At 52.0% G+C, this 60,252-nt stretch overlaps 2 protein-coding genes across 5 annotated transcripts in view; both read right to left on the bottom strand.

Annotated features, from left to right (window-relative positions):
* Positions 1-455: 455 nt before the first annotated feature.
* DVL1 (dishevelled segment polarity protein 1) lies at positions 456-45,132 on the bottom strand. 3 transcript variants are annotated; one of them, XM_036744994.1, is made up of 15 exons: positions 44,748-45,132; positions 17,502-17,571; positions 17,165-17,286; positions 15,700-15,812; positions 15,035-15,167; positions 14,295-14,388; positions 14,136-14,205; positions 13,336-13,475; positions 12,586-12,662; positions 12,411-12,478; positions 11,327-11,476; positions 9,330-9,461; positions 7,520-7,687; positions 5,853-6,059; positions 456-3,142 (listed from the first exon to the last, which is right to left on the bottom strand). In XM_036744994.1, the coding sequence occupies exons 1-15, from the start codon at positions 44,915-44,917 to the stop codon at positions 2,739-2,741; spliced, it is 2,118 nt and encodes a 705-aa protein (XP_036600889.1). In that variant the 5' UTR covers positions 44,918-45,132; the 3' UTR covers positions 456-2,738. The 3 variants fall into 3 exon arrangements, with proteins under 3 accessions (XP_036600889.1, XP_036600890.1, XP_036600891.1); XM_036744995.1 differs by having other exon boundaries at positions 11,399-11,476; positions 44,748-45,131; XM_036744996.1 differs by lacking the exon at positions 11,327-11,476.
* Positions 45,133-56,942: 11,810 nt separating this feature from the next.
* The window catches only part of MXRA8 (matrix remodeling associated 8), a 10,711-nt gene continuing 7,401 nt past the window's right edge, over positions 56,943-60,252 (bottom strand). Inside the window, exon 10 of one of the 2 annotated variants that reach the window (XM_036742691.1) lies at positions 56,943-59,633. In XM_036742691.1, coding sequence (XP_036598586.1) covers positions 59,608-59,633 — 26 coding nt within the window. In that variant the 3' untranslated portion in view covers positions 56,943-59,607. The remainder of the gene's footprint in view (positions 59,634-60,252) is intronic. The other variant, XM_036742692.1, reaches the window with a different exon arrangement.

Raw genomic sequence — 60,252 nt, 5'->3', positions numbered from 1 at the left:
TCAGCACCATGGATAGCACTCCAGGTTTCTGTGGCTAGGCTGTCTACTACTAAGACCCAGGGGCTTTCCCCAGTCTGGGAATGAAGGAAGCCCAGGAAGAGGTAGCAGTTTGGAAGTTATCCAAGTCTGGAAGCAGCTAGGTGGTGCCATGGTGCATAGAGCACTGGGCCTGGGGTTGGGAAGACCTGAGTTCAAATCCAGCCTCAGACACCTCCTAGCTGTGACCCTGGGCAAATCACTTCACCCTGTTTGCCTTAGTTTCCTCACCTGTAAAATGAGCTGGAGAAGGAAATGGCAAACCACTCCAGTATCTCTGCCAAGAAAACCTCAAATGGGGTCATAGAGAGTCAGACACAACTGAAACTACTCGACAACAAGGACCGAGTCTGGAAAAGGTTAGAGCCCAGACCCAAATAGCCTGATGGAAGAGGAAGGAAAGACAGGAGACCAAGGAATCACATAAAATTAAAAGCTTTTTTTAGTGTTTAAAATAGCATTTACACGGAAGCAGCATTTACACAGATGCAGCTATATATTAACTATACAGACACTCAGGCTTTGATACAATATCTACAGAATAGAATCCTGTGGAAGCGAGAGACACTGGACAGGAAACGGTGCATTCCACGTGAGCCAAGGCCCCATGGGATGGGCACATCTGAGACCAGGTGAGGGTCGGGGAAGGTGCACCTGAGACCGGGTGAGAGTTAGGCCACACCTGAGGCCAGGTGAGGGTCTAGGGAAGGTGCACCTGACACCAGGTGAGGGTCTGGGGAAGGTGCATATGAAAACAGGTGAGGGTCTGGGGAAGGTGCACCTGAGACCAGATGAGAATCAGGGCACACCTGAGGCCAGGGAAGGGTCTGGGGAAGGTGCACCTGAAAACAGGTGAATGGTCAGGGCTGGACACACCTGAGAATAGGTGAGGGTCTGGAGAAGGTGCACCTGAGACAGGTGAGAGGGCCAGGGTTGGACACACCTGCAAACAGGCTGGGGTCAGGGGAAGGAACACTGCAGAGACAAGGGCCTGGGGTGAGGGTGTGTGCATTATTTCAAACACTTGGCCTTTATCTGCCCCCCCCCAATTATTGTACATAAGCAGTCTCGTGTGGGTTTCTGCCAACCACCAGTTAGAGTAATTTTGTCCTTTAAAAGCAAACCATGCTTATTCAGTCAGATGCAAACAAAGCAAACAGGAAGATGCGTCATGGACAGTCCCTTCTGTCCTCTGGCCTTTGGCCCATTTACTGACCATGCTCCCGCCATGGCAGCCCCAGTTAAGTGCACGAAGCCCACCTCTGCTGCCACCTGGCTCCCCTGTCCACCTTACAGGCCTGGGCTGGGGGATCCAGGGGAAACTGGGGCCAGCTACAGGAGGGGATTTGGCCACTGTCCACCTCGACCCTGTCAGTGACACAGGGGAGGGGAACCCATGCTCAAGGCCTGGTGCAATAAATAAATAAATAAAACAGCACTGTCAGGGCACCCCCAAACCACTGCGGAGTGGGAGTGGGGATGATAGCAATCCCACCTTCACTCCCAGAGCTATGGATTTGGAGAACAGGGAGGAGACTGGAACCTAAACCTTCCTCCGACCACTCCCCTCCCCCCAAATCACCACTGACCCTACAGCAGCCAGCCGGGCAATGAATGGTGCCACCCAAAGGTAAGAGGCTCAGGACAGGACAGACCTCCAGACAGGGTGGGGGAGGGGAGGGACACACTCCTCATTCATGGATGACCCACCCCAAGCAGGGGCTTGACAAACCACAGACTTCTTAAGGACCACCCTCTCCGCATGGGCCAAGCCTTCACAGGGCTGTCATTATAGACAGACAGGGCTAAGCCTTTAACCAAGTCCCAACTCCACCCCCAACAAACACACCAGATTTGACCAGGATGGAAACCTGGGTAATCCACAGGCAGTGATAAACCCTGGACAATGGAGAAGTGACCACAATAAGGTCCTCTACCTTCCTATAGAAAGCAGTCCTTCTCACTTAGGGTCTAGCTAGCTCATCCCTCCAGCACTCTCAAGCCCCAAGGATGTGCCCTGCGGGTATTTCCCAGCCCTAGGGTAGGCCCTGCCCCCTCTCCCACCCACCCAGGGAGGCCTTTGGCAGAGAAGCCAACTGAAAGCCCCAGACACGAAGCACCCCACCCCCACCCTGAGAGCCCAAGATTCTGAGCTAGAAAGGACCTTGGAGATTGTCCACTCCTGCCCCCTAACTGTATGGATGAGAGAAACTGAGGCCTGGAAAGGGGAAAAAATTGGCCCCAGGCCACATCTCGAGCTAGTGGCAGAGCTGAGCTTCCACCCGCTTTGACTCCATCGTTCCATACATCCCATTCACTGCCTCTCAGGGTCCTCAGCCCTGGGGTCCCTCCCATGGCCCTGGCTGGGGACCCACGGTAAGCATTCCAGGACCACAAGCTCATTATCACAGTGGCAGTTCATGAGAAACCATGCCCCCCTCCCTGGGCACTGCTTCCAATGATCTGGATTGGGTGCCATCCTCTGTAGGTGCAGAGCATTGAGGGGGGCTCTAGGTAGCAAGCCTGCTGAAGGGGTGGGAGGAAGGCAGGGAATGGATTTGGCACTTCCCCACTCCATGATTGGGTTGGGTGGGGGGGGGATGCATCACAATTATTGTCCTTTTCACCAAAGCCTTCAACTTCTCCTCCTCCAAAGATGGGGACCCAGAGGGGGAGAGAGGAGTCTGAAGGCACTTTTCCCATTACATGATGTCCACGAAGAACTCGCAGGGGTTGCCCATGGCCTTCTGGAAGGACTGGCGGCTGCCAGTGAGCTCGGGGGGCACTGCAGCCAGCTCACGCACAGGTGGGCCCCCAGGGGGGCCGCTGAGCGTTGTCAGCGCCCTGGTGCCCGCCTTGGGCAGGGGGTGCAGTGGGGGCAGACCAGGGGCACCGGTGGAGAGCTGGCTCCGGGGGCTGCTGCCCCGGCTGAGCTGGCTGGGCGGACGCTCCCGCCGGCCCCCACTGCCCGCTGCACTGCGCACCGTGTGCTCTGATTCACTGCTGCCCCCGCTGCCCCCAGCCCCTGTCCGGCGCTCCTTCTCCCGCCCCATTGCCCGCCGGCTGCTCTCGCTGGCGCTTCTGTTCGAGCCGCTGCTCCTGCTTCCTACAGGGACAGAGAAGGAAGTGAGAATAGTGTGTCAAAGCCAGTCCTGTGCCCAGCAGCTACTGCCATGGGACCCATCATGGGGGGCAGGGGGGAGAAGAGCCATGCAGAGACACCACACCACAACCCCACAATCCCTACCTCAGCAGCCATAGCAGATTGGGGATGGGGGGCAACAGGGTACATGCAAACCCAGCAAAGGCACAGAATGGAGGTAGGGAGGAGGGAAGGCACCACCAGACAATGATCACAGAAGAAGACTCAGTGAGCTCATTAACTCTCCCCCCTCCCCGCCACAGGACCTCCATCCCTAGACACTCAGTTTGGCCAATCCAGCTGAGGGCTTCCCAGCACCTTCTGAGGAGATGGGGTTCTCAGTTCTGCCAAAGGGGAAACAGGCACCAAGTGGGGGAATAGTGTACCCACCGTGCCCATCAGGAAGGGCCCTTTGGCAAACAACCCCCCCACTTCCTGTGCAGCTGGACAGACCTGCCCCACAGCAGGAGCTACAAGGCCTGCGGCCCAGGGGGCACTGCCCTCAGGGTCCTCTGCTTGGGCAGGGAACTGGTGAGCTCCTCTGGACACCTGGCCAGCTCTGGTGGGGGCAGGGGGGAGAGAGCGCCTGAGAACACCACCCTCGAAGCCCTGCCTCTCTGTGGTGCCTCTGCCTGGGGGCAGCACAGGCATCTCAGGGGCATGCCATGGCACCGATCTCATACACAGGCTTACCCGTCCCCCAGAGGCATCCACTCCGTTAGGAGTCCTTCAGTCTAATGCTTGCTCAGCACAAAACAAGGGAATAATACCAAGTTATACGTTAGGAAGCGCTGCATACCCTCTGGTGCCCAGGGGGCAGAGCCAGGATGGTGGCGCGGGCACCCCAGGCCCCTGGGGAGGCCTCCCACCCCACTGCTCTGACCAATCATGTCCAAGCTCAGCACATGGCTTCTCTGCTCGGAAGACTGCCTCGATCGACCCCGCCATGTACCGACATTATTGGTTGACTGTTCACGGAGGGCTGACATTTATCCATCTGTTTCTTTGTAAGCACTTGAATCCCTTTGGCACACCTGTGGGTGCAGCCTCATGCTATGGGCTCACAGACATGGGAGGGCCCTTATTCCAACGCTTTCATTTTACAGCTGAGGAAACTGAGGACAAGTGGCCCGCTCTGGGCCAGACGGAGAAACGGAAGAGCTGGGCTCTGACCCCAGTTTCTGATTCCGAAGCCAATGTTCTTTCCCCCAGTACAAGACTGTGTGCTCCTGACCTCCAGAACTGCCCGGGGTGGGGGGCAGGGGTGTGCATCCTGGCCCATGCCCTCCCCTCTCCCCCAAGCAGCAGACCCAGATGTCCCCATGTCTGAAGGACATTTTCCCCTTGGGGCCAGCTGGTTTAGATGCCTAAAAACCTGCCCACTTTGTGATCAGTGGCTCTATCATCGTCCGGTCAGTCTCCAAATCTGTGAATCATCCCCGAGCCCTCTCGCTCCTCCTCCTCTCCCAATATGCTCTGCTCCTAATCCAGGCCTTCTCCTTCTTTCTGACCCATCCCCTGCCTAGTCTGCCCATCTCTGTCTCTGCCTCTCTGGTCCCCCCTGCTAAAGCCACCACTGCTTACTGCCCTAATGCCCAGGACTCAAAAGGTCCCTCTCCAAACAAAACACTTCCATGGCTTCCCTTTGCCCAAATGAAAAAAAATCACAGTAGTCGTAGCAATAGACGAGCCAAACCACCTCAGGGCACAGGAGATGCCCAGAGAAGGTCCCACAAGGAGCTAGAGCCAGAACTGAGAGTAGAATTTAAGTCTTCTGACTCAGGAGGGATTTTCCCCCTACGCCCCAGTGTAGACAAAGGGAGGCAGCACAGGCACCAGCCTTGTCAGGAAAACATGGGTTCAATTCTCGCCTCAGACGCTAGCTGCGGAACCCTAGGCAAACCACATCCACTCAGGTTCATTTCCTCATCTGTAGAATGAGGGGGGCTAACCTTAGCAGCCTCTGAGGCCTCTTCCCACCCGAAAACTCTGGCTCGCTCTGCCATCCCTCCCCTCCCCTCCAAGCACACTGGGCACCTCCCTGGCCCCTTGGCCACCGAGGCTTTGCACAGGCCATCTCTCCTACTCGGTCCCTCCCTTGCCATCAAGGACTTGGCTCGAACCCCACCCCATTTCTGGGAAGCCTGCCCTGATGACTGGGGTCCAAAGGGACACCTTTCCCCTGAGGCCCTGGCCTGGTCTTGAATTCTCCCCATTTCTCTTCTTCCTAACCAGGCTCCTCCCACCAGATGCTCATTTTCACTGGGCCCTTGACATACATGGACCATGTCACATAGGGAATGAGAGCCAGGGGCCAGGGCTCAGGCCATGCTGCCCTTCCCGGCATCTCCACAGCACAGGGCGAGACACAGAGAAGACTCAGAAAATACTTGCTCAGCTGAACTAGGAATACCCAGTCTAGGTCAGCCCTGGACACTGTCCCTCAGCCCATGTCAGCCAGCTCCAGGGGCTACGTCAGAAGGGGGGGAAGGGGTGTTGCGGGCAGGGAAGCGTCCTCGCTGACACTCAGCTGAGGAAGCCCAGCCTTTAGGGAGCGCATGGGAAGAAGAAGGTGCGGGACAGCAGCAGAAACAGGAGGGAGAAGCTGATGGCCAGGGCCCGGGGGAGCCTGGGAAGGCGCGGGGTGCTACGCGCTGGGCCCTGGGGGCCTCACCTTCGCTCTGCTGGCTTCCTGCGCTCCCGCTCCCATAGCTGAAGCCTGGGTCCTGGTAGGCAGGTGGGAAGCCTGGGGGAGGCACAGGGTAGGGGTAGGAAAACCCCTGCCCCACAGGCCACGGGGCTGCCGGGTGGGGGAGCGGGGCCAGTGTGTCCTGGTCTGAGGCTCCACCAGAACCGTTGTTGAGGTTAAGTGCTGCCAAATCTGGAGAAACAAAGGACAGGAGGAAATGTGTGACATCATATCCTACTCCCACTAGCTAGAGCTTTGGGGCTCATAGCTGTTTGAATGCTGCCTCCCCATTAGACTGGAAGCTCCTTGAGGGTAGGGACTGGTTTTTCCGCCCTTCTTTGTAGTCTCAGTACAGTGCATGGCATACAGTAGGTGCTTAATAAGTGCTTACTGGCTAACTATGGGAGGCCAGAGTGAAGACAGCTCCTCCTCCTAGCCTAACTTGACTGGCAACACCCCAACAAGACAGGAAGCAAACCAGGGTTTCCTGGATCTGTGGCCCATGTTGGGATTACCTCCACTCCCCCACCTACTACATACAGTCCTTTCTTCCCCACAACTGGAATCCTCCTATAGCAGAACAGAGACAAGAACCCTTAGATGGGGCTCTGGACCACTGGGTCCAGCTCCAGCTCTCCTATTTGCAGTATGACCAGGGACCACTGTGGCCCACCCAAGCCTCTGTCTCCTTCTCTGCAAGAGCCGACCGGTAAGGGCTGGCCGGCGCTACATTTCACGGTGGGTGGCTCTGTCCAGAGCTGCTGCCACTCAGGGAGTCCCAGCTCTCCTCCCATCAGATCTCAAGGGCAGGTCATTGCCAGGGCCCTCGTCTCCAACCCGAGACTAGGGGCCTTCTGAGAAAGATGCCATAAGGTCATCTCTCCCCAGTAATAATAATAGAAAGAAGAAGAAGGAGAAGAAGAAGAAGAAGAAGAAGAAGAAGAAGAAGAAGAAGAAGAAGAACAAGAACAAGAACAAGAACAAGAAGAAGAACAAGAAGAAGAACAAGAAGAAGAAGAACAAGAACAAGAAGAACAAGAAGAAGAAGAACAAGAAGAAGAAGAAGAAGAACAAGAACAAGAAGAACAAGAACAAGAAGAAGAGGAAGAGGAAGAGGAAGAGGAAGAGGAAGAGGAGGAGGAGGAGGAAGAAGAGGAGGAGGAGGAAGAGGAGGAGGAAGAAGAGGAAGAAGAGGAAGAAGAAGAGGAAGAAGAGGAGGAGAAAAAGAAGACAACAATATGATTATTATTACAGCTAGCATTTACCTAGCGCTTTAAGGTTTATGAAGCACTTTACAAATATTTCATTTGATCCTCACACAACCCTGGGAGCAAAGTGCTATTAATTACCTCTATTTTAGGGATGAGCAGACTGAGGCAGGTAGAGACTGCAAAACCTGCCCAGGGTGACACACCTAGCAAGTATCTGAGTCTAAATTTGAATTCAGGTCTTCCCAACTCCAGGCCCAGAACTCCAGTTTACAAATGGGGAAACAGGCGGAGAGCATTCACTTGAGCCTAGCCCAGGGTCCCCCCAGATAGGAAGTCTCTGAGGCCAGATTCAGGTCTTCCTGAGCACTTCTCATTGCCCACAGTTTCTCCCAATGCCGCCCCACCCACCCCCACCCTCCCTACGCCCTGGCCGGTGCTTACTGCTACACAGGTCACCGAAGACATAGTAACACTGCTCGGAGAAAGTGATCTTGTTCACAGTATGTCTCAGGTAGCCGTGTTTCAGCATGCTGCTGGCGTACTTGCGGGCCTCCCGCCGGTCTTTGAAGCCCTCCACGTGGGTATAAAGCCAATCCACTACATCTGCCCCTGTAAGAGGGAAGGAGGGTCTGATAGGACTCCCGCCACCCTTCCAGCAGAAGGTCAGGTCTTACGGAAAGGCAGCAGAGAGAGGAGTGAGACTGCTGGATGGGTACTAATGATAAAGTAACAGTAGCAATAATAATTCCCATTTCCACAGCACCCCATCCCTTGGAGCCATGATGAAGGTAGTGCATGCTTATTATCTTCATTTTACAGATGAGAAAACTGAGGCACAGAAATGCAGGGTGACTTTCTCAGGGTTGCACCGCAGTGTCAGAGCCGGAGATCAGACCCAGGCCTCTTGCCTGCAATGTGGTCCTCTCTCCTCTGCACCAGAGTAGGGCCCAGCTGGCCTCCGTCCTGGAACCAAGTGCCTGGGGGACCCGGTTGTTCTTGACTCTAAGTGTGAACGTACACTCCAACGCTGCCAAACCTTCTTGGGTTCGATATCCGCAATCTTGTAGCCATTCCTTTCACTCCATTGGCAGAGACATCACCCAAATTCAAACTCTCCATGTGTCTCCCCTGGACTACTGCCACAGCCTCCTAACCGGCCTTTCCGCCTCCAGCCTCCTCTCAGAGGCCAAAGGGCTTTTCCTAAAGCATAGCTTTGACCGAGACTCATTCTAATGGCTCCCTCTTGCCCCCAGGCTAAAAATCCAAGTCCTCTGGTATTTCAAACCCCTTCACAAAGTCTACAGCTACCTGCACAGGGTAATGGCATGTGATTCCCCTCACCCTGACACCTCCCCACTTGCCACAGACTCTACAATACGGTTAGAGTGGTGTATTCGCTGTTCCCCATATTCATCCTTCTATCTCCTCTCTTCACGCCTCTGTCCAGTCTGGTCCCCGTGCCTAGAATGCCCTCCCTCCTCACCTCTACCTCAAAGAATTCCTAGATCTCTTTTAAAGCTCAGCTCAAACATAATTGCGACAGAATACTATTGTGCTCTCAGAGAAACCTGGAAAGACTTACATGAACTGATGCAAAGCGAAACGTACTACGTACAAAGTGGAGACGACAGGCTGTGAATGACTTAGCTATTCTCAGCAATACAACGAACCAAGGCAACTCTGAAGGACTTAGGATGAAAAATGCTGTCCATCCCCAGAGAAAGAATGGACGGTGTCTGAATGTAGACTGAAGCATACTTTTTTTACTTTCTTTATTTTTCTCGAGTTTTATTTTTTTTTTAGTCTGTTTTCTTTTACAACGTGACTATTATGGAAATGTTTTGCTTGACTACACATGTATAACCTATAAGGAATTGCTTGCCTTCTCAATGAGGTGGGGTGGGGAGGAAGGAAAGGAGAGAATTTGGAACTCAAAGTTCTTAAAAAACGAATGTTAAAATTGTGTTTACATGTGACTGGAGAAAAATAAAATAGTAAATAATTAAAAAAAAAAACTTAGCTCAAGGGCCATTTCTACAGGAAGGAAGCCAATTCAGAGACTCCCCTGGAAATTACTTTGTAGGTGCTTAATAAATGTGCATTGACCTCAGGTTTGCTCATATGATTTCTCCCCACCTGCCCCACCACTCTCAGGATTCCAATCCCCCCAGGGTGAAAGATGGATTTTTCCCCTTCTCTTCCCCACAGCCAGGTCCAATTTCCCCTGGGCCCCAGAGGAGAGATGGCTCACCGATGACTGCATTTGAGATAGTGATTTTCAGCCACATCCGGTCCCGAATCTCAAGACCTGAGTCCGGAAGCTGCATAACTTTCACGATGGCCCCCATGTCACTCTTCACAGTCAGGGGAGACTCCTCAAGTTCTGAAAGGGAGACATATCCCCTTCGTTCCTCAGTCTGGATGGGCCATGTGGGGAAGCCCCTTCTTCCTGTCCTACCTTCCCAGGGTGGTCACCGGCCCCTCACCAGCTGCACCCAAACAGGTTGGCATCTCTGTTATGACCACCAATTCCAGGTCTTCCCAGAAACATCCAGCCACTCTCACCCACCCCCCGCTCACAAATGGAGCTGGGGTTTGGGCTGAGCCAGTGTGAATGAACTACTAATCCCACACTCTTCCCCAGCCAGAAGGTGGAAAGCTCCCTGTGGATGGGCACAGCTGGATCTCAGTCTTTGGGGACAAAGGGGAAGGGGTGCCTTGGGAACTGCTGGACCAGGTGGCGGGGACTCAGGTTCTCCAGCCCAGAAGCTGCGCATGTAGACACTGAGTGATTCTCAGAGACCAGCCTGGGTGTGAATGCCTGCCATATGCATGAGCTCCAGCCCTATCCAGAGGTGGGGCCACTGTCCACCTCCACCCCCTTCTTAGACAAGGCCCTTCAGGGAACAGGATGAAGTCCCTTGTCCACACAGGCTCTCCTTCGCCACCCCCAGGATCCCTGGGGCCCTTGGGCTTCAGGCCTACCTCCCTCTATGAGCTAGCTTTGGTCAGGTTAGTCCTGTTAGTGGCGGGGGAAAGGAGGGATGGGGAAGTCCCTCTGCCCTGCACCCTCTGGGCCAAGGGTGGGCAACCTGAAGCCTCAAGTCCACATGTGGCCCTTAGGTCCTCAGCCAAAGGGGCACACTCGAGGACCTAGAGGGCTACATGTGGTGCGGCCTCAAGGCTACAGGTTCCTCACCCTTGCTCCAGGCCCTCAGGCCTGGCATCCCCAGTGCCTGCCTTATTCCTGCACATCCCCCACCTCCTGGCCGCAGCCTCTGCCCTGACTTCTTCAGACCCAGCTGGATTGGGGTGACAGCAGGAACCTCAGAGATCAAACTCTGGTCCCCCCAACAAACACACGAGCATCTCCATGGAAACCCAAGCACACAGGCTTCTGGGGACAGGGCAAGCTTGCGTGTCAGACCAGATGCATGAATGTCCATGGAACTGCTGTGCAAATGTGCACATGTGTGTGTAGGAAGGCATGTGTGATCCTATGTGTACATGTGTGTGCAGGAAGATGTGTGGTCCTGTGTGTACACCTGTGCAGGAAGGCTTGTGTGATCATGTGTGTAGAAAGGCATGTATGATCCTGGGTTCACAATGTGTGGGAAGGTGTGTTATCCTATGTGCACACATGTGTGGAAAGGCATGTGTGATCCTATTGTGGGAAGACATGTATGATCCTGTGTGCACATGTGTGTGGGAAGGGTGTGTGATCCTGGGCACACATATGCAAGCCTTGGTGCACGTGTAAGTATGTGAGCCTGTGTATTCACACACATGTATGTAGAGCCAGGTGCGCAAGCCTGTGTGCACATGTATATGTGCAGGCATGTGTGCAAGCCCAGGTGCATACATGTGTGGGTCAGCAGGTTGCGAGCCCACATACACATGTGCATGTGGCAGGTGTGTGAGCGTGTGTGTACATGCGCATGTGTGTGAGCCCATGTCCATACATGTGATTGTCAGCAGGTTGCAAGCCCATGTATACACATGCGTGTTGGCAGACGTGTGAGCCTGTGTGCACACACGCATGTGTGTGAGCCCATATACACGTGGGTTTGCAGGTGTGTGTGCAGGCAGGTGGGTGAGTCTGTGAGCACACGTGTGTGTGTCAGCAGGTGTGTGTGTGCAGGCAGGCGCGCGAGCCCGTGCGCACAAGTCAGTCGGCACCGTGGGCCCGGCTCGCTCGCTCGCTCCAGGCCCGGCTCCGCCCCACGGGGCGTGTGAGCCGCCACTTACTTTCTGCGTCAGGAATAGAGCTTGTTAGTGAGGAGCTGGTGGATGTGATGGTGCTCATGGAGGGGCTCGTACCGTAGCGAGGGAACGTTCCCGTCAGCGCCGCCGTGTGCGACAGCCACGCGGCAGGGTCGATGGGCCGTACCGGGTCAGCTGTGATGGTGCCCCCCAGGCCAGGGAGGAAGAAGGGAGAGAGGGACACACAGACGCACAGACAGACAGATGGGGGGAAGAGGGGAGATGGACGGACAGACGGACATATGGGGAGTAAGACAGGGATAGATGGGTGAGAGAGGCAAACAGGGTGATTGACAGGTGAGCGGGTGCAAGAGGGACAGGTGAGGGGTGAGAAGCAGAGAGACACAGAGGGTTGGAGGAGTAGGGCAGACACCAGAGAGATGAGGGGGTGAGGCGGGCAGGGGAAAGATGCACAGGACAGACAGACATAGACAGGTAGATGGGAATGGGGGGAAAGAGACAGGAAAGATGGGAAAGGGGCGATAGAGAAAAAATTAGGCCATGATCAATCCCAGGGCGCTCACAAGGATCTTCTCATACCCTTTCCTCCCTGTTGCTCCCCTGCTCAACAGCCTGAATCTGAACTCCTGAGCCTGGCATTCAAGGCCCCCTCAGCACAGCCTGAGCCCATCCTTCCACATTGCTCTTAGCCCGCTTCCCAGATTCCCCTCAACTCCTAAAACATCACCTCCTCCAGGAAGTCTTCCTTGTTTAGTGGCCCCACCCCTACCCACGCTGCCTCCGATGGCTCCCTGACTCTGTCCCTCAGCCCTGAGACTCCTCTGAGGGGAGGACACTGGCTTTTCCCTGAGAAGGGCTGCAGCTCTGTCTGGCCCCCAGCTTATGGCAGGAGGAGAGTTGGATTTGGGTCTGAGGGAAGGGCAGTGGGAAGGGGCCAAGGAGGGAAGTAAGAGTCAACCAGAAGCAGAATCTGAGGAGGGAGAGCTGGGCCGGGACCGCTGGGGCTGCGGAAGGTCCAGCGTGTTGCCCAGAGCAATGCCCCTGCAGCCTGACCTCCAATGGAAGAAGAGGAGGAGGAAGAGACAGTATCTAGAAAGGCATCGCTTACCCCGGGGGATGGTGAAGTAGCTCCTGGGCGTAGGGTCCCAGCACTTGGCCACCGTGAGGCTGATGGGTCTGAAGGGGAGGGAGACAGGGCCCCGGTCATCCCTCCAGAGTCTCGCTCTAGACCCCTCACACTGTAGCACCCTTCCTCCTGGTCCAGGATGCCCCCAACCACTCACCCTGGCTTGGAGACGATTTCTCTCAGGACCCGCACAGCGTCATCATTACTCATGTTCTCAAAATTGACATCATTCACCTGGGAGTAGAAAGTGGGGTGGGATGGGGCAGGGAAGAGCCAGGGGAGCAAGGCAGGCAGGCAGGCTCCCTCACCATGACTAGGACAATCCAGGCTGCTTCCCCCCAAATCCTGGCTCTCCCACGGTTATTAGCCCGTTGACATTGGCCAAGTCACTTCCCCCTCTGTGTCCTCCACTGTCCCTGGCACTGGTAGCATCTGCATGATGAGGTTCTAAAAGTGGTCTAGTCCTCAGCCATTCCCTGGGCCTGGAAGGCACCCCCTCCTCATCTCCACCTCCAGGCTTCCTTCAAGACTCAGCTCAGATCCCACCTTCTGCCAGAGGCCTTTCTGAGGCAGCCTCCCTCCACTTACATACTAGAGCTTGTATGTTCCAAGTAGTTTGCTACTTGTCTTCCCCCATTAGACTGTAAGTCCCTTGAAAGCATAGATTGTATTCATGCATCAGCCCTTGGTGTGGTGCCTGGCCCACAGTACACACTCAACAAATGCCTGCTGACTAATTGATGTGGACGCTGAGTCATGGTGGCCCATGAGGAGAAGGACAGCCCAGAGACGTTCCACTGACACTACTTCCTAGGCCAGGTCAGCACCCCAGATGGCTGCAGCACAGCAGTAAGCTTGGGCAGGGAGTGGGAGAGAGCAAGGTGTGCCAGGGGCCTGGGGGTCTTACCTGCAGCAGCATGTCCCCAGGCTCGATTCGGCCATCAGCAGCCACTGCTCCACCCTTCATGATTGAGCCAATGTAGATGCCGCCATCTCCCCGGTCATTACTCTGCCCAACGATGCTGATGCCCAAGAAGTTGTATTTCTCTGGAGGAAAGGAGAAGGAGGAAGCAGGGGCTGAGCAGGGGCCACCCAGCCCAGCCTCGGCCCAGGTCTCCCCAACCTGGTCTCTGCAATGGAACTCTGACTGCTTGGGAGAAATGGTGGGTCTCGATGTTGTCCAGGGAAGGATCTGGAAATGGTTTGGGGAGAGCAGGGTTGTCTGGTGTCCCAGAGCCTCGGGACATGAGAAAGGGACTCCTAGCTGCCTCCTTAAGCCAAGCAAGGGGAAACCCAAAGCCACTGCCTCAGTATTGGGGGAAGAAGAGGACAGCTTTGGGCAAAGGAGGGCAGAGTCCAGAGACGAGAGGTAAGGCCCAAAGGGGTGAAGACAACAGAGGAGAAGCCACATCAGGAGGTGAAAGGCCCCAGAGGCATCCCTTAGAAAACAAGGAGCCCCACCTTTGAAGACCAACATGGGGAACTTTATGGTTTCTGCTTCATTCCATTAAATCACGTCTGGCTGCCTGGGACAGGAGCCCTGGGAATGGAAGCCTGTGGGCTTGTTTCAGACTCAAGGGGGTGAGAGCTGACCATGTGCCCTTCCCAAGGACGGCTGGGCAGGGAAGGGTGGTGCCACCCAAGGGAACAGGCTGGCTGAGTCCCAAGCTATCAGGAGAGAGGGTAATGGGGTCCATCGTGCCTTACCCATGTTGAGCGTGACCGTGATGATGTTCAGAGACATGGTAGAGTCCGTGATGCTGCTGAATGAGGAGGACTGTGGGAACAGAAAGAAGGACAATAAGCTGGACCGCACAGCCCCAACTTGGCCATCCCCCTCGGCCCCAGACTTCTTGATCTCCATACCCGGTCAATCTGGCGCATCCTCTGTTTTCTCCTCCGGCGTTTGTGTTTCCGAATGAGCCGGGATGATGTGCTCTGCTCAGTGGAGCTGCTCAGCCTGGAGACCCCAATATCTCAGTGAGTATGTCCTAGACCCGCTTGATCTGGGCACCCCAACATCTCAGTGAGTATGTCCTAGACCTACCCTGAGACGGGCACCTCAACATCCCAGTATGTCCTAGGGCCACCCTCAGCTTGGCACCCCAACATCTCAGTGAGTATGTCCTAGCCCCACCCAAGCTGGGCACCCCAACATCTCAGTGAATATGTCCTAGCCCCACCTGAGCTGGGCACCCCAACATCTCAGTAAGTATATCCTAGGACAACCATGAGCTGGGCATCCCAACATCTTAGTGAGTATGTCCTAGGGCCACCCTCAGCTGAGCACCCCAACATCTCAGTGAGTATATCCTAGGCCCACCCTGAGCTGGGCACCCCAACATCTCAGTGAACATCCCCTAGCCCTACCCTTAGCCGGGGATCCCAGGATTTCAGTGGATATCCCCTGGCTCCACCCTGAGTTGAGGTACACCCTCCCTCCTTACCACCCCCTGACTTAGACCTAGAATTATTTCCACTCCAACCCAGACTTTGAATCCTTTCATTCGTCCAGGATGCAAAGGTCCCCTCCAGTCCCAGATCTATGCAGCCTAAAGCCAACCTTTGGGTGTCACAAGCCTATGAATGCCCCTGGTGGTCCCCACCTGCTGGTGTCTTCATCCTCCGAGTCAATAAAGCTGCTGGACTCCAGCTCACTGCTCAGCACGGTGGAAGCACTGTCAAAGGTGCCGGGCTCACGGCGACGCTCCAGCTTTGGGTGCCCATTGATTCGAGGGGCTACGGGAGCAGATACAGCAGGGTCAGGGAGGGAACACAGGCTGATGTCAGCGGCCTGCCCCTGGGGAGCTTCCTTTTGATGGCGGCTCAACCACAGTAAGACCTGCCCAACTAACCCCGCCAGCCACCCATATAACCCCCTTACTCGGAGGGCTTGGAGGGGGGCCTGCTACGGAACCCCGAAGAGGGTAGTGGCCTTGCTGCCAACAGAGGAAGCTCCTCCAAGGAGCAAAGCTTAGTCTTCCAAGCAGCTACCCTGAAGACCCTGGACAAATCACCTCATCTCTCTGGGACTCAGTTTTCTCATCTATAAAACGGGACAGTTGCACTCAGTGGACTCTACCTAGCTCTCGCTCTATGATCTTGTGACCTCCTTTGGCCAGGGTCATACAGCATCTCAGAGCTAGGCACGGTGCTGCCCAGTGGGAGGACCCTCGAAAGCCAAGTTAGTCCCAGAGGAGGCTGAGAGCTCCCTCCTGGAAGGACCAGGCCAGTGAGGCAGAGAGGAAAGTGAAGGATCCCCAGCTCTTACCGTCTTCGTGGCCCTCCCGGTTCCGCCGCCGGTGCCGGTCCCGCCGGTGGCTGACCACAGATTCCGTGCCCGTCTCATTGTCCAGCCCGTCTCGGCTGCTGGCAGCGTTGGGGCTGTGGGGAGGCCCAGAGGAACGTCACAGACTGTCCATGTCAGAGCCCCCAGCCTACCCTGGAGGCAGGAAGGACTTCTGGGGCCTGGCCCTCCTCCTTTCACGGAACAGCTACGACCAAATTAACCAGCACAAGGAAAGCCTTGGGAGGCAGGACACTCCCCGTCTATCCCGTCTGTATCTCATCCGTACCCAGCTATTTGCATGTCATCTCCCCAGGAGACTATAAACTCCTTGAGGGCAGGGACTATTTTGTTGCCTTTCTTCCAATCCCCAGCACGCATTTAGCACAGTGCCTAGCATGTAGTAGGCACTCGATAAATGCTTATTTACTGACTTGCTCAGTTTGGAGCCAAAAGAACTGAGTTCAAATCCCAGCTCTGACACCTGGGCAAGACACTGTGAATGCTCAAGGTCTCAGTTTCCTCATCCGTAAAATGAAGCCAATGGTCTCCAAGGCCTCTCGGGCTCCATATCTATGAGCCTATGAAATGGGAAAGAGCATGGAGCTCCTGGCCTGGCCAGCAGATGGCAGCGTAGACCAGTATCTGAGATCCAGGTACCCAAGGCCTCTGGTCAGCTGTTAATTCAGGGGCAGGGCTTAACCCTTCCCCTGCACTCCAGAGGGGCAGGCCTGCATCAGGAAACACCAGCCCAAGAGAATAAGGGGAGGGGGGGAGAGGCGGAGCCTAAACCAGGGAATTCTGTTGCATGAAACTTTCCCCCAGTTTGGGAAGAGCAGGGAATGAGACCTTGGGATGGAAGGTGACTTGCCATCTGGCAGCTTCCTATCATAACTGACTCTTCTTGCTAACCAGGAGCTGAGCTCAGCGGTTTCTAAACTGCTGAAGGGCTCCAAGTGTTTTGAGCACCCTCCAAATCTGGTGCCCTGAGGCAAAGGACTGATCACCCCACCTCTGATGAGATCCTCAGTATGTTCTGATAATGTCACCAGCATGGGGTGGGGGGGAGTGGTATTTGAGGTTTGAGGTCTGGCCTTTCCTAAGGTGAGGCCTTGTTTGTAGAACTGAACTGAAGGTAGGGTGAGGGGGTTCTCTAAGTCCCCCCAGGACTCCTCTGGGCAGGATCCCACAGGCATGCCTCCCCCCAAAGACGACCTCCTGGCTTGGTGGGTCCTTTTCTATCCTCCTATTTACAGATGCAATTTAATTCCAATATCAAAGGTTTGTCAGAAGCCAGGTATAGTCAGGGCTGCAGATTCAAACCCAGGGAGGCTTAGAGAGTGTCTCACTTGACAGAACCCCCCAGCCTTCCCCCAGCTATGGCCATCCCCTCATCACGGCCCCATCACCTACCTGCCCTAAACCCCTAAGAGAATGAGGGAGCCCTTACTGAAAGGAGGGTGGCCGGGAGTCCCCGATGCCCCCGGTCCGTTCAATGGGCGGGGGCAGGTCTGTGTGGCTCTCGGTGCACTGAGATCCAGCATCAGAGTGGGAATTCTCCGCCAGGACCAGCTGCAGAGGAACAAGACACTCAGGCCCCCAAAAGCCCATCCCAGCCCCAAGCTCCTGATTATGCAACCCCTGGTACAAAATCAGAAACAACCACCCCTCCCCTCAATCCAGGACACCTTAACACAGCCCCATATGCCTCGGGATGCCAACCCCTGCTGCAAGGTGCCCAGGGTCACTCCTGCTCCTTCCCCCCCAGCCCTGGGGGCTCCACTCACCCAGGAGACCACTCTTCCATTAAAACAGGGCAGCTTGGCATTGTCATCAGAAATCTCTTCCTTCACCACCCTGAGAAGTAAAGGAACTGGTGAGACAGAGGAAGCAGCCATCTAAGCACCCAGAGGCCTGGCCTTGGGGCCCCTAGCCCCAATCACAAGGGGCAGCTTCTCTCAGCCCAAAGGTGGCTGCTGGCCTCCAGCCCTGGGCATTTTCTCTGGCCACCCTCCAGCCCTCTTCTTTCCCACTTCTGCCTTCTGGGACCCTCAGCTTCCTTCATGTCCCAGCAAAATACTGCCTTCTACAGGAAGTCTTTCCCAATCCCTCTGAATTCCAGGGTCTTCCCTGGAAGATAGATTTCCAGTCCATCCTGGATAGAGGGGGTTTAGACCTATCTGTTTGCACATTGTCTCCTCCAGTAGTCTGTAGAGGAGGGGACTGTCTGTTGCCTTTCTTTGTATCCCTCATGCTTAGCACAGTGCCTGGCACACAGTAGGTGCTCAATAAATACTGGCAGATCATGCTGCTACAGCCAAGAACAGGTAAGGCCTTCCCTGTCCTAACCCACCCTGCTCCAGGGCTGTTCAGTGGTTACTCCCCTTCTCTATCCTGCTTGGGGAGTTCAGCCCTCTCCCCCAAATGAGGCTCCCTCATGCTAGAATGATCCCCTTTCAATCACACACACACACCTCTCAGCTCCTCATCTATCAGGGAAGAAGCAGGAAAAGAGACCAAGAGATAGAGACCAAGCAAGGGACAGAGGACACACAGGATGTAGGATCTCCAAGGCGGAAGAACATCAGAGACATCTGGCCCCATCAAGACCTCAGCCAGAGCCTGGGGAACAGCCAGCGGCCTCCTCTACATCCTCATCCTTCCTGCCCTCTCTGCATTCCCTTCTGCAGCACAGCTTACCCTCTGCTCTGGCATGCCTCCTTCCCTCTGTCCCTCTGTCACTGTCTTCTTGTCTCTCTCTCCCTCCCTCCCCTCCTCTCTCTCTCCCCCTCCCTCCCTCCCTCTCTCTCCCCCTCCCCCTGTCACTGTCTCCTTGTCTCTCTCCCTCACTCTCTGTCTCTATCTCTCTCTGTCTCGGTGACCTCCTTGTCTCCCAAGGGTTCAGCTGTCCCTCCCATACAGATGATTCCCAGATCCATGCTACGTTCAGCCCCAATCTCCCTCTAGCCCCACATCAGCACCTCCCTATCAGCCACTTCCAGCTGGATATACCATTGGCACTTCAAACTCACCTCATCCAAAAACAGCTCACTCTCTTTTCCCCAAACCCTCCTCTCTTCTTCCACACCTCCTTATTTCTGTCGAGGGCAACACCATCCTTCTAGTCTCCCAGGTTTGAAGGTCTGACTGCTTCCCTTCCCTCTGCCCCCACATTCAATCAGTTGTCAAGTCTTGTGCATATAGATCTGGCCACTCTCTCAAGTGTCCCCTTCACTCCACTCCCCCAGTCCAAGCCCTCATGACCCTTTGCAGAGACTATCACAATGACCTTCTCTCTGGTCTCCCAGCCTTCCAGTCCATCCTCCTTGTGGCTGCCAAAATTAATTTCCTAAAATATGGACTTCACCATGACTCTTCCGTGGCTCCCTATTACCTCCATGGTCAAAGACAGACTCCTCAGCCTGGCGCTGCCCACTCTTCTCACCTTGGGGCCAGCTGCCTTCATACACACTCCTCTTCTTCACACACTAGAGTCCAGACAAACTTACTTCCCTGTCAAAGTGATTTTCCTCCAGCCCAGGTCTGACCATGTCACTCCTCTACTCAAAAACCTCCCATGGCTCCCTAGTGCCTCCAGGACCCAACAGAAAAGTCTATCTGGCATTCAAAGTCCTTCATAAGCTGATTACTTCCTTTGTGGTCCTCCCCTGCCCTCCCATGTGACCCTGGCTTCCTGGCTCTTCTGCAAACAAGACCCTCCATCTCCCAGCTCTGCCTCCCCTGGCCGCCTCCAAGTCTTACCCCAAATCCTCCCTTCTAAAGGAAGCCTTTACCAACCTCCCTCCCCCACGCCCTCTGGCAAACATTTTCAGTTTATCCTCATCTATCTTGTCTGTCCATAGGTTCCATGGCATCTCCCCCATTGGACTAGGAGGGTAGGAACTGTCTGTTGCCTTTCTTTGTATCCCCCGCTCTTTGTATCCCCCCAGCACCATGCCTGGTATACAGTAGGTGTTTAATAAATGTTTGTTAATATAACTTGGCTTTCTCCTCACTCCTCACCCATGACTCTCCATTTCGCAGCCCATGCCTGGAATGCACACCTTCCTCTCCTCTGCCTTCTGGGATCCTTCACTTCCTTCTCTCACCCCCTCCATGAGGCTTCTTCTGATCCTCCAATACCACTGCCTCTTAAAATGACATTTCATTTTCCTTTTGGTCTTCATTTGTCCAGTCCCTAGCATGGCACTTGGCACAGGGGAGGTGCTTAATGAAGCTTGTTGGCTGGAGATACAACCCATCCTCCGCTTGAAGCCCTCAGAGGACGGGGAGCTCACCACCTCCTGAGGCAGCCTGTTCCAGTCTGGGACAGCACTAACTCCTCAGAAGATTTTCCTGACCTCTCTGTAGCCTCCCTCCAATATTTCTGGTCCTACCCTCTGGGGGTAAGTAAAACCAGCCTAATCCTTCCATGGGAGAGGCCAGCCAATACCTGAAGACAGCTGACGGCCATTCTCCTCCCCCAACCCAAGCCTTCTCATCTCCAGGTCTTTCAACCCATTCAGCACTGACATGGAGTCAGGGCCCTTCCTCACCCTGGGTGTCCTGCTCTGGGTGTTCCCCATTTTGTCAATGCCCTTCCTAAAATGGCGTGCGATCATGGCTTTCCTAGACCTGAACATCATACCTCTCTCATATGACAGCCAAGAAGGGAATACACTTTTTTTTTAGCTGCTACTAAAATCCTCAGATCTTTTTCAAACAAACTAGTATCTGGCAACAACTCCCCCATCTTCATTCATTCATTTACTCAACAGGGATTTTCAGAGCATTGAAATTACATGCTAGGTAGTTACTGTGCTGGGGACAGCTAGGTGGTGTCACAGCGCATAGAGCTCTGGGCCTGGAGTCAGGAAGATTCATCCTTCTGAGTTCAAATCCAGCCTCAGACCCTTCTAGCTGTGTGACGTTGGGCGAGTCACTTAACTCTGCCTGTTTCCTCTTCTGGAAAATGAGCTAGAGAAGAAGAATATGGCAAAGCACCCCAGTATCTCTGCTGAGAAAACCCCAAACGGGGTCACAGAGAGTCGGACACGACTGAAATGACTGAACGACAACAATTCACCATGTTGGATGGAAGCTTCTTAACCTCTTAAGAAAATATCAACTTATACCCATGCTTTCAATTATTTTCATACTGAGCCTTAACCGTGGAATGGGTTTTGCCTCGGTCAAACCAAGACCTGGGAAAGACTTCCCCTTCAAAAGGCCAAGGTCTCCCACTGCATCTGGGGCCATCTCTAGTCGTCCTGATCTGCGTCCGGCCACTGGACCCAGATGGCTCCAGAGCAGAGGGTGAGGCTGGGACAACACTAACTCCTCAGAACTTGCATGTCACGGCATCACCTCCCTCATGTCATGGTCCTCTTTGAGTGTGAAGGACAGAAACAAAACAAGAATGGACACACAAAGAGAAAAATCAAACAGTCCCCACGTCCTCAAAGAGTTTACATGCAAATAAAATCTTTTCCTTGTAAAGCTGATTTTTTTTCCTAACTCAAGTATAATTTCTATGACTACCTATTATATTTCATATTGGCCCCATGTTCTAGCCTGCTGGAATCTTTCTAGTGCCTGGCTCAGGGATGTGAGTCTTGGTCGTCCACTCAGCTTTGCACCATCTGCCAATTTGATAAAATCTGCAGTCTGTGCCTCTGTCCAAGTCTCTGGTAAAAAGCTTAACAGCACAGGGCCAAGGACAGATCTCTGTGGCATACCACTAGAGACCTTCCTCCACTTGCTAGACGGTCCAGGGGATGGAAAGCTGAGCTGAGAGACAAGAAGATGAGTCTGAAGCCTGCTTCTGATACTTAACTGGCTATGTTAACCCATAAAATGAGGGGCACTAGGCCAAGCACCTCACAAATATCTCATTTGGTTCTCACAACAGCCTCAGACTCTTACCAGCTGTGTGACCCTGGGCAAGTCACTTCACTCTGTCTGCCTCAGTTTCTTCATCTGTAAAGTGGGGATAATCATAGCATCCACCTCCCAAGGTTGTTGTGAGGATAAAATGAGATATTTGTAAAGAGCTTTAAAAACCTTAAAATTGTATAGATACATAGGTGTGTGTGTGTAGACATACAGGGGTGTGTGTGTAGACATACAGGTGTGTGTGTGTAGACATACAGGGGTGTGTGTGTAGATAGACAGGCGTGTGTGTAGACATACAGGGGTGTGTGTATATATGTAGATGTCCATCTATAGATGGAAATAAAATAAATGAATGAATGAATGTGTGCATGCTGGCCATTCCCACCATCATTAGTGAGCTTGGAGGATACGTCTAAGCATGACGTTCCTTTCCAGGTAAGATCTCTGGATGAGAATTGCCAGACTCCAGGTCAATACAGTTTGTACCCGTCCTCCCCAGGCATCACATGCTCCATCCCTGGCCAAAAGCCGTGACTCACAGATACAAATCCCAGACCTGGTCTTCTTAACCGACTGCTCGCTTTCCAAATCTGCCTTTTCTGTTCTGACCCCCCGCCTTTGACATGAGCAGTGATGATAATACCACCTGTGTCCCCAGAGTCTTGGGTTTTCTTCTCTCAACTTCCTAATCCTGTGGGGTGCTGGCAGTATCATCTGTGTCTATGGAGATCACCAGACAAGTTGGACAAGTCTTGGAAGGGTCTCTCCATCATACCTGGGCTCACTTCCCTGGAAGGCGGCTGGGCCTTTTGTTGCTACTGTTGCGTGGACCAACAGCTGGGCCATGGCCGCTCAGCAGGGTTCATGAGCCCACGGCATCTCTAACCACCACTAATTGGCGCTTCCTTCTTGGATCCTCACTGAATGATCCCTCCCCTGACGGGTGTTGATTCTCAGGGCAGGAAGGCACCTTTGGGGCTACGTAGTCCAAGCCATATATAAAAGGAATATTCCTCTACCGTCTCCCAATGCACCATGGCCTCCTTGTACCTTCTACCCACTGCTCGGGACATCTGGGGCCAAGCAGAACAAGACTAATCCAAGACTGATGAACTCTGAGCAATGCAGTGGCCCACCACAAACAACTCCAGAGGACCAAGGAGGAAGCAGGTTTCCCGCCTCCTGACAGAGTAAAGGGCTCAGGATGCAGGAGCCCCGCGTTTCTGGACACAGCCAATGTGGGAAGTGGCTTTGCTTGGCTATCCATAGTCAAAGGTTTTGTTTTTCTTCCCCTCCCCGCCATATGTGTTGTGGGGAGGAGAAAAAAAAATGCTTGATAACTGAAAAATTTTTAATTTAAAAAAAAAAAAAGCAAACCCTGTTTGCCTGAGTTTCCACATCTGCAAAATGAAAGAGAGAACAGCTAGGTGGCGCAGTGGATAAAGCACCAGGCCTGGAGTCAGGAAGACTCATCTTCTTCCCAAGTTCAAATCTGACCTCAGATGCTTTTTAGTTGTGTGACCCTGAACAAGTGGCTGAACCTGTTTGCCTCAGTTTTCCTGAGCATGGATGTAGGACCTTTCAGCATCCTCACCATCCCCTGGACACTGTCCAGCTGTGCATGTCGGAACCTTCCTAGAATGTGATGGCCAGAATGCAGCACCCCGTTCCAGAGGTCGCCTGGCTGGGGCAGAGGGCAGAGGGGCTCATTTCTCTCCAGCTGCACCTGGGGCTTCCTCTACCGAGGCCCCAAACCCAGAGTCTTTGTCTCCCTCCCCCTTTCAGCTTCCTTTTACCAGTAATCCTGCTTCCTTGAATGGAAGCTCCTGGAGAGCAGGGACTGTTTTCCATTCTATTGCATTTGTATTCCCAATGCTTAATAAATGCTCGTCATGCTGCTGTTCTGTCTTTCAGTCATGTCCGACTGTCTGTGACCCTATTTGGGGTTTTCTTGGCAAAGATACCGGAGTGGTTTGCCATTTCCTTCTCCAGCTCATTTGGCAGATGAGGATACTGAGGCAAACAAGGTGAAGTGACTTGCCTAGGGTCACACAGCTAGTTTCTGAGGCCGAATTTGAACTCAGGTCTTGCTGACTCTAAGCCTGGTGCTCTAGCCACCGCACCGCCTAGCTATCTGTGGCTGCTTGTTGACTATTACTTCCTTATTCCTGGACTCTATCTCTTCATAGGGCCAAAACCACCTTCCTAAATCCACAAATCACACTACTCATTGATACTGGCCAGAATCAACACAGGCCAGTACAGTCTGACCCCCGGATCTCCTTTGGGCCAACAACCTAGCTATCTGGCTTTTGGTGAAGCTGACTTTTTGCACCCGAGTATAAGATTTTACATTTATAGCACAGTTACCTGGCACGTAATAGGGGCTTAAGAAATATTGGTGGATTGACTGATCCTAAGTCCATTTCATCTTATTTGATTTCGCTCAGTGTAACAATCTCTGGATCCTGACACTGGGTATTAGTTGCCCCTCCCAGCTGTGTGCCAGCTGGGGTTTGAATAAGGCCTTTCTTGGCTCCCTGATAAAAACATGACCGGCAGAAGGCCTAGCCCAGATGCCCTGAAGTCCTCCTTTGGAGGTGACCTCAAACCATTAATGGGGCCCTGGCCATTCAACCACGACTGAATTGACCTAACTGCGGACAGCCCGCACCTCTCCACTACATCCCCAAGAACAGCATGAGATGCTTCTTTTTTCCAATGCTTTGCTCAAATCTGTGAAAATTCTATTAATTTGCCACTCCTTCCTGTTATGACGATTGCTCGGGTCCAAGGATTCCGGGATCCCTTTCTCCTCTGGGAGGACATTTGTTCCCCCTTCAATCTCCTGGCATGTGCGGGGGGGGGGGGGGGAATTCCCCTTTCCCTCCTGAGAATTTTTTTTCTGTTTCAAAATCTATTTCCTCCCTTTCCAAGGGATACTTTGTTCTCCCTGTTAATAACATAGACGCTGGAGAGATGTTGCTCCCACTCATTCACCTTTTCTTCCAGGAGGGAGAGCAGCCTGTACATTGAACTTGACCGTGGCTGGCATCTGAACACGGCATGAACATAGTATACTCTATGTGGCCAACTGCAAGATTCACCCTGCCCCCCATACTTTCAAAGCAAAGTCCCCAGGCAAAAATCAGGAGAGGTACTCACACAAAGACAGATGGACCTACAGACCCATAGTGACAAACTTGCACAGCAGCCTGCTGGCTAGGCCCTGACTGACCATGATTTGACCCCTAGAAGGAGGAAGAACCCTGAAACTCCAGGGCATCCCCTCCCTGGGGAGCCTCAATTTGCGTGTGGAGGGGTGGGGAAGGTGAGGACTACAGTATTGTGGGTATGAGGGACTTGCCTTCCCCCTCCCCCCATCTCCCAAAGAAGGGCAGTCACAGCTGGGCCTTCCTGGCCAGGCCCAGGGCCAGAGCCCAGCGTCCTTCCTCGCCCTGCCTCGAATGTGTGCCAGGCAGGAGAAGAAGTGTGCAGAGACTATGTGACTGAGTAACTCAATCCCCAGTGTCTCATCACAGATTGTAACTGACCCCCCTGCCCCGAGACAGATGCCCCAATCTCAGAATTATTTGAGAAAGGGCACTCAGCCCATTATGTCCCAGACTGCCTCCACTTCCAAGGACAAGGTTGACCACTGGGAATTCCCCAGCCAGAAAAGGGGGCAAAGTGCACGTGCACACACGTGCACACACACACACGCACACACACGTGCACGCACATATGCACACACACACATACACACACATGGACGCACGCACATACCCAGCTTGACCAGACAGAGGATCCCAGAGCATCCTGCCCCCCTCACCAGGCAGCGGGGTCTCTTTTGGCTCCCCCCGCCCCGCTAAGGCTCTCCATCAGCTCACCTTGATGGAGGAGAGTCGAAGCAAGTTTAGCTACTGGTAACAGATGCCTACAAAGCATCTTACATCTACTGCCCCACTGGAACTTCACAAGAACGTTGTGCCATGGGTAAATGCCAATATCATTCCTACTTTATAGATGAGCAAACTAAGGGCACAAGAGCTCTCCCCACCCCCCATCACCTTCTCCTCTTAGGAATCCTCACTGCAGGGGCTGCAGAGGCTGTTCTTGATTTTACCAGGTGTCAGTACGCCCTTTCCCACCTCCCCACCCTGCCCCTCAAAAAAGACTTTGCATTTCTCATAAGGTCATAGATTTAAAGCTAGAAAGGTTCCTAGAAACCATCAAGTCCAAGCCCACCTCCCCCTCCACACCCATTTTACAGATGGAGAAACTGAGAGGTTTAAACCCAGAGGCATGAAATGAATTGGGCAGGTAGTAAGCAGCAAAGGCAGGATTTGAACCCAGTTCATCTTGACCCCGAGTTCAGGGCCCTATCTACTATACCACTGTGCCTGTGTTTATTTTTCTATACAACTGTTACTTCCCTCTGGTAGAATGCAAACTCCCTGCAGGCAGGGACTGGGCTGGTTTTGGTCTTGGCATCCCCAGAACCTCCTGGAGCTGGCACAATACACGTTTCCCAGAATTGAAAGTGTACCAACAGAAAGGCATGGGAGGCGGGCAGACAGGCAGGGGCTACCTCTCCTCCCCGAATGAGCACCACGGCAGGACGCTTTCCGGATGTCATCTCCCTTGAGTCTGTGTGTGAGGGAGGCGCTATCACTGTCCCCATTTTCCTGGACACAGGGGCACAGACTGAGAGGTGTTAATCGACTCTGACCTCCTCAGTTTACTGGGGCGCAGGGCAGGTCCCCATTGGTTAAGGGATCATGGACTTAGAGCCAGAAGGGGAGGTCTCAGAGATAATGAGAGTCCAACTCCCTCCGTTTACAGACGAGGAAATTGAGGCTTAGAACACAGGACTCCAATGCCAAAGTTTTCTCTTTTGTCCTGCTATTTTTGGAAGATTTTCCCCAATATTCTTTGTGCCCCACCACGCTGCCTCTCTATCTTGCCCTCTCTCTAGTATATGCAACCCTTATAACACTAACCCATGAGATCTAATGCAGCCACCAACCTGCCATAGAAACTCATTCAGCTGAGCAGTCTGCACTGATGCCCAATTTGAGTGCCAGGGGAACTGTGCCCACACCTCTCTGCACCAGAGCAGAATCTCTCTAGAAACCTAGGTTCTGTGAACTTGGGTTTAAAAAATATTTTAACAACTGAACTGCAATACTGGTTTCCTCTGTAATCCGTTTGTATTTAAAAATCTAATTCTGAGGAAGGGTCCATGGGCTTCACCAGTCTGTCCACAGGGTCCAGGACACCCCAAAGGTCATGACCCTCTGCCATCGCCCCCTCCTTCCCTCTGGCTCCCGTCCATACCTCCCAAAGCTTCTTATCTAACAAGTGACTCTGAAGTGGAGACTCACCCAGCCTTAGCACAGGAGGAAAGATGACCAAGCCTAGTTGCCTCATCTCCCAAGGAAAGTCACTCCCTGAGTGAGCACCAGAGGCCAGGCTGCAGCAAAGGTTCTCTGGGTTCTGTCCACCTAACCCCTGCCCATCTGAACAAGCCCTGCAAGCTGACCACCCCAAAGCTGGGCCATCTCTCTCCCCACCCCCATCCTCCCCCCAGAAGCTGCTCTGGGCCAGGCTCCAAAGCCCATGGAAACAGCCGCTTTCGCTCTCCATCCCAGGAAGCCCAGGGGAGTCTAGAACAATTGGACTCAGGGGGGGAAGGGGCAGGGAGGAGGAGGAAGCCAGGGGTATTTTTAGTGTTGGCAGTGGTAGTGGGGGGGCAGGGGGAAACCTCAGGAGGGGGATGGGCCCCAACTTGGCTGGGGTACAGAATATCCCATCAAACATCCCCCAGCCTGGGAAAGGGGAGGCCACAGCCCTGAGAGGGAGGCCAGAGGCTAGAGGGTCAAGGCCTAGCCCAGACTTAATTTTCCATGGGTGTAACTTGGCCCCTGTATCCTGGGATGAGAGACCTGGGTGGAGAGCTAGGCCCAGAAACCAAATCTCTTTTCCTGCAAACAAGAAAAAGAGGCATTTTCCTCTCTACCCCAAAGCCTGGGGTACTCCATTCAACTCAGGGAGCTGAAATTCAGCACCTACTATGTGCCAGGCACACAAAGACACCCCCCCAAAAAAAACCCACAATCCCATTTTGCCGGGGTGGGAGTTGGGGGCATGCACGAAGGTAATTAAACGCTTCAGAATTACAGGGAGGGGCCAGGAAGGGCCTGTGGCTGCAGTAACGGAGCTGGGCCTTACAGATTTAGGGCTAGGAGGGACCTCAGACGTTCCTGAGGCCAAGTGATTCATGCGAAAGATAAGGAACTGTAAGGCACTTACCCACCATCAGAGGGTAGCAAGTGAAAGAAGCAGACCTTGAACTCAGGCTCAGACTCCAAGTTCTGGGCTTCCCCCCTCCCAGCCAGCAGGGCTGAACCATTGCACAGAGGCCTCATAACACCCACGGACCCTCTCTCAGAATAATGGTTTTAAATACACAATACAAAGGAAACTTGGCATGCTGAAATCGTGTTTTTTAAAAAAATTGTTTTAAAACAAATTCTCAGACCCCAGGCTCCGTACGCAGGCCCGGACAGTGATGCAATGTCAATCTGACAGATTCTAAGAGGAGGAGGGGAATAGAGATGGCATTCAGGAGGACAGCATGTGCAAAGGTGTGGGGGTGGGGGATGCTCGGTCCTTAGTGGGGAACAGGAAGTGAGTCACTGAGAAGTCAGTGAGGAGGAGTGATATATAATCAGCCTCAAGAGCTGAAAATGCCAAGGATCTGGAGGTGACAGGGAGCCCCTGAAGGTCCTGGAGCAGGGGAGGACCTTTGGGAAGATGGACTGGTGCCTGCCTGTGCCCAGGCTGGATGGGAGGAGGGGAGGCGTCGCGGATCGGCCAAGGACTCCCCAAGGGCAGGGACTCGCTTCCTAGAGAAAAGAGCCTTGTGTGTCATGGCAGTGAGTGGGCGTGTCTCTGCCCACGCGTGTACTGCTGTGACTGTGTGTTGACGTGTGCGGAGGAGAGTGTGTGTGAGTGCCATTGTGCTCACTTACACAATCCCTCCCTCTCCCCACGGTCAGGACTGCGCCCTCCCACTGGCACACACTGACGGTGGCAATCCTGGGCACTGGGGCCTGGGGACAGGCACTGAATGCTGGAACAGAAGGCCTGCACTGCCGCCCCCAGGGGTGCTCAGACCGGGCTCCTGCCCACTCTGGTCCCCCCTGGGCCAGGGCTGCGGCTCATTTCCCTCCCAGAATAGCAAAGCACCATGTGGGAACTCAGACTGCCTCAGGGCAGATGGTCGGGTAACTGCTTCCCCTGACAAAAAGGTAAAGGGCCCGGCCCCCTCAAGGGGCAGCACTGTACTGGATTGGGAAGCAGAGCACCTGGGTTCACATCTTGCCACTTTGTCACTGCACCAGGCCATGAGTTCAAATCTGACCTCAGACACATACTAGCTGTGTGACCCTGGGCAAGTCACTTCACCCTGTCTGCCTCAGTTTCCTCATCTGTAAAATGAGCTGGACAAGGAAACGGCAAACCACTCCAGTGTCCCTGCCAAGAAAACCTCAAATGGGGTCACAAAGCATTGGATGTGACGAAGCCGTGTGATCCTGAGCGTGTCTCCAGGCCTCATTCACTACAAAATGAGGGGATCTAGACTGCGCTGCCCCTCAGCACTGGGCCATCCCAGTCCCCCAAGGCAGGACTGGAATCCCCCCCACCCACACATACGCCTCCTTCCTCACCACCTGGGGATCCAGAGGATGGGGGACCGGTCATTACCTCCCAACTCTATTCCAGAGCTGGCAGCCTCACCCCAAGAGAGGACCCAGGAAACCCTGATCCCCAGCCCAGAGCCAACATCCAATGACAGAGTAACCGGGGACAGGGCTTGGAATCAGGAAGATCTGGGTTCAAATTCTCCCTAGCAACTCTGTGACCTCAAACACATTCTTCTCGCCTCAGTCTTCTCATCTGTAAAATGGACTTCAGGGCCTACTACCCACTGTCATGTCAGGCCTGGGCAGGGGCTTCGCTGTTTGTTACCCCTGGGGCCAAAGACTCAGATGAGCCTCGCCCAGGGGCAGAGGTAGGATTGAAACCTGGACTCTCCCCTTCCCCTATGGGCTCCGGGTGGCCTAAAGTCCTTGTAGGGGATGGGGGTAGGGGACATCCAGGGGGAGAACCACAGCTAACAGACACTCAAGGCCCCTGGGACAACGAGGGAGAACTCACCATCTTGGCATCCCCACCTCAAATCCACTATAAAGTACTCCACAGACATTATGCCCTGGGGTCCTTCCTCACAGATCTGGGAGGGAAGTACTACCATCATCCCATTTTACAGATAAGGAAACCAAAGCCAGGAGGGGAGAAGTGACCTGCATGAGGCTCCTCAGGAAGTGTCCCAGGAGAGATTCAAACCCAGGTGTCCTGCCTCCATGTCCAGGCCTGTCCCTCACTCGGTAAGGTCCTGGGCCTGAGTGTCTCCTGAGCACCTCTGACCTGGAGCAGAACTCTCACCTGCTGGACTTTTCCCTAGATATCTTGTAGGCCCCTTAACTCAATATGCCCAAGACAGACCTCAGCATCATCCCTCCCCCTCCTCCAAACACACCTTCTGCTCCTCAGAAACATCCTATCATTGGCAAGGATGCCACCTTCGTCACCCAATCTCTACTGTCTCTGTCTGTCTGTCCGTCCATCTCTCTCTCTCTCTCTCTCTCTCTCTCTCTCTCTCTCTCTCTCTCTCTCGCCAACTGCCCCTAATCACCCACCAAGCCTCATCAATTGTACCTCCCCAGTTAAGGGCAGCCAGGTGGCACAGTGGATAGAGCACCAGGCCAGGAATCAAGAACGCCTGAGTTCGAATCTGATCACAGACACTCACTAGCTGGGTGAGTCACTTCATTCTGTTTGCCTCAGTTTCCTCACCTGTAAGATAAGCTGGAGAAGGAAACTACTCCAGTATCTTCGCCAAGAAAACCTCAGAGGGAGTCACAGCGAGTCAGGCACAGCTGGAGAAACTGAACACCACCAAGTCTCAAATTTGCCCCCTGCTCTCCACTCCCTCCAGTTCAGGCCCCCGCCACCTCTGACTTGCAATGGCCTCCTCATTGGCCTCCTTGCCTCCAGTCCCTCCATTCTCCAATCTTTCCTCCACAGAGCTGCCAAAATGCTCTATCCGAAACAAAAGTCTGAGGATGCCGCCGCCCTGCCCCCGTCCCCTATGAGGTCAAGCACGAGCTCTTGTCTGGCCCTTCACGACTGACCTCTCCAGGCTTTTGCCACAAGGTTTCCCATACCTGGAATGCACAGTTTCCTTACCTGGAACTCTAGCATCCCTAACTTCTTTTGAACCTCACTCAAGGGCCACACTTCCATGAGTGAGTCAGTCAGTCAGTTAATGTCTTGAGGTGCCATTAAGCACCTACTATGTGCCAAGTACTATGTTAATTGCTGGAGATACAAAGAAAGGCAAGACTGTCTCTGAGGAGCAGATAGGTGGCCAAGTGGATAGAGCACTGGCCTTGGAGTCAGGAGGACCTGAGTTCAAATTCAGCCTCAAACACTTGACACTAGCTGTGTGACCCTGGGCAAGTCACTTAACCCTAACTATCTCAAAAAAAAAAAACCAAAACAGGGGTCATTCCTGTCCTCAAGGAACTCAGAGTCTAATGGGGGAGACAACATGCAAACAACTACATACTAACAAGGTATAGACAGAAAAAACTGGAAATAACCAGCCCAGGGAAGGCACCAGAACTTAGGTGGATTGGGAAAGGCCTCTTGCAGAAGGGGGATTTTAACTGGCACTTGAAGGAAGCCCAGAGGCAGGAGATGAGAAGGGAAAGTGCCCCAGGCTCGGGGCACTGGGGAAATGTGCAGAGGTGAGAAATGGAGGGTCTTGTTTGAGGGACAGCCAGCAGACCAGTGTCACTGGATCAAAGAATGGGGGGGGGGCTGCAGAGGAGCCATAGGATGGATATTGGTGCATTGGGAATGTACATGGAAGTGGGTTAGGCAGGCTTTTCTATTTGATCCTGGGGGTGACAGGAGTCACTGCAGGGTGCTGAATAGGGCAGGTGACACAGTCAGACCCAAGCTTTAGGAAGATCCCTTTCTGTCCCTTAGCTGCCACTGCCACTGCCCTCCCCACCCCCTTCCCAACTTTCTCAGCTTGTATGGACTTCTAGGGATCCCTGTGGTTTCCCCCCAAGGGCAGAGAGCGCCTCCTTTTCCCACATGTGTCCCCTAACACCTGGCACGTAGCTTAAGCTTCCTGATGGACTGATCCAGAATCCTGTTCTGGTTCTGCCTCCTGATGCATCTCTTCCACCTGGGACAATCGATGCTCCGCCCCTGTCACTATCATGAGAGAGTCACCATCACCCCCACTTTCAGACCTGGGCCAGCAATCTGTCATCAACACTGGAGCTCCCTCCTCCAGGGCCCGATCTCTGAGCACAGTCACCTTCCTCCTCTATTCAAGAAAGCCAACCCATCGTCCAACAGGTTTCTCAAGCCCAAACCACAACCTCTTTCCCAACTCCCCCTCCTCCTCCCCTGCTGCCACCACCAGGACGGCACTCACGTCCCCATAGAGCTTCCCTCACAGCCAAGCCTAGAGGCAGGAGACTGCACAAGTTGACCCTAAAGATTCTTCCCATATTTACAACCGGAGAATTGTCAACATAGAAATAGAGCAGGAAGGGACGGCAGTGGCCGGCTAGTCCAACCCATACCTGGCCCAGAAACCCCTCTCAGCTCTGTTTGAAGGTCTCCCGGGACCGGGAAAGGTCACCCCCAACTTCCAGGGACACTCCAGCGCATCTTTGTCCAACCCACTCTACCTCTCTGCAGCTCCCCTACTCCCACCCATTTGCTCCTGGTCAGCAAGCAGAAAAAGTCTCATCCCTGTTTCATATGGCAACCCTTCACACCGCACCTAGAGGGATGGCAAAAAGGGTCTGCGGCGATGGGAGGGATCACAGCTTAGCATACCTTACTGCCCCCACCCCATCCGGACAGCAAGGTGGACAGAGGGCTAAACCTGGAGTCAGGAAGGCCTGCGTTCAAATCTAACCTGGGGGGCAGTAATTTAACCTCTGGCTGTCTCGGTGTCCTCAGAGGGAAGCCTCACCCCCAGAGTCGTTTGTGAGAATCAAACGAGATCATACTGTAAAACGCTCAGCACAGCGCCTGGCACATAGTAGGCTCTTCATAAATGCTTCTCCTTTTCTATACCCATTACCCAGACCTTCCATCCAGGGCTCTAGGCTTCTGCTTCCAGAGTATCTCAGCCCAAAGCTGGATGCCCAGGTGTGAGAAAGGCCTCAGGGCTGGGCTCGGACTCCAGGAATCGGCAGCACAAGGGCTGGGCCCTAGAGTGGGCGTGGCCAGTTTGTAGCAGTGGGGGTGGTTATTTGGGTCTGGAGAGGACAGAGAGGGGTCAGGGAGGGGGGCACAGCCCTCCTTCGCCCTCAGGTCCCAGAAGAGGGGGTCCCTTTAAAGCGGCAAATCAGGTGTCCCAAGGTGCGCATTCCTCCTCCCTCCCTTCCCCCCTCCCCAAGCTCATGACTCATGGCACCCAAAGCCTTCAAGACCCAACAGCTCCCAGGTGACTCAGGGAGGGAGGAAGTGCACTGGGGGCGGGGGGGAAGAGGAGGAAAGCCTGGAGGATGAAACCTAGCTGGATGAGTGGGGGCCCCCAACAAGGGAACTCTACGTACCCCAAGGGGGCGACCCGGAGTCAGGATGACCTGAGTTCGTGACCCTGAGAGAATCACTCAGACTCAGTTTCCTCACCTGTAAAGTGAGGGTAATGGTAGCACCTGCCTCGAAGGGTTGGACTAAGAATTAAATGAAATAACAGATGGAAAGCAGACTTTAAAACACTATTTAAAAGCTAGCTAAGGAAAAGGGGTCCTCTTCACTGCTCCCCCATCCCCTATGGAAACAAGAGGAGGTAACCTGAGGACCCGCCCCAGCCTTCTCCATTCCTGAACACATATTCAGCCTCCCCGAGGGCTGGAGAAAGGTTTAGCGGCTCTGTCTCCTCCATTAAGACCTCAGTTTCTCCATCTGGGACATGGGGAGAAGTCAGATCTAACTGCCTTGGCCCAGACCCTAGAGAACACATGGGAGAACTATCTGCAGAGCCCCAAGGCTTGGGTTCCCTGGCCATGGAACAAGGCAGCTTCCCCAACTGGATGGCCAACAGAAGAGGCATCTTGGGAGGCCAATGGTGGGGGAGGGGCAGGAAGGACACACCCCATCACCCTGGATCCAGGGGTCTCATCACCTCCAGAAGACTTCCCTTGCCAACCCCGTTCTCTGTCTGTCTGTCTCTCTCCCCTCCCTCCCTCTCCCCTCCTCTCTTTCTCCCCCGCCCAATTATCTTCTATTCTGTTAACACTCCCTCTCACCCCAAAGTGTAAGCTCCTGGAAGGCAGGAATTACTTTGGTTTGCTATGGGACTCCCGCCTATGTAGAGGCTGTTCTTCCCAGCCTAGGAATGCCCTTCCTCTTCCTCTCCACCTCTCCGAAGCTGCCCTTCAAGACTCAGCACAAAAGCCACCTCCTACAAGAAGCCCTTCCTGACTCCCCCAGTCCTCGGTACTCCCTCCCATTTCTTCTACTTGGTAATGATTTTGTGTAGTTTCTCATCCAGAAGAAAGCCCCTTGAGGGCAGGGAGCATTCCCTTTCTGTCTCAGTGTCCCCCGCACCTAGCACTGGGCCTGGCACAGACGAAGGCCCTGAGAAATGCTTGTTGAACAGAGTGAGGGCCAGAGACCTCCCAGAATGGAGACAAGGCCAGCCAAGCCCCTCCCCACCATCTCTGACTTCTCTGCCCTTCAGCTGAGGGCTCCCCAAGAGGAATAACAAAGTCCAGTCTAGCCCAGCCCAGATCATCAGAGGCCCCACGCAGAGCTGTCCCCATCGCTGCCCCTGCTCTGGTCTCTCTACCCTGCCAACCCACCCCGAATAGGAGGAGAAGCCTTCAGGCCAACACAGACACGGAGGGTTGCTTCCCAGCCAAGACAGAACCCTAAGGTTTCCATGGCAACTGAAAGGCCGCTCAGCAGCACCCTGTGAGGTCCCTAGCCCAGTCTGGTCTGGCGCCGGCTCCCAGTGCCTCCACCCTTCCCCCCACAAAGCAGCAGGCTCCCCAACCCTTTGGGGCCAGCTGCCCTTCGACTTCATCTTTCTTGCTGCTTGGAAAGTCCCCAGAGTAGGGTGTGCCCCCACCTCATGCAGCTAATGCTCACTCTGAGGGATCTGAGATGCTGGGCCTCAATTTAACTCATCAGCAAAATGGACCCAGTAGAGAGGCAGCTGGGGGTGCTGGCCTTGGAGTCAAGAAGTCAAATTCTGCCTTTGACAAATATTGGCCATGTGACCCTGGGACCCTGGGTAAATCCCAGGTCCATCAAAAAAAAAATGTAACCAGAATTCCCTGGCACCCTTGCACGGATTGGCTGGGGTGGGGGAGGGCCAAGATACCTATGGCGAGGGGTTTGGGGACAGGACCATCATAAATTTAGAGCCTATGAACTTCAAAGACTTTTTAAAAATATGTTGCTAATTATATTTCAATATAATTGGTTTCCTTCGCATTCCTATAGATTTTTTTCTATGCATTTAAAAACATTATTCTGAGAAAGAGTCCATAGGTTTCTCTAAACAGCCAAAGGGGGAATGGTTCTGAGGCCCCATGAGGGAAATATGAATTACAGGCTCTGTGAAAGTCAGAGCTGGAAGGAACCACAGAGATTACCTTTCACTTTACAAATAAGGAAATCGAGGAACAAAGATTAAGTGATTAGGGGTAGGGAACCTGCAGCCTCGAAGTCACATGTGGCCCTCTAGGTCCTCAAGTATGGCCCTTTGACCGAATCGGCTGCACTTGAGGACCTAGAGGGCCACATGGGGCCACAAGGCTGCAGGTCCCAACCCTGGTCCAAGGTGACACAGGTGACAAGTGCTGTAAACACTGTTTTCTATAGGAAACCAATAGAGACCAAGTTGAATCTCTGCTTCCCACTCCGGCCTTCCCTCTTCTGCCTCCAACTCACAGCAGACCATTCCCTGCAAGTCTGGGGTCTGCTGGGTCAGATCAAGGACACTGGGCTCCAGCCTAGGAAGGCTGGGGCGAAGAGGAACAGCCTCATGGCCTGGAGAGAGGCCCAGGCCACACACCCCACTTTCTGCAGGGCCCCTGGGAGGTAGGCAAGGGCCCAAGCAAAAGCAGACAGAAGCAGTGCACTTCCTTGGAAGGGTGATGACAAACAGGGAAAACCCGCCCATTCATCAGAAACATGCCTCACTTCCCTTTATATGTAAGGATCTGAGTCTAGATACTGCCAGTGCCAGTAATTAATCTCTTTCAGCAGGCAGGACTAATGATCAGGGAACATTAAGCTTCAGCAGCCCAGCAGGCACCCCCTCACCCCCCAATCCCCTCACCCTGCTCCAGCCTCCCACAGTGATGTTCTTGCCCCAATCATTCCCCTACCTGGGAAATTCTTGGCGAGATCTTGAGCCCCGCCTGATTTGAGGGGCTCTGCCCAGCCCTTGGCCTCCACCCCCACAGATCCACCCCAACAAGGAATTCACTCTCTTGTGCACTTGGGATCTGAACTCAGCCTGTTCCTGAGAGGCAGGACCCAGGGAGGAGCCCCCCTGAAAAGCAGTGAGATCTAAAAAGCTGTTGACCTTTTCCCCTCCCAGTGTTTTTGCCCCAGAGCTTAGCACAGCACTCAGCAGGGAGTAAATACTTAATAAAATGCTTGTTGACTTGGTTCCCTCATAAGAGTTTCTTCTAAAGAAAGGCTTCTACCAACTCATTCACACTACGGTGTGAATGACTGAGGAGGACCATCCTCACGGGCCTGACTTCCCAATTCAGGGATCAGAACATCAACAGAGGGGATGAATAGAAGGATGGAAATATTGGCATTAACCAGAGGTGGGAGCGAGCGTGTCCAAACATGGGGTGGGATCTCTAAAGACTCCACCCTGAATGTCTGGGGAGGTTCAGTCTTCACAAGGTCAAAGCCAGGACTCCATCCAGGTACGCCTTTCCCCACTCTTCCAATGGCCAGTGCCTCTCTGTCCTTCCTGATGCCCTCCTTCTGTCCTGTTCGTACATACACGTTTGCTCATTGTCTCCCCATTCTACTCTAAGGGCCACCAGGCCAGGGGTCTAACCACAGTGCCTAGCACATAGTAGGTCAATCATTTCTTAACCGCCTACTATGTGTAACTAGGCACTGTGCTAAGGACTGGAGACACAAAAGGAGGCCAGAGTCAGTCCTTGCCTTTGAGGAGCTTGCGACCTAATAAACATTTAATAAACTCTTCATAAACTGAATGGCTCACTATGGAGACAGAAGGTGCCACAGAGTGTCCCTGACAATCAGGCCTGGGCCTGGATTTGATTCAATTTTACCAGCCCTGGGTCAAACATACAAAGACAAAACGGCTCTTGCTTCAAGGGACTAAAATACTGGGAGAAGGGGAGGCTGGGAGAAGAAGAATGTGAAGGGGGGCTATTTCCTGTGCAAAGGTAAGTGGGTATAAGGCTCCAGGTGAGGAGGGGGGGAGGGGATGGCACTTATCATAGGAGGAAGCACCTGCACTGCAGATAGCCATGGGAAGGATTTCAGTTGACTGACCAGGAAAAGATTCTTGAGGGTCAGCCATGCTTAAGGGGTAGAATGCTTGACCTCCATGAGACATCTCATACCCAGTGGGGTAAGGGAGGGCAGAGGGTGGCTTAACCAGCTCAAAGGTATTATGAGAAGAGACTTGGTCTCAGGGGAAGCATCCAGGACTTCCAATCAGGGGACCTAGATAAACTCCGGGGGAAAACTTGGGTATCAGTCATTGTAATTCCATCTGAACTCATCTGAAAAAAACCTCGGAGTGTTAGTGGACTACAAGGTCAAACCGAGGCAACACTGTGATGTGGTGGTTAAAGAAGAAGAAAAAACACCATTGGCTAGAGTGTTAAGAGAAACTGTCCCGGAGGAGGAAGGTGTGCCTTGGCCGGTCTGCAATGGAGTGAGATGCTCCACTCTGGGTCCTACCTTCAAGGGCCCTGAGAAGCCTCCAGAAGAGGGCACTGCAAGCACCTTGAGATTAAGGATGTGCAGGAGGAGGGGGTGCTTAGCCTTGAGGAGAGATGAGTCAGGGTGGGTCTCAACAGCTGTCTTCCTGTCTTTGAGGGTTAGTAAGGTGACTAGGGAGTGCCATAGTGCATAGAACACTGGACCTGGAATCAGGAAGACTCATCTGCTTGAGTTCAAATCCAGCCTCAGACACTTGCTAGCTGTGTGACCCTGGGCAAGTCACTGTTTGCCTCAGTTTCCTCATCTGCAAAATGAACTGGAGAAGGAAATGGCAAACCATCGCAGTATCTATGCCAAGAAAACACCAAATGGAGTCACGAAGAGTCAGACACAAGTGAACTGGAAGGAGAGAGATCAGACCTGCCTTGCTTGGCCCCAGACTGAAGAACTGGGAGCAATGAATAGAAATTGGAAAGAAGCAAATTTAGGCTTTGTGTAAGAAAAGTCCTCCAGACAGTGAGAGGCATCTTTAAAGAAGAATAAGGAGATGCTTTGGGAAGTCTTTAATCAGGGGTTCCTAACCTTCTGGGTGTCAGGCACCTCCCCCTTTGGCAGGCTGCTGTAGCCTACAGGCCCCTTTAAATGCATAAAATGCATAAAATAAAATACATAGGATTACAAAAGAAATCAATTAGATTGAAATAGAGTTATCAAAATTAAAAAAAAAAAACAACCAAGTGTAGGTAGCCCAGATTAGGAACGCTAGTCCAGGGGTGGGGAACTTTCGGCTTTGAGGCCATATGTGGCCCGCACTTGAGGACCTAGAGGGCCACATGTGGCCTTGAGGCCCAAGGTTCCCCACCCCTGGAAGAGCAAGCCCAACAATCACCCATTGGTGATCTCCTATTAAGGATTCTCTTTTGGAGTGTGGGTTGCACTAGATGGCCACTGGTCTCTTCCAGCCCTAAAATTGTATCCTCCGAGTCCTGGGGACCCTCCTCAGTTCTGACCTTCCTGGACAGCGTCTCTCTTGTTCCCACTGGGAGGGATTTTGTGTTTGTACTGAGCCAGCCACACTCCTGGCCCCACCCCACCTCCCTCTTGTACAAGCACAGGCAGGAGGTAGAGGTCAGGGGTCAGCACTAGACCTGGGCTTCCCAGAAGCCACACACTCTGACCTTGACCTCATCAGCCTCTGCCTGTGGCCACTGGGTAAAGCAACCAAGCCAAACAAACACAGTGGGTGAAGAACCCAAACAGAGCCCCAGAGAGAGGTAACTGCCGGTCCCCACCTTCCCCCTCCCCCAGGTTCCACTGGCTCCACCCTCAGGGCCAAGGACATGTAGGCTGAGCACAAGGGAAAAGGAGTGGTGGGGGCTGGGGGGGGGTGGCTCAGTCAAGGGTGAAGGGACCTGAGGAATAATAAATATAATAATTGCTGTTAGTTTTTGCTAAGCTCTAGTACAAAGCAAAGAGCCCTGAATTAGGAAAAGGCAGTACGAACTAATGGGTAGGGTACTCGGAAGCCTCTGACCCATGAGGCTAAACAAGTCACTTAACCTCTCTCAGACTCAGTTCCCTTATCTGCAAAACAGGAATGACAATAATAACCATGCCTACTTCCCAGGGCTGTTGGGAAAATCCAATTAGATCATAATAATAGTTCACCTTTATTTTTGTTGTTCAGTCATTTCAATTGTGTCCAGTTCTGTGAACCCACGGGGGGTTTTCTTGGCAGAGATGCCCAAGTGGTTTGCCATTTCCTTCTCCAGATGAGGAAACTGAGGCAAACAGGGTCAAGTGACTCGCCCAGGGTCACACAGCTAGGCAGTATCTGAGGCCGGATTTAAATTCAGGTCCTCCTGACTCCAGGCCTGGGGCTCAACCACCTAGCTGCCCATCACATTTATATATCATCCTTTTTGGGTCACCCCTGTAGTTTCCTCCATGCAGGGAACTCCCAACAAGGAGATGCCTTCTACCAAAGCCGCCCAGCACCTGCTCTGCAATCCAACCTTGGATCCCATGATCGTAACTCTGGCTCTCTGGAGGGCAGGGGAGGACAAAGGATTGGAAGGAATCTGTCACCAGCCCTCACCACTGAGGAGCAAACAAACACCAGGACATCTGAGAGCTGACCATACAGTTGGTGTATCTGCCTCCCGGCCCCACAGATTCCAGCTGGGCCCTCAACAGAGCATGTCCCTCTGGGCTAGGCTCACAGAGGCACTAACCTCACATCTTAACCACCCACCCAACACTAAAGACCAGGCATTTGACTGGAGTCCTTGGGAAGAATCACAGCATAATGGGAAAGAACATCATATCTTAAGCCAGAGGACACCGGTTCAAATTCCTCCTCTGTAACTTACAAGCGGAATGACCCTGGCCTCACTTTCACTATTTCTAATTTCTCATGAGCCCTTTACCTTTTTTGTGTGTGTCAACCTATGGATTCCTTCTCGGAATAATATTGTTAAATGTATAAATAAAAATCCATAGGATTACCAAGGAAACCAAGTAGATCGAAAGTTATCGATTTTTTCTTAAAGTTCACAGCAAAAGATTGAGAAATGACCCCTAAGGTATATTTCCAGCCCTAACATTCTATGACAGTGGTGATGTTGCCATTATAATCAAAGAATTCCAGGCACTGAGGTGGCAAAGAAAAAATTCCCCATCTGAAAAATGAAGGGCTTGAATTCCATGGCTTCCCTTTCTGGCTCTCTCAAAGTCATCGCCTGCTCTCAAGAAGTGTTTAAGGTAAATCAGAGGCAGAGAAGCTGGGTGGTGCCATACCCTGGAGTCAGGAAGACCTGAGCTCAAATGTGGCTGTGCGACCCTGGGCAAGTCACTTGACTGTGTTGGCCTCAGTTTCCTCATCTGTAAAACAAGCTGGAGAAGGATATGGCAAACCACTTCAGGATCTTTACCAAGAAAACCCCAAACAGGGTCAGGGAGAGTTGTCACAACTGAACGACAAATTCGAGGAGGAAAAGAGAAGTGGCTGCAGGGAAAGGGGAAGAGGGAGGGAGGTAATCAAGATTTGCTTCCCATAGGAGGAAGCATTGGAGGTGAGCCCTAGTTACCCTAATAAATGCTTTATCTTAACCATTCTGAAAGGCTGAGATAAAGAGAGCAATGATTCCCAGGAGGGCAGGGAGATGGGAGATGAAATAAGGAATTCCAAAGCAGCTAGTAGGCCAGTTTGGCTGAAATGAAGGAAAACTTCATGAAATGGAATGATGGGAAATATATGGATAGACTGTTCAGGGCTTTAAATGTCAGGCTGAAAAGCATGTATTTGATGCAATACAATCAATAGGGAGCCACTGATGATTTTTGAGAAGGGGAGTAACATGATCAGATGTAAAAAGGTTTTTGGCAGCTGTGCAAGAGACTTGACCAGAGTGGAAGATGACAGCTGGATGCCTTAAGGGCTCCACAGGTACCCTCAAAAGGACCAGAGAAACTGAGGGAGGCCCCCTCGGTGCTTTAGGGGGACCCCCAGGGGCAAACTAATGGGAGGACAAGGACAAGTGGGTTTTGTTTGATCTGCACCGTCTGAAGAAACCTCCAAATCGATGAAATCAGAGATCCCCTGGAGTTTTTGAGTATCTCAGGCTGGACTGGAGACTAGAAGCAGGGTCATTAATTAGGACACCTGGCTTGTCAAAGCAGGGAGGGGACATAGAGAGCAGTTATTCTGACACAGAAGGGCAGGGATTGGCTTAGGGTCACACCCTAAATCCAGAGCAGGCCCAGAAGGAGAGGCCAGGTCTCTGACACCTCACCTGCTGGTTCTTCCACCAGAAATACATCTCTAATGGAAACAGGCGAGGGAAAGAAGGGAGGGTTGCAGCAGGTGCCAAGGAGACCTCTAGCTTCCCAGGAACTACAGGTATGACGGCCCCCCATAGCTCTGAATCAAAGACCCTGCCCAAAGAACTTTATTTCTAAGCTCCAGGATTAATTTGCGGGATGGGCTGAGAGCTGAGCTTTGGGGAGAGACTGGGGGGTGAGGGGTGGGGGAAGTAAGTAGCAGAGTTTGGGCCAAACTCAGTTGGCAAGATCCCAGATTCTGAGCTTGAAGAGACCTCGGAGATCAACTAAATTCAATCGTGTCGTTTTACAGATAGGGAACCTAAGGCCCCAGGAGGGAAAGGAAGCAAAGCCAGGATTTAAATCTGGATTCTCTGACTACATCCAGCACTTTTGCCATTATCCAGAGGTGGTGAAAAGAAAGAAGGGGAAGAGTTGAGGCCTAGGCTCAGAAAGGAACGTTTGGCTGGCTCTAAGACTCAGCAGAAGGGAAAGCCTGAAGGGTCGGGGTGGGGGGGGGGGTGTCACCTAAGGCCTAACCAGGCGCCTTCTCCCTAGAGCTCAAGCGCCAGATCCAGAGCCCAGCTCCACGCTCTGGGCAAACCTAGGGCTTAACAGAACCTGAGTTTAAATACAATAAACAAGCAAGCAGAAGAGAGACCAGACAGCTCCCCCCCCTGCCCTCAGGGATGATGGGCCAGGCATCCCAGCCCCCACCCAGCCTTCCCAAAAAGGCACGGAGCCTGGTTCATCAGAAAGTGGGTGTACCCAACTGAAGGGTTTGCTAAGACACCACTAGACCTGCCAATTCTTTTTGCAGCCCCAATCTTGAGTCTCAGGTCTCGGGGCTCAGGGCCAGAGTATATGATCCCAGCCCCACAAATGAGCTTCCAAAAACAACTTCCAAAACCAGGCTGCAATTGGCACAGAGGTTGGGGCTGGGGGGGAGGGGAAAATCTTGATGCCCCTCCCCCAAACGGCCCAGAACCAGCTCAGTGGCGAAGGCCTCCCAGCCAATAAAACCTCTAAGGAGGGGGCCTCAGCGCTGTCCAGCACAAGAAACTCTCTAATCTCAGAGCTAAGCAGACACATGGATCCTCGGTCTCTACCCCAGGCCCCCTAGAAAGGGAGCTGGAGCTCTCTCAGCCTGGGGTGGGGTAGACGGTGGGGGAAGGAGGGATGAAAGGCCTCAGAGATAACTGGAAAGCAGCTCTCAACCCTATCTACGATGAAGAGTCCCCTGCTCTGGAGCAGAAAGAAACCACAAGATTACGGATGAAAGCAGAAAGGGACCTTGGAGGTCATCTGGTCCAGCCCCTCCAATTTACAGATGAAGAAACTGAGACCCAGAAAGAGGAAGGGACCTACCCAAAGTCACACAACTGGGAAATGGAAGGAATTCTCTCTAACATCCTATGATTGTATCCTGCTCATAAAAATCAAAGAATTTCATTAGACCCCTGGGATTCAAACCCAGGCCCTCTGGCTCCTTTCTACAGTGTTCCAGTGTGGTCAAATGCACTGTCCCAAATGCAACAGTTCTGGGTGAGGCCTGAACCTGATTAAAATGTAACTGGAAAATCATTTTTTAAAATTAACAAAAAATACAATAGAACATAGAAAATGTTAATGCATAGCTTTCTAAATCTGTATGTCCCCCCACAGAGATTAATGAAGAGCTTAGAGATCCCCCTTAGAGCCCCACTTTCAGAGTCTGACACCACAGGATTAGCACCTGCCCTACTCCCCAGAGCTGGCCCCTCTAAACCTTGGCTCCCCATTGAACCCCAGGGGTTCAATGCTGCTCAGGTTAAAGCCTCAGCTCCCCAAACAGTTGCCTTGGAGCAGGCAGCCCAATCGCTCAGGGCCAGAGGCAGCAAGCAACCATGTGAACCAGGAAATGATTTTCAATGTCAAACTCTCTGAAAGTGGCTGGTAAACAAGTGCAGAGTTGGTGGCCCTACCAGGCCTAATCAATAGGAGGGAGGCCAAACAGCCAAGCCCAGTGGGGCACCGGACAGAAAACGGGCCAGGGCCAGCTCGGATGTAGTTCAGCTGAGGGCCCCACTCTGGCCTGGCCAGCAAAGATTCAGCCCCAGTCAAACGAACCCCAGCACTGGCCCTAGAAGGAAAAATCTCCATCTTGGCTAGCTAGCCCCTCCTAAGAAAAGAAGCTGGTAATTCTCCTTTCCATCCCTCTGGTGGCAATGAGGTCAGGATAAGTAACAGGTACCCAGCAGACTCTGGAGTCCAGAGAATGGATCCCTAAGCCCTATGTACAGCCACTATGGTGGGCGGCCACTGTGCTGACATCAAGCAAACCCTGGACACAGAATCTGACCGCTCCCCCAGGATGGATCCTGGAGAAGGAGACATGACACAGTCCTAGCCCCCCACCTCCTAATCCCCACTAATCACCCTGGGTGCTGAGAGAGGACCTTGAGAATGGAAGGAGTTGGGCCTTTTCTCTTAGGCTTGGGGGAAGGGGGAAGCTATTCCTCTGGTATCACAGAGGTGGAGGCAGGAGATGGCCTATAGAGGAGTGTGTAATTGCCTTCACACTGGTGCACCCACCCACCCATCCAACTCTGGCTCCCTCCCCAGCTCCCAAGACCTTCTGGCCAGGGCAGCCATGTTAGCTTCAGCGGCCTAGCCTGGCCTTCCCGGGATAGAACCCTGTGTGCCCAGCCCAGCCAGGAGTCTGAGAGAGCAAAAAACCATGCCAGGGCCTGACAGGGCCCATGTTTCCCCACCCACCTTTGGCCAGTGCTGACACTCAGATGGAGGAGGAAGGACTCCCCTCACTTAAATATTTCTGTGCCCCTCCCAAGAATGGGGTGGGTTACTTCACCCCAGTCAAATCTGCAGAGCCCCTGAACCCCAGGGACATACACACTAAGCCGGAGGCACAAATGAGAGGAGAGGGGATAAGGACCCCAGCCAGAGGCTCCACCCCTCTGTCAGGGAACAGGTGCCCCGGGGTAGGGAGAGGTTTGAGCCCTCCAATGCACCCCCTCCCAGAGACAGGAACAGTGCCAGGGATAGAGACAAGGCCAGTGCCAGGGCCAGGGCCAGAGACAAGGCCAGAGGCAGACAGGGCCAGAGACAGGAACGGGGTCGGAGATAGGGACAAGGCCATAGCCAGAGGCAAGGCCAGAGCCAGAGCCAAAGACAAGGCCAGAGCCAAAGCCAGGGCCAGGGCCAGCAGGGCCCCGGGAGCCGCGCGCGCCGCCAAGGCCGCCACTGACCCGAAGTCCTGGTCCATGGACTTGAAGAAGAACTTGTAGCAGTGAGCCGGCCGGTTGCTGAGCACGCTCTTGAAGTCAGCCAGCGTGACCCGCTCGGGGGGCACCGGCAGCTTGACCAGGTAGGGCGTCTCCTCCTCATCCATGTGGTAAATGATCTTGGTCTCCGCCATGGGGGGCGGACCGGGGGAGCCCGGGGCAGGGGGCGCTGGGGGCGGAGGAGGCGGTGGCGCTGATTCAGCGCGGAGCCCGGAGTGCGGGGCGCCGAGTGGACCGCGGCCGCGGCCGCAGGAGCGGAGGACCGGCGCTGGGGGCTCGGGCCCAGGCCCGGGTCCAGGCCGCGGAGGCGGATCCCGATCGCGCAGGGAGGCCGGGCCAGCCGCAGGGGGAGGCCAAGGCCGAGGTCCAGGCGGAGGCGGCGCGCCGGCTGCTGCCCCCCGCGCTGCCCCCGCGGCCGCCCATCCGCGCCCCGGCCCGGGCGCGCCGGGGGAGGCCGCCTCGGACGCCTGCCCGGTGGGGGGGTGGGGGTGGGGGGCTTCGGGGCCACCGGCCGGGCTGCCTGGAGGCGGGCCGGGGACTGGCCGAGCTCTAAAGGGCCGCGGCGGCGGGAGCCGGAGCCGGAGCCGGAGCCGGAGCCCAAGCGGGCCACAGACAGGCGAGCGCCGAGCCCGGATCGGGGGCTCCCCGCGCCCTGCAATTAGCGGCGTGAGTAATGCGGCCGCCCCGCCCGGCCAGGCCCAGCCCCCTGCCCCTGGGTCCCCCCTCCCTGCCTGCCTCCGCCCGGGGCCCCTCCCTCCGTGACGCCCCCTCCCCGCCCCGAGCCTCAGCTCCGAACCCAGTCCCAGCGCCCGGTCCCCCGCCCGCACCCACGCCGGCACCGCCCCCTCGCGACGTCTCTGCGCGTGGCTCTGCCTCCCCTCCTCCCCCCCAGCCAAGGGCTGAGTTAAAGGGACCGCAGCCCCAGCGGCCAGGGTTCCGGGGGAGGGGCAGCCAGGAGACATCCCACCTTGTCCCCCCTCCCCGACCCCCGCGATCACGGCCGGCTGGGGAGGGGGGACTCCACCGTCACGAGACTCCTTAATGTGCTCATGCCTCCTCCTCGCTGAAGGCTGTCGGGGTTTGGGAGGAATGCTCGCCGCCCTGGGGTGCGATCTCAGTCCCGGCAGCCAGGAGTCTGGGGACCGTCCTGGGCAGGGTCTCTTGCCTGTGAGGACCCGGCAGGTTCCCGTTGTATTTCTCTGTGGCTGTCTCCCTTCCTCAGTCAGTGTGCCTGTCTTTGCATGTCTCTGTATCTGAGCTTCTGTGTCTGGCTGTGGGTCACTTTATGTCTCTTTATCTCTCGAGTTGTCTCTGTCTCCTCGCCTGTCTATGTGAGTATCTCTGAATCTCTGTCTCTGGCTGTGTCACTCCAAGTCTCTGTGTTACCCTGGCTCCAGGCTCTGTATTTCTCATTGTCTCTGTTTCTCCTGCTTCCTCTCTCTGTGTCTCTGTCTCTGTCTCGATGTCTGTATGTGTATCTGTCTGTATCTCTGTGTCTCTGGCTGGGGTGTGTTTCCTACATAGGTCTTCCCGGGCTGCCTTCCAAAGCCTGGAATTCCACCATTAGAATGGTTCTTTTGTTGTTCAGTCCTGTCTGACTTTTCATAACCCCATTTGGGGTTTTCTTGGCAAAGATACTGGAGCAGTTTGCCATTCCTTCTCCAGCTCAGTTTTTACAGATGAGGAAACTGAGGCAAACTGGGTTAAGTGACTTGCCCAGGGTCACAGGACTAGTAAGTGTCCGAGGCCGGATTTGAACTCAGGAAAATGAGTCTTCCTGACTTCGGGTCAGACATTGCCACCTTGCTGCCCCCTCAGGCTCTAAGCTTGTCCTCAACAGGCCCTGAGAGAGAGCCAGGCACTAACACCAAGGCAAGGGAGGTGACCTCTGAGGTCCCTTGCAGTCAGACACTGAGTTGGGGCTGATAATATTGTTACAGATTGAAACTAATACAATGTATCTGTCCCCTGTCCTATGCCCTGGGAGTGCCTTTCTCTCTGAGCTGCTCTCCCAGAAGCCAAGCGCGAAGGCTTGACATTTTGGTTAATATTTTGTTGGCATTCATAGGGGGTTTTTCGGGCCCAGGCCTAGGTAACTAGGTGGCACAGTAGACACAGAGCTGGGCCTGAAGTTGGGAAGACCTGACTTCAAATTTGACCTCATACACTTATTAGATAAGTGGCTATGGGCAAGTCACTTAACCTCTGCTTGCCTCAGTTTCCTAAAGTGCACCTACGTTCCTGGGTTCTTGTGAAGATCAAATGAGATACTATTTGTCATACTGTAAAATTTGTAATACTATTTGTAGCACAATACCTGGAATATAGTAGATGCTTAATAAAAGCTTGTTCCCTCCCCCATCATGGAAACTCCCTCCACTAATGCAGATGGGTGAATCTGGCAACTGGTCTGGTGGTCCCCAGTGGTCCCCAGTGTTTGGAATGTATTCCTTCCTTACCTCCCTTCAAAGAATAACTCAGAGACAGCCTTGTATGAGGCCTTTCCTCATCCCTATAATTATTAGTACTTTCTCCCCCTTAAAAATAATTTGGGGGATGACTAATAAGTTGTGGCATATGATTATAATGTAATACTATCATGCTGTAAGAAATGATGAGGGGGAGAACCCTGGGAAGATTTATATGAAATGATGCAAAGTGAAGTGAGCAGAACCGGGAGACCATTGTACGCAGTAACAGCAACATTGTTACAATAATCACCTGTGAAAGACTTAGCTACTCTGCTCAAGAGAATGACCCACGATCCTTCCAAAGGACTCACGATGAAAAATGTTACCCACCTCCAGAGAGAGAACCGAAGGAACCTAAGCACAGATTGAAGCATATGTTTTTCACTTTTCAATTTTTTCTTGCCTTTTTTTTGGAAGAGGGGACACCATGGCTAATGTGAAAACATGTTTTGCATGACTTCATATGTATGATGATATCCTATTTCTTGTCTCCTCAATGGATGAGGCGGGACAGTATTTGGTACTGAAAATAAAAATTTAAAAGAAGAAATAGCTATATATGCATCTATCTATATATACAAATGTATGTGTACGCATATATATAATATACATATATACATATATACATATATATATATATATATCAGTTTAAGGTTTGCAAAGAGCTTTACAATCATTATTTCATTCTATCCTCACAACAACCCTGGGAGGGAAGGAGGTGCTATTATTACCATCATCTCCATTTTAAAGATGAGAAGATTGAGGCAGATAGAAGTCAAGTGACTTGCCTAGGGCCACACAACTAGTAAGTAGTTCCTGACTCTTGGTCCAGTACTCTATCCACTGCACATCAACACCAGTAACAGCTATTATTATTATTATTATTATTATCATTATTATTAATCATTAGCATTTGGCTGAGCAACTTAGTTAATTTCTTATGGTCTCTAAAACTATGAATCAAAGAGAAGGTGTTGACCTGCATTGGCAGAGGAAGTTTCCTCTTTTGAGAGTTCCCTATCCCCACTTTACAGATGAGGAAACTGAGGCTTAGAGGTTAAATGATTTGCCCATGGTTATATAGTGAGAAAGATTCTGTCTAAGGTCTTCCTGACCTTGTCTAGCACAGACCTTGTCTATCCACAAGGACAGTGTCTCTGACACTGAACAGTGCCCTAACCTTACTTGGTGAAGGTTGGGGGACTGTGGGTGTGGATCACTGCACATATGTCAAACTTTTTCGATATATTGGTTAGTTTCACTAAATTTCTCATTTTCCCTCTTTTTTAATTTTTGGTTATAAAGGAGGGCTCCCTGGAAAGGAGGGGAAAAGATGTATTGGGCAAGGTAGATGATGTCAAAACCAAAAGATGTCACAAAGATTTTTTAAAGAAACGACATTCTACAACTTTATCGATCTTGGCATTTACTTATGTATATGTCAGTAGAATGTAATCTCCTTGTGGAGAACTCTGCCACTTTTTATGAATGCTTAGTAAATGTTTGTTGAATTGGCTTAGAGGGTTGCTTGGGTCATAGAGAGGTTAAGTGATTTGCCTGTGGTCCCACAGAGACAGTACTTCCACCCAAGTCTTCCTGCCTCTAAGGCAGGTCTCTGATCCACTTATAAATGATGGAGATTCGATTTCATATAAAATCGTTTTAGAATTTGTTTTTTTCATTTCTATTTTTGCTTTATGAATGATTATTAAGTATAGCATTAAAAAACACCCACCCTTCAAACTTGTGTGGTGTTGGTATGGGTGGTACTTAGCCCTCACTAAAAATCTTGTGATCTAAGACAATTCCAAAAGACTCATAATGGAAAATGCAATCCACATCCAGAGAAAGAACTATGGAGTCTGAATGCACATCAAAACATACTATTTTCTCTCTTTTTTTGTTTTTTTCTTTCTTGTGGTTTTCTCCTTTTGTCCTGATTCTTCTTTTACAACATGACTAACGTGAAAATATGTTTAATACGACTGTGTATGTATAGCCTATATCAGATTGCATACTGTCTTGGGGGTGGGGGAGGGGAGGGGAGGGAGGGGCAGAAATTTAGAACTCAAAATCTTATAAAAGCAAGTGTTGAAAACTAAAAATAAATAAATAAATTTTAAAATATTTTGTCATCATTCAGTCATGTCTGACTCCTTGGTGACCCCTTTTGGGGTTTTCTTGGCAAAGATACTGGAGTGGTTTCCCATTTCCTTCTCCAGTTCATTTTACAAATGAGGAAACTGAGGCAAACAAGGTAAGTGACTTGCCCAACGTCCCACAACTGGTAAACGTCTGAGGCTAGATTTGAACTCAGGAAGATCAGTCTTCCTGATTCCAAGCCCGGCACACTATCCACTTTGCCACCCAGCTGCCCTCTATTCTCGGAGAGTAGCTATAGCCAAATAATTCATCTCCCTGTGGCCAGCCTGTTGGCCAGTCTTCCACCCCCAACCCCCACCCCAAAGTCCTAATTTAGCTCTGCTAGTCCTGACCTAAAAGACCCATAGAGGTCATCAGTGAGCTGTCCTGGAAGCCCTCCCAGCTTGCCAGGGCCCCCACTCCATTGGCACAGCCTTGGAGAATCCAGAGTTCCTTCCATGCTACGGTGAGGGATCAGGAGAGGACTTTGATGGAGGAATCCCAAAATAAATTAAATAGATGTGTGTTGCTGTGCTGGCTGGATTTTCATTGTGTCTCTGTAAAGGTCCTGGAGATGTTTGGCACCATCCAGGAATGTTTCAGGTGGGAGGGGCTCTTAACCTTCAGACCTTAAAGGGTATATCTAGCCCCACCCAGCACTTAGCATAGGGCCCAGCACATAATAAGAACTTATTTTTTCCATTCATTGCTTTACTCCTATACTCCATAGCCAACTCCCCTAAGAAGGAAAAAAAATGGTTCCCAGTAGTTTCCTAAGGGGAGCAGCAACCTTCTCTGCCTTCAGCTTGGGACAGGGCAACTAGTCCTTCTCCGATCATCCCAGCCTAGGGAGTCAGCTTGGGCAGGGAAGCAAGAGGCCTTGGCTTGGAGACCGGAAGACCTGGGGAGAGCCCTGTCTCTGGCCCACTGGCTGAGAGACTCTGGCCAAGTCACTTAACCTGGAAGCCTCAGGCAATGCTCTAAAATCTCTAGACAGGCTGTGTTCTGCTTTAGTCTAAGTGAAATCACGGGTCCTGGCTCAAGGACAGGACCAAATGGCTCTCTCAGGACTGCTCCCAGTGCCTGGGAGTCAGTGAATGCTGTGCAAGGAATGAGAAAACCAAGACCATCACCACGCACCTGAACACAAGGGGAAAGTCATCACTGAAGGGGAAAGGGGGAGCAGCTCCTCCCTCCCTTCTGCATCAGAGCTGAGGGGACTATGGTGTGGAAGATGGTCTGCAGCCTGGGTGGGCGCTCTGACTGTTCCTTTTCTCTCTTTTTAAATCTTTGTTACAAGGGATGGCTAGATGTGAAGAGGATGGAGGGATATACTTGGAAAAGAAGGTGATATAAGAACAAAATACGTCAATGAAAATAAGGTTTTAAAGTGGGGGGGAATGGAGGCAAAGTCATGTCAAAGTCAAATTTGACCAGCTTCACAATAGTGGTGATGGAAAATCCTGTGGACAAACCAGATTGATTTAATGACTGAGTGAATGGAGTGAATGAGTAAAAAAGACATTTATTAAGTACTTGCTGTATGCCAAGCAGTAAGAGCTGGGGATGCTGAGAGACACACACAGAGACAGAGACAGAAGGAAGGCAAGAGGGAAGGAGGGAGAGAGGAGAGAAAGAGAGACAGAGAAGGGAGAAAAGAGGAGGAGGAAGAAGGGGAAGATACAGAGGCACAGAGACAGAAACAGAGACACAGGGAGATAGAGAAATGATCTCTGCCCTCAAGGAGTTTCCACTCTAATGGAGCTGCTAGGGGGCGCCATAGTGCACACAGCGCTGGGCCTGGAGTCAAAAAGACTCATCTCCCTGAGTTCAAATCTGGTGTCAGACACTTACTAGCTGGGTGACCCTGGGCAAGTCACTTCACCCTGTTTGCTTCAGTTCCCTTATCTGGAAAATGAGCTGGAGAAGGAAATGGCAAACCACTCCAGTATCCCTGCCAAGAAAACCCCAAATGGGATCTCAAAGAGTCAGACATAACTGAAAAATGACTCGACAACAACAAATACCACACATAACTGGAAAAGGAAATAGCAAACCACTCCAGAATCATTTGCCAAGGAAACTTCATGGATTGTATGGTCTATGGAAGTCACAAAGAGTCAGATGTGACTGAACCTCTCAAAAAATGACAACTAGATGGCCAGGGAAGGGAGGTGGAAAGCTGAGGAAGACAGCTAGGGCTGGAAGTCCAAAGATCAATGGATTAACTCCCCCAGGGACTTGGGCATGGATAGGGGAAGACTGGCAATCAGGGTCCAGGACTGATGTGGAGGGCTCAGCCAGGTCAGAGGTCATGGTCAGATGGTGAGGCTGCCAGCCAGTTGGTACACATTCACTGGGGGTGATTCGGCATCACAGTGGCTAGAAAGGGAGACCTCGGTTCAGACTCTACCTTTGACCCTTACTAGCCTAGTGATCATAAGCAGGTGTAACCGTTCTGTGTCTCATTTGTAAAAGGCACTAGTAATGTTTACCTAGAAAGGTTGTTCTGAGTACCAAATGAGGCATTCAAATGGAAATTCTTTGAGGGAATTTATTTTTTAAAACAATTTTCTTTTATAACATGCATACTACCATCTATAACATCTTTTATTTTAACATCTGTTATATTTATAATATCTATGCTTCCCACTCCTTGGCTCACCCCCAGCAAAAAAACAAAAGAAACCAAAAAAACCCTCCTCATAAGCAGGAATCGTTCACTTAAATAAATCCCCATACTGGCCGTGCCTGAAAATGTGTGTCTTGGGCAGTAACTGTTCTTGCCTTTTTTTATCTTGCTGTAAAGGCAAGCGAAGTGGGACTTTTTGTTGTCTTTTTTTTTTTTTTTTGGAGTGCTTCTCAGCACTAAGGCAATCAAGTGCCTTTGATTGAATCTTGCCGTTGTTTGTATGAAGGCCCACAGCCTTCTGCTAGTTAGGTTACCAGAGGTGTGAAACCCCGGAGAGGTATGAAACCCTCGGGCCCTGAAAAAGGGTATATATACCCAGAGGATAGACATTGAACTCAGAATTGAGAACTGAGAATCGAGAATTCTCAGAACTGAAGGAGGAGAGGTTTTGCTTTGGGGCTTACTCATTGGAAGAATGTTGATGTGGAGACTCTGTAGCCGTTAAGGAGCCTCCCCCCCCCCCCCCGCTCAACCCCCCCCACCCCCCCTGCCCCCCCCACCCCCGGCGCTTTGAAAATCCAGATGTTGGTGCTTCTGTCTCTGGTAACTATGTATGTATAGGTTTGGTCAGACAGCTAGAAGCCTGTCTGTTGATTTGTGTTATTTGCTCTGTTTCTATTTTCTCTGTTGTAATTTCTATCTGTATTTCCACTGAAGTTCATGGTGCTGACTTTCCCCCTGAACTGAATGAATGATATATGTACATTTGATTAAAGTGAGATTGTAAACCCCTTAAAGTTGCTTTCCTTAGAAATGCAGATCAAAGAACCTGTGTTAGTAGCCCTCCTGTGTGCTGGTGTTATTGGCCTTACATAGGCATAGTGTCAGCAAGCAGGACTCGGTGCCTAACACATGGGAGATGCTTAATATACAAGCCTGTTGGTTCAATTGTTGACTACTGTTTGATATGCTAAACTAAACAACACTAAAGTGTTGACTGTTTGAATGCCAGCCCTTGCTATCAGTCCTGGATCTTGCTAAGCCAGATATCAAGACCCACCTGCAGTCTCCCTATTGGGCCTTTGGTGCTCCAGCGGTAGCAAGGAGTCAGAAGGTTGGGATCCAGTAACTGATTCAACCATAGTATCACAGCTGGGAGGGACCTCAGACCTCATTGAGCCCAACCCTCTTATTTTAAAAATGGGGAAACTGAGTCTCAGTAAATTGAAGCGACTCTAGTAAACAGCAGGGCTGGGATTCAAACCCAGGTCTTCTGACTCCAATCATGGCATTGCATCACCCAGGAATACACTTGTACAGGATACAGAGAGCCCAGCTTCGTTCTTCTTGTTGTTGAGTCATGTCAGACTCTTTCTGACCCCGACTTGGGTTTTTCTTGGCAGAGACGCCAGAGTGGTTTTGCCATTTCCTTCTTCAGCTTATTTTTACAGATGAGGAAACTGAGGCCAACAGAGTTAAGGGACTTGCCCAGGGTTACACAGCTAGGAAGCCATCTGAGGCCAGATTTGAACTCGGGGAGATGAGTCAGCCTGACTCTGGTTCTGGCATTCTATGCACTATGGCGCCACCTAGAGGCCCAACTTCAGCCTCTGCCTAACAGGGACTATGAGTGTTGGAGGTGGAGAAAGCCCTTTCCCAGGCCCCATTCAGGTAATCCTCCTCGAGGTTATGGATACAAGATATTGCAGGCCCTGGCAGCCCTGGGGATCCTGAGGGCCATGGGAGGGGGACAGCAGGATTTAGCTCTATTCAAAGGGACCTCTATTCCCACATCCTGCTTAAAGGGCAGCTGGAGTCAGGAAGACCTGTATTAATTCCAGTCTCAGGCATTTACTAGCTGTGAGATCCTAGGGAAGTCACTTTGCCGTCTGCCTCAGTTTCCTTATCTGTAAAATGGAGATGGAAAATAACACCTACCCCCTAAGGTTGTTTTTTTAGCTGTTTTTTGCAAAGCAATTGATATCTGGCTCAGCGAAGTCCAGGATCACACAGCTAATAAGTGTCAAGTGTCTGAGGTCACATTTGAACTCAGGTCCTCCTGACTCCAGGAGCTGGTGCTCTATCTGCTGTGCCACCTAGCTGCCCCCTTAGGTTTTTGTAAGAATAAAATGAAATAATAATCTTAAAGTGCTTTACAACCCTTGAAGCGCTATGTAATATAAATGCTAGCTGTTACTACTACAAACTTCGCACTATCCACAACCTCTGGCTGGCTCCCAGGCATCCTTATCTGAGTGCTGTTAGAACCCTTATGGTCCACAAATAAAACAGAGTATCATGAGCTAAGAAATGATGAATGAGAAGAATACAAAGAAACATGAGAAGACTTCTGTTACATGAATTGATGCATATTTAAGAAAGGAGAACCTGGAAAAGAGGAGGCGGGACCATTGGTGGGGATGGATTTGTGCCCTAGCCCCATCTAGGGCACACAATGACTACACAAGGTAAGTAGAAAGAACCAAAAAGAAAAGAAACTCCATTTAATTGAAGAAACTTGACTCTATCGACCAATCAATAACCATTTATTAAACACATACAATGTGCCAGGTTCTAGGACTGCCTTAGGCTCTGAGGATCTAAATACAAAGAATGAAACAATAAGGAAATTTCTAAGTACATACAGCATAAATATAAAGTGAATAAATACAAATAAATAGGAAAAAATGTATCTTCCTCTATTTATTGGGGAAGTGGGGACATATGGGTATGGAACCCTACATATATGGTCAGAGTCAGTTGATGTGTTGGCTAGTTTCATAGAACTGCCTTTCCCTCCCTTTTTCCTTTTCTTTTTTATTTGTTGTTACAAAGTCTGGCACTTGGGCTAGGGAGAAGGGAAGCAGGGATATATTTGGAAATGAAGATAATATTTCAAAAATTATTAATTTTAAAAGTCAGAACCCCTTAGCCCATTCTCTAGACTAGACACCCCCCCCACCCCACAGTGACGCTGAGCACACCCCACCTTGGACTCTGGCCAGTGAGAGTGCCCCCTTCCTTAAGCTCCAGCCCCGGGGGGAATTTGGAGCTCTGGCCACTAGAGGGAGACAGGAGAGCTGGAAATGGAGCTTCAGTAGGAGGGAGAGGGGAGAAAGAGGATAAAGAGGATTCTGTCCTCTTGGTGAAAACCAACCTGCCTAGAATAGCAGACAAAGGAGCCTAGACTTGAACCAATAACCAGGGTCTGTCAGGGTCTTTGAGCCCACAGATTCTTAGGAAAAGTGAAGTCATAGATCAAAGAAGCCCAAAAATTAGAGATGGAAGATGCCTTCAATATCGACCAGATTTGAATGCTGAAGTGTCTCAGAGTCACACAGGATCCAAACCCAGACCCTTCGCCTCCCAATTCATTGCCCTTTAGAATGGACTGTTCGCTTAATAACTCAGCCAACACGAATTTAAGAAATTATTATGTGCCACGTCTCATCAGGCACTGGGGGTACAAAGACAAAAAGAAAAAAGTGAAACAAAAGCTCCTTACCCTCCCCCTTGATTCTGCTGCCTACGCCACACATGCCCCTCCCCATAGCCATGCAGAGATCCTTGGTCTTGGGGGCCTTCCAATCCTGAGAACTCTGCTGTCTGAAGGGAAAAAATACCGTAAACAGCAAAACCTCAGAAACTCCTGCTGCCCACGTCACCGGTCTGTCTTCCAAAGCCGGCAGCCCAAGATCTTGGAAGCCCAGAAATTCAGGAGAATGGGAATGAAAAGGTCCAGCAACCTCAAAAACTCAGGAGTCCAAAGGCCTGGAGAAGCAGAGACCTAGGATCTTAGGACCCCAAGCATCTGAGAGCCCAGAGACCAGGGAGCCTAGAGACCCAGAGATCCAGTAACTCAGGAGTCCAGAGAGGCTCAGGAGTCCAGTGACTCAGGAGAAGAGGAATTCAGATACCCAAAAGCACCTTCCCCCACTACCCTACTGGCTGTCTGAGATAGGAAAAGATGATGCCAGATTATGGACCCTGAGGGCTTTCTGCCTCCTCCAGGGCCTAACCTGGTGGCACTTCCCACAAACTAGCCAGATACGTTTCTAAGCAGCCAGCTCCGTTTCTAAGCAGCCAGCTCTGGGAGCTAATTCGGGTGGGTGGGTGGGGATTCAAGGCATATTTGCTACCCCCAAAGGCCCAAAGGATGGGAGTCGGGGAGGGTTGGCCAATCCAATACAAAAAGCAATTATGAAATGTCTATATGTGCTGGGCACTGGGGATACAAACTGAAAAATGTCCACAGTGGTCCCTCAGAGCTTCCTGTCCTCACAGGTCCTCCAGCATTTACCCTTTCTCTGCTTTTCTTTCTCTTTCCAGTCTTTCTCATGATGACTGTCTATCACTCTATCTAGCCTTGTCTCTGTGCACAAGCACAAGCGCTTCCTTATTCCAGCTTAATCTATACAAGCCTCAGTCCTTTCCTTTCTTCAAATGCCACCTCATCTCCCCTCCCCCACCCCAACACCGTCACCCACCCATGCAGCCCTTTCTCCTACAGTTAATCTCCCTGCTTTAAAAATCTCACTCAAGAACAGCCTGAAAGGGAAGGTTGTTAAAACCTGCATATGGACCTAGGAAGAGAAGGGAGCTAGGTCTTAATCCTCAGAAATCTTTGAAATGCAGAGAAGGTCAATGGGGATGAGACAGCTGGGAAGGAGGAGGAATGGGGTGTGGTAATGCCACCTGGAGGTGGAGGGAGCCAGATGGTAGAGCCAGGTGGATTCTCTTCGCCATAGGTGTGGTGGCAGCTCCCAGGAGGTCTGGAGGTCCGAGCCAGCAAGGGCGGAGATCTGCGGCAGTGGGGCTGAAAGTCCAAGATGGCAGCCCCAGAAAGGAGACACCACCATGGCTTCAAGCTATGTCGCTGGCTTTCAACAGCAATGCTGAGAGAAAGGCTAAGAGCACAGGTACCTTTGGCCTTTATTGTCTCCATTGTTATGATGTAGGTGAAAAGTATACAGAAAGATATACTGGAAGGATGAGCGAATGACCGTGGGCTTGGTGGAGTCCAATTCAAGAAGGGTAAAATGGTTCAAGGCAACCCCAAGGCTGATAGGTCAAGGGAAACCCATCCCTACCTCAGCCAGCCTGGGCATAGTCAGAAATGGAAGCCAACCACAGCGCCCAATAGCACCTGGAGGGAATTCCAATGGAGAGCTGAGAATGGTGAATGGTGGGGTAGAGGAGGATGATAGAGATGGGGGTGGGGAATGCCTGGTCTTCTTCAAGACTCAGCTTAAGCAGCCCCTTCTGCAGGAGGCCTTTCTCTGGCCTCACTGGGAGGCTGGTGCCTCCTCTCCAAGGTTACCGTGTCTCTGTTTTGTACACATACTGTATATACCTAAAAATGTGCATGTATCATCCCTTAGAATGTAAGCTCCTTGAGGGCCATCAGTCAATAAGCATTTATTAAGTTCCTACTATGTGCGAGGTGCTGTGCCAAGTGCAAAAAAAGTAATCCCTGCTCTCAAGGAACTCACAATCTAATGGAGAGACTTTTGTATATTATTCCCCAGAGCCAAATGCAGTGCCCAGCACACAGTAGGTGCTTAATAATTGTTTGTTGATTGATAAAAGAGGAGAGCTCATCCTAGGGATATCATCCTAGGGATGGTTCCACAGCTTGAGTACCAGACAGGTAAAGATAGGAAGGGGTGGGAACGGGGAGCCATCCACACACCAATTCTGTTCTCTTGACACCTTCCACTATCTCCCTCCCACCTGGCAAAGCACACCCCCTCCTCTCCCAGCCATCAGTGACTAGGACAAGGGTGGGGAACCTGTGGCCTCGAGGCCATATGCGGCCCTCTAGGTCCTCACATGCAGCCACAGAACTGTGAAGTTTGGAGTCAATCAAAGGGCCACACTTGAGGACCCAGAGAGCCACATGTGGCCTCCAGGCTGCAGGTTCCTCACCTCTGTTCTAGGACTTTGGGGAAAAAGAGTACCATCTGTGACTGACCACTCCAAATGGAGTTAATGGGGGATACAGAAAACTCCCAGGTAATAACAGAAAAATCCATATAACCCAGACAGAGTGCAGCTAGCCAGGCCTCAGTGATCACATAACCCAGCTGTGTGGAATCAACAACAGTGTGTGTCACTCCTGACTGGCACAGGTTGGTCTAACAGAGAATCAGCCTGTCCTTAGCCTTTACTGATCGATATTGGGGTTGGGGAAGGGATAGTGGGAGGTTAATTTTGCCACCGACAGCCCAGAAAGTGTATATAGGACAGTCAGGCCATTGAGGTTGCCTATATTGGTTTGCTGAGGAGTTTCTGGGGCTCCAATGAGGGCACTGGGAGGAGGCTACCCTCCAGTAGCTGGGCCATTCCACTCCCCTCTGGGTTACAAGGACCAGCATCTGTGACAGGGAGGGTGAGGGAAGCTTCCACTGCCCATTTACCCAAAGTCAACCCTGAACCCTCCCTCCCAGGAGAACCCTGTGGTAGACTGTAAGGATCCCCACTCGGCCCTTCCCCCATTCTCTCCCATCCACCGCTGGGGGGGCCCCCAGGGGACACCTTTCCAATGAACAGTTCTGGAAACACAAATTAGTAGATTTCCAAATCAGGAAAATTAAAATTGTGAGTTTCTCTCCATTATCACTTTCTTCTCTCCCTCCCTATGACACTCAGCATCCATTTAGCTCCTTCCTTCTTCCCTATCCCCTAATTTCCTTCCTAAGTCAACTCCCTAGGAGTCCTGTCAATGAAGTTTCCTCTGAGGGTTCCTACAGAGCACGGTTCCACTTGGCAGGGCAGCCATATCTTCTTCCAGCTCCAGATACATAGTGCCACCCCTTGGGGGTAAGGCATAGCCGAAGCCATGGAAATGAGGGCTTGTGTACGGTCCCAGGAGGGGAGGAAGAAAGAACTCCAGTTTGGGGGTCAGGGTACAGTGGGCCAGAGAGAGTCTAGGGCTGGAGAGCACCAGGTCCTGTTCCAGCAACCAGTGCCCAGGCCATGGGGAAAAGAAGGCTTAGAGTGAAGAGCTGGCATGATACAGCCTGGGCACAGGCTGCTGGCAGGGCTGAAGGAAGTAGTTTAAAACAGGCAGGGAGTGGTTCAGGAGACCAGCCCTAGCCTGGGTCCCAGTATTGAATTTTCAGCTTGTAGAGATTGGAGGGACATAGGGAATGCCTCTTGTCCCAACTCACAAGGCACCAGCTGGGGCATGTCCTCTGTGCCTTGGTTCATTGGTGGGAAGGGTGAGCCAGGTACAGGGGCAAAGGAGCCCAGAGGAGACACTGCCCTGAGAGACCCCAGGAGACAAGGAGGCTTTGACTTTGGGCACAGAGGGAGGGTCCAGCCCTGGGCCTCTGGGCCTGAGAGAAAAGTGGGATGTGGACAGTCCAGCACAAATAGGGCTTCTCACCCCCAAACTCACCCCATCCTGGTGGCCAAAATCCAATCAAACCCCAAAGAGAGCAGGACCTGCTGCAGGGGTGGGCCAGACCAGATGGAAGTCCTGGGTGAGTGGGAGGAGGTCATGATGGGAGCAGGGGCAGTTGGGGCAGAGTTGGGGAAGGGGGATCTTCTGAGGATGGGACTGATGCCAGAGTCTTCATTTACAATATTCCTTCCGGAACTCTAGACATCAAAAGAGGAAAAAAAATAAGAGAGGATTAGTTCTAGCCAGAGCCTGGGGACCAGAGTCAAGGGTTGGCTTCCATCTTCACCAGAAACAAAGCAATTACACATACGTGTGTATGTGTGTGTGTATATATATGTATATACATATGTATATTATGATTTTATGTATTTTTATAATATTGTATATACACAGATATCCAATCACACTGTGCTTTAAAGTTTTTAAAACACAAATTAGCTCATTTGAGCATCAAATGGCCCTCAGAGGTAGGTGCAATTTTTGGCCCCATTTCTCTGGAGGGAAAATTGAGGTTCACAGACCTATAGAGAGATCAAGGGATTTGCTCAGGGTCACAGCCCTGGATGAGAAGCCCCTCCCCACCACCCACCCCTCCACTGGGCTCCAGGTCCAGAACTCAAAGCTCACAGAGCACAGAGCAGCTGGGGGGCATCTACCCCACTGTGGGGAGCAGAGCTGGGGCAGAGGACCCCGAAGAAGATGCTGCCCTGCCTTGTGATGTAATGGAAAGAACACCGGCTGTGGGGGCCCAGGCCTGGATTCAGATCCTTACTCTGGTCAGTAGTAAAGGCAGGCATTTCTAGAGGACTTTAGGCT

This window comes from Trichosurus vulpecula, chromosome 2 (genome assembly GCF_011100635.1).
Source record: "Trichosurus vulpecula isolate mTriVul1 chromosome 2, mTriVul1.pri, whole genome shotgun sequence".
Lineage (NCBI taxonomy): Eukaryota > Metazoa > Chordata > Mammalia > Diprotodontia > Phalangeridae > Trichosurus > Trichosurus vulpecula.
This window is presented reverse-complemented; position numbering and strand designations above follow the sequence as displayed.

Bases quoted from the DNA above. Each gene is read 5' to 3' on its own strand.
- DVL1 (XM_036744994.1), bottom strand. From the start codon at position 44,917: ATGGCGGAGACCAAGATCATTTACCACATGGATGAGGAGGAGACGCCC. The intron at 12,663-13,335 runs GTAAGACCCCCA...TTCTACTCCCAG, and splicing joins CTGGGGACATGCTGCTGCAG to GTGAATGATGTCAATTTTGA. The intron at 7,688-9,329 runs GTGAGCCATCTC...TCCCTCTTACAG, and splicing joins TATCTCAAATGCAGTCATCG to GGGCAGATGTAGTGGATTGG.